This window comes from Hippoglossus stenolepis, chromosome 4, assembly GCF_022539355.2.
Source record: "Hippoglossus stenolepis isolate QCI-W04-F060 chromosome 4, HSTE1.2, whole genome shotgun sequence".
Lineage (NCBI taxonomy): Eukaryota > Metazoa > Chordata > Actinopteri > Pleuronectiformes > Pleuronectidae > Hippoglossus > Hippoglossus stenolepis.
Genome location: NC_061486.1, coordinates 26,341,925 through 26,400,743, shown reverse-complemented (window position 1 = coordinate 26,400,743; position 58,819 = coordinate 26,341,925). Strand labels below are relative to the sequence as shown.

Genomic DNA, 58,819 nt, shown 5'->3' with positions numbered 1-58,819 from the left:
TCTAAGAACAAGAATAGACTGGCTAGTTTCACATGAAAGTTCTCTTTTCTGGCCATTTTGAGAGTATAATCGAACCCACAAATGATATGCTCCAGATACTCAACTAGCTCAAAGGAAGGCCAGTTTTATAGCTTCTCTCACCAGCAAAACAGTTTTCAGCTGTGCTAACATAATTGCACAAGGGTTTTCAAGGGTTTTCTAATCATCCATTAGTCTTCTAAGGCGATTAGCAAACACAATGTACCATTAGAACACTGGAGTGATAGTTGCTGGAAATGGGCCTCTATACACCTATGTAGATATTTCATTAAAAACCAGACGTTTCCACCTAGAATAGTCATTTACCACATTAACAATGTATAGAGTGTATTTCTGATTAATTTAATGTTATCTTCATTGAAAAAAACAGTGCTTTTCTTTGAAAAATAAGGAAATTTCTAAGTGACCCCAAACTTGACCGGTAGTGTATATATATATTAAATCATTTATCTGTGACACATAAGTCATCACTGATAAAATGTTGCATCAATCTTTATACTCTTTAGGTCAAGACACCCGAGCTATTGTTCATTGTAGCCTACTTCACATACGTCAATGAATTTAATTCTGAACTACTGCTGCCATTACTCCCTGAAATAAGTATATACATATCTGTGTGTACACACTAAGATTGCATGTGTATTTAGTATCAAGGCACCTTTCCTTCCACTAAGTGGCTCCTCCTTGTGGAGAACCTGCAACATGCTTAATAAAGTTCCATGACTTTATTTGCACCTTAGTCAATGAACACACAGTCATAAGATTTCCACCATGTGGATTTGAGTTTTTATTTGTTTCAACCTTGTACAGTACTCTAACAAACAACACCCCCCCCAAAAAATAAACAACAAATGTGAAGATTACATATTTGTAAATGGTCTTATTACAAAAATGACTGAGGAAAAAAGTATAAGGAAAAAACAAAACAAAATGTGAAGTATCGATGTGGTCTGAGCAAAGTTTTTATTAATTTACTGATGACTGAAACACATTCCCACTTTAGAGGAGGCCCCCCTGTCAGTATAGCTGCTGATTTAGGTCACGTGAGAGATGGATCAAACTTAAAGCAATGAAGAGAACCATCTATGTGGAGCGGATAAGGTCCCAGTTTAACCCTCTGTGTCATACCAGTCCAATTAACCAGACCCCAGTTATCCTTTTTTAATGATTGCTGGTGCTGGGCCACAGATGACAGTGAGAAGACAAAGCAGTAGGGTAGGCCCGCCTCGCTCTTTTCAGCCATGCAGTAAACAATTCAATATAACAATTTCCAATAGCCATGGAGGTCTACCCTTACAAACACAGGGAGAGACCGACAAAAGTGGGCTTTTTGGCTGCAGTCTAGGTTTCGTAGTTGGGGTTCTTGCGGAGGATAACAAAGCCCTCCAGGATGGGGGTGACAGGGAGGTACTCCTCTGTGGCCAGCTCAGCCCTCTCTCCATGAGCCAGTAACACTGGTGTGGTGTGAGTCTGGAAACCTGTGATGGCCTTTGGCTTCCCTGCCTGGCCCACGACATCCACAGCCTGGACACAGATCAAACAAACTCATGAGATACAGAGACAGTTTTCTTTCAACTATTAAGTCTTGAAAAAGTATTATTCTCTTAAATTTTTATGATTTTTTCAAGAAGCAATTTGTCATACAAACTAATGGTTTAATTTCCATAAACATTTCAGTCTTTACATTTCTCAAAGTAATCATGAGCTTTACCTGTCCAACTCTGACTGACACAGGCAGTGGCCGGAGCTCCTCATCGAATGTGACCAGCATACGTGGCTGCATGGCTGCGACCAGGCCGTACAGAATGTAGTGAGATTTCCCCAGGATTACTGAAATGCACACAATCAAAAGCAGGGGGAATGTGAACACAAGGAAACCACTAATGATGAACTTGCATAACCATAATGGACAATGTTTAGTGGAAGCAGAGAGCAGGGGCATGTGCATCGGGAGAAAAATGAACTCACTGTTCTTGACATCAAGGAAGGAAACGAGCACGGTGAGTAGTCCTGCGACAGCGACCTGGCTCATCAGCTGCCTGTCGCTATGGTAGGGACAGAGTGTCAGTGTGCCTTTGCCCAAGTGAGTCAGACCCTGTGGAGGCACAAACAGCAGAGAGTCAATACTTACTCAAACACACTGTCTGGTATAGAGTGCCTTTTGTGCTGCCACCCACCTGGGCCAGTCGGACCATGAAGAGATTGTTGGGGTCTTTGGCGTGATACTGTGCCAGCTGCCGAAGCATGGCGGCCAAACGTGCGTTATTTGTGCCTGAGGAAACGGGAAAAATGTGGAGTCTGTTAAATGTGTTAAGGAAGTTGACACTAGAGGCTTTTTCACAGGACGCGGCATAGTGCGTCACTGAAAAATGTCAAATATGTAACATGGACCTTCAAGTAATCAGAGCTATTTGTGGTCAAAAACTTCAGTGCCGTTTTTAATGAAGGGAAATGACATACATTTACATTAGGATGGAAGCATTTTCAAAGGTTTTCAATACATTGAGTTTTAAAAATAGGTAACAATAATTATGATATGTAGACCATATATGTTATCAGCACAGGATTATAAGATCATTGTAATTATACTCAAAATATTCTACTTAAACATGCAAGTCTAATACTATCACTGTTACCATGACTTCAGATTGCAAAAAGTAAACTATTTATTTATATAAAAAAATATGCTACTGCACATGAAAGGCTCTAAGATTAAAATATTGAAACATACACTTAAACAGGTGTTTGAAATCATGGTAGCCATTATAACATAGTTAACCTTATGCCACGTAATGCCCAGAATCCTACTTACCACTGCCCACCATGCCCATGGCAAAGATGGAGTTGTGTGAGACTTCGGGGTCTGCATCATGGGAAAACTTGCTGAGGGTGTCCAAGATGTTGAGACGAGGGTTGGACACAGAAATGAGAGCCAGAGCGAGGGGCACTGCTCGCCTCAGAGTGGGCTCACCATAACGAAGCTGATGGGATAAATACAGAGAAAATGTTGTTTTACAGAGTGTAAATGCATTGCCAACATGCACAGATCAAGAAAAAAAACTATATGTGGCTTTAGTTTTTTAATTGCAGATTTAAGCTGTCACACCACAGTAGTAATAGTTAGTATATGACAGGAGCAAGTTATGCACGGTTCTTTTTTTCGATCCATCATTAAATTAGGGCGCAATAAGTGACAGAACACAGAAAACTGTAGTGAGAGGTATCAAAGGAGATACGATGCGGATCAAAAAGGGACAAATGGTTGGGTCTGAAAATATGAAAGAACTATTTAGTCAAAATAACCACGTACAGAGGCCACTCCTTCCTAAGTGTGAGGTACAACAACATTTTGAAATGGGTGAATAACATAAAAGTAAACAAAAACATATTTGCTACAGAAGAGTGACAGTAAGAGGAGCTACTGACCAGATGTCCAAATGTTCGCAGTGCCATTTCAGAGCCAATCTCCTCCCCCATGGCAATCAGGGCAATACCAAGAACAGCTACACCCTGACATGAAAAAGGATCAGTTTACTAATATTTTCAAGCAAACAGATTCACACACACACCTATAATACAGATTATAGGCACTAATAATGGAGAGAAATGTTGGTGAGTCATGATAATGCGTTACCTGGTGGGAGCCCATATCCGCAGCACTGTCCTTCTTGTCTTTGTCTTTCTTATCCTTCTTATCCTTGTCCTCCTCTTTTTCTTTCTCCTTGGCTTCGTAGTGCTCACTGCAGATATGGAGAAGCTGCTGCACCTTCAGCACATTGCCAGAACCTTAGGTGGGAAAATAAATATTTGTGTGAGTTATGGCAATCCTTGAAATGTAGTGATCAAATCTTAAGACATAGGTCTGATGGATATCTGCAGGTGTGTCAATAACTATATCGCTTGGTAATTGCTGGGGGTGTACTGTGAGACTGACCTGCATATGCGCAGATATCCACTAGTGTGTTGGCAAAGCTGCGGAAGGGTTCAGGCACAACCTGAAGAGCTGCCAGGGTTGTCTCAATTGCCTCTCCTTTACCTATGGAAAGTGAATGAGACAAAATCAATAGTTAGAGCAACATGATAAAGAGAAATTGCAGAAGAAGTGGAACTGACCTCTGAAACTTATCTTGAACAACACAAGAATCAGAAAGAGCAGTCACACATCACCTGTTCGTGTATGTAATTCTCCTTTGGTCCAATGCCACTATGACTCTGATTAGACCTGGTAATAACATCTGTCATTACATTCTCAGTTCAGATCTGAACATACACTAAATATTTTTCCTTACCCAGGTGGTTGAGTCCTAGGCCTAGAGGCAGCCAGCGGGCATATGTGTCCTTCAGCTCCTGTTCGTTCTTCTCCATGATGGTCTGGACGATGGTGGAAGTCACGTCGCCGTTACATGACCCTACTGCGATCATACCGCATGCAACTGCTGTCACTCCAACCACCTGGGGATGAAACATACATACTTGAACTTTGCTTAACTGATCATATACTGGGTACAATGAGAAGAGCCCTTAACACAGAACATGCATCCTTACCTCCATGCTGGATTTGGAGTCTCCCATTACGGGGAGAAGCAGAGAAAGGACATCTTCTCTGTTAGAGCCAGCGTAGGCCAGGCCCAGTCTGAAAACAAGATGACAAGGATCAAGACACAGCCACAAAGTGCCGTCATAACATAAAACTGTATTGATCCTTAGAGGAGGGAACCAACTATTAACAACACAACAAAAAATAAAATAAAAAGATAAGCAGGGAAGACCTAACAAAACAAATTATTTTTTTTAAACAACGGCTGTCTGTTAATATTCTGCTCACCCAAAGATGGCTCCTATCCTCATGACATTGCTGTTGTGGAGAACATAGTCAGACAGCAGGGCGAGGGCTGGGTCACATTCATTCCTCACACCCGAGTTTACAATGCCACAGGCCAGGAGGGCGCCAGACTACACAGAGACACATAACACAAGTATAAGACAATTTAAAAAACTGAGAACTTGATTTTTATAGCTTCTCCACCATAGTAATAAGCCTGACAATAGCTCATGTCGTGCTGAGAGCCAGAGTCCCAAGTAGATGAAGTCATACTGTGGTTGTAATCCAGTCAATACAAAGGATTTGGCTGACTGGACGTTAAAATGGAATGTAGAGATTTTTTGCAATTTAAGAGCTGAAGTAGATCATTTAAAAACTATTAGATAGCTATTAAAATGTGTGGTTTAGAAGAGTTGATACTGATGGGACATTGATAAGATTGTGTTAATGACACCATATCTTTATCTGAAAGTAATAAGAACTTTGTTGTAGAAAAAGTTTCAATAATTCCTCATCGTTCATCATCGTTCATCATTAACCATTTAACCGCTAACCAACAATAACAATTTCTATAACTGATCAGTTAAAAGTCCTTGGACATCTGAGCAGGTATTCTCCACAGTGTTTCACACAGTTAACAGACTGACCCCTCAGCATGTGGATAAGTTGCTATTTCTGCATAAAGATCAGTAGAAGAGTTGTCTGCTGTGGACTGAGTAGTTCTGGCCTGAGCGATTATTGTGACCGCCCACTAAACATGTATGCAGTTTGGTCTCACTTGCATTGGAGTGACTGCCGCCTTGTGTCTGCCTAAGATGCAAAGAACTTGGAACTATGGATGTTTTGATGGTCAAATGGGCAACTAAAGCGATTGGATTTGTGTGTATATGTGTGTGTGTGAGAGAGAGAGAAAGCGAGCACAGCAGTGCTGCAGGTGTGTGATGAGTGAATCCTTGTTTTTTTTACTATTAATGTCGCTGCTTGTACGTGTAAAATAACAATTTACCTACGTACATACATTAATATGTCAGACACACGCTGTTTTATTCTTGTTGGTTAATAATCTGTTAACAAGCATCGGATATCTGTAAGAAAAAATAAATCGAAATGTTCATCCTTTCTTCCCAGCCCAATGTTTACCTTGATGTAGTCCTCAGAGGAATAGAGGTATTTGTCTATCTGGGTCAGACCACCATCCACATCCCACAGCAGGATCATACCCAAGGAAGCTGCAGCGCTCAACATGCCTAAACAAATTCAGAACATCATCAGTCACTGGACAATCAAATAAAGTAGCACTGATATACAAAGACCACTAACAAAATCCTCATATATATACGCATGTCAGTTAATCAGCTATGTCAAGAAAGGGAAAGTTCAGTGAGGACTACGCAACAAGGGTTTTGAAGACCAAAGATACTACAGTATTTGTGTGCATATTTACCATGATCCTTGTTCTTGTACAGCCACTTGTTGCCATCGTCTGTGAGCAGCTTGTCCTGTCCAAAAGCTGCATTGACAAAGCCGTTCACAAAGGAGGAGGCCAGATTCATACGAGCAGAGTCCACCTGGGAGCCGCTCCCTCCAAATCCTATCAGATACAGAGTAGAGGTCACGCTACATGGCCAAATCAAATGTTTTTCACCATCACGAACCAACAAATAACTTTCAGCTCACTTGCCACAGTGGCCAGTAAATCACAAAACACAGCATCCATCAAACCATCTGGACTTACTGTTGTTTTCCAGGTGTGTTTTGTAGATGTCATCTGGGACTTTAGGTTCCATGATGTCCAACTGGGGAGGAGAAGATGAGGGTGTTAATAAGGGTAAAATGCATTGGGTCATACTGAGCAAATAAAAGCTATTCAAAGTTAAACCTAAACCTGCTACTTTGAATCATATCAATCTTTCAGTGTGACCCCTCGAAAATATCCCTCGCCCCAAGCTTCATTCATTCTACTTCTCATCATCCACATAACATTCATCTAGATTTTACTTCATCAAAATATCTCTGAAACTCTATTGTTTTCATAATTAGGAACGTTATAATGTATTATTTTTAAAAAGGCCCCTTAAGTCTTTCAAATCAAGCAAACGGTCCGCAATTAAAAGCTTAGTGGGCTTTTTATTAGTTACCTCTCTGGCCAGGGCCAAGAAGTTGCTGTTGAGCTGCACATTAGACATAATCTCTGTCAGGTCTTCGTAGTCCTCTACGTCCTCGTTAAGCTCCAGGAACATGCCGTGGCGACCCAGCATGAAGGCCATCTGCTTCTGGATGACACTGACCCCAAAAAAGCAATCAGATAAGAGATATAAAATGTTAATTAGTTCATCCACCTTGATGGGTTAATAACTTATATCATTACAATAATCATCTTATGCCCTCTAGGAATAATTCATTTTTCCTTACATGTCTTTGCAGGATGTGAAGATGTTTTCTACCAGCTCCACATCATTGAGCATCAGGGCGAGTCGCAAGGCCTCTGAATAACGGTTAAACTTTCGGAAGATGTTCAGGGAACATCTCAGCAGAGCCGAATTTTCAGGCTCAGGAACATAACTCACACAACTAGAAGACACAGGAAAGAAGTTAAGAAATTAAACGGTTGTATTTCAGTGACAAATATAAATAAACTAAATTTATTAATGACCAATGATTGTGTTTGGGAGCAGTGTATAACCTGGACATACCTGGTGAGGTAAAGGCAGACTTTGCCATAAGCATTTTCATCTATGTAGTCTTCCAGCATGTCCAGCCTCTCGATCTCCATCAACAAGTCGCACGCCTCGTGCTCTGCATTGTGGGCCATGTTGTAGGGCACAATCTCCTTCACTAGTTTCAACAGCGTCTCCTGCTGTGTTTTGTCATTCTCCTCCACCTCCTGCCACTCCTTAGCCACCTCACCTGACAGGTGCCTGGAAGATGATGGGCAGAAAAATACTGTCATCAAGAAATGAAGCAAACACTAAATTACACTATATTTCACCCCAACACCCCTCACGGTTTTCTTACGTAATAAGTTATGTTACTGCTCCAACAATAGCCACAAGACTTGCAGGTGTATGTAGTTTGTTGACTTACCTTACATATTCATGTCCCCAGGAGGCCAGCTCTTCCTGTGAGCCCAACAGACGGTACTTCAGGCACTCCCTCTCACCGCTCATTGTCATGGCCAGCACTGAGACCACATCAGCACAGAAATGCTGCAAATAAAGAAAACATTTACAGTGTGAACTTAAATTCATGTGTCACTGGGTTTTCAGTGCTTTGAATTGTGCCGATTATTGGGGCTACATCCATACTACTACATTTTCAAACTAAATGATCTCTGTCCACACAACGGTTTTGACTCTGTAGCAGTCTTAATCCCTGACCATACTAACCCACCTGAAAATGCATATCATGTGCCCGTGAACTAATGCCCACAAGATGCATTTGGTTGTTAGTTGCAGAATTGTTTGAATAATATCTCAGATGCATGCAAGCAGTTGTATCATTGTAAAATGCAAAATTTAACCGCACAAGAGCTGTTGGCAAAGACGATGTCTACACCGTTGTTTCCAAACATTAAAGTTCCTACCCGTCTAGCCTAAAACGCTGCCACAGAGTTTTCATTGTAACTAAAATGGGGTCAGCAGCGTTTCCAAACGTCTCTGTTTTAGTGGCTCGAAAACTCCGGAGTAATGTGGACGCCAGGCGTATCCGTAGCTGGGTCGATGGGTTTTCAAAACGTAGCAGTGTGGATGTAGCCTTATTCTGGTACCTTTGGCAAATAAAGTTATTACACTATCTATGCACTAGACATTTGATGTCAAACAAATGTTTTAAACTCATCCTAATGTAGTAATGGTTTACAATAAATGCCATACAAACATGCATTAATAATGTTATTTTCATCCTGGGTAAAACCCTTCAATTTTATTTTTTTCAAAAACTCTGTAGATTCAATTCCATACACTTGTGTGGATGCCATCACATTGTTTCAGAGCAGTTCTACTGAAAAGTTAAAAAAAATTTGAACATACTTGAGTTTTTCAGTTTTCTAGGAGCAGCACAATGTTACCTTGTTTTCTCCAGAAGCCATGCGCTCGTAGATCTCTTTGAGCTTGCCATATTGTGGGCGCAGGAATTTCAGGGGTTTGGGTACCGAGGTCATAGAGGTGGTTGAGGATCGGATTAGTCTGCGCAGCTCTTCCAACGCAGGACGATGCAGCGCTGTGTCCTCTTCCTGCCAATGTGTAGAAAATTTTGCATTTATTTCACTTGTGAAAGGAAGCTACCCCCTAACACATGGGGGAAAAAATAAATAAATCTAATACTCACACTCAGTCGCTCCACCATCATCTCTAGGTCCTCTTGTAGCTGCTTGTCTTCTTCTGACTGAGGTGATGAAAGAAGAGAATAACGTTTTTTTTTATTAAAAGCATAAAAATCTAAGCAGCAATTAACCTGTCACTGATGCTTTGAGTCAGAGAGGAGAGGGGTAACCACAGTTTTCAGTTGAGAATGACATGATGGCAGTGACAAAGTGTATTTACCTATGGTGCCTTGTTTAAAAATGCATCAGTGATTTACACTGCTAGCTATTGGACTACTGCTGCTGTAGTATATTATATTCTCTTGTTTGAAATAAGTCTGATGATAATGTTTGAAAATGAACGTGGTAACTTAATGACCTTGTAAACACATGATGTCAAGCATTGTTGTCATTTGGCACAACTTATGAAAGTGATGGATTTTAATGGTACAACTGTGCTTCTGATGCAGCTGTCCAACTCAACAGTGAAAGCCTGACCGGGGCATTTACAGACATCCCATCATATGACTTATAATATTAATTTTAATGTGAGAGAAAGACTCAATTATATGTCCCTATGTTCTACTTGACTATCACTGACTAAACAATCTGACCAGTGACAGCGTTGGCTGATTAATCAAGTCCGCTCCAAGCTAACTTTATTTATTTATTTTCTAGTCAGGAAAGTCAAGATAGGCAGCAGCCCAGGTAAAAACATGTGTAACACACAAGCAGGTAAGTTAAAAACAGCAACATCTTAAACCTTAACCTGTGAAATCAGTCTGTTGTTACATTTAATTGTTGTGTTGTGAAGTACTTTACTTTACCCTGGCTGCTGTGTCATTCAGTGTATAACCCAATGCTATCCCTCGCTAGCTGTATGTGCTATGACTTAGGCGAGCAGAGCTAACATTAAAGACACTGAGGACAGCGGCGATAACAACTAGCGGGCTAATGCTAGCTCACCGGCTGGGGCTATGCTAGGCTAAAGCGAGCTAACGCTGCGAGTTACGGATGCAGCATTTTTTTTAAAAGACAGAAAACACACCGAGAACTCGGAGTGGTGGCATTTCATAAGAGACACGAGCACAAAGTCACTGGGGCTGCACCAGTCTCCTCTGTGTTGAAGACACGGACTTCGGCCCGCTACACCATGTTGTCAAAGCGGCAGTGACTAAGGCAAAATATCGCCTTGACGCTGCTCAGCAGCACATTTGAATGAGAACAATGTCCCCGCTCACCAGCTCCTGCTCCTCTTTCTTCTCCTTCCCCTTCTCTTTGGGCTGCTGGCCCTTCTCCTTGTCCTTCGTCTTCTCATCCGTCTTTTCGGGATGCTTGCTCTCTTTCTGTTTTGCCTCCTCCATGATTGCGGCTCTACGATCTAACGACCAGCGAGCGGAACTGAGCAGCTAACAGACAGCTTCTTCTTCTTCGGTAGAATGCGTGCGAGGATGGGCTCTCTAGCGCCCCCACACTGGCTTGGATTGTCATGTTATTGTGTGTGTAGTTCAGGTTCAGGAAATGTAAAATCAGTTTAAAACACAGGAACAGCTCTATCACAGTGTGTCCTGTGATTTCCTGCACTTTGGCTCGTTGCTATTTGTCTAATTGTCAACACATTTAACGTGCATCTACTTTTTGTCCTCACACATTTGAGGCCATATTTTCCAACACACTGTAGTGTCACGACCAAATATTCAACACATGTTGTGTCACAAGTAGATTTTAAGCACGATCAGTCAACGCATTTTGAGTAAACACACTAATACACACCCTAACTTTGTAACTTAACTTAAAAGTAATACATGATAATGTTTTTTTTTGCGGTAGGAAGCTCTTATTTCCCACGCTCGTAAAGTAACAGACCAACTTGTCATATGACTTCAAAAGTCACATGTTTCTAACTGGTTCCCTGTTTCTGTCAAAATGGCCTGTGAGGGTCGTGTGTTGCTGCTGAGTGGAGTGACACTGTTCTTCGTGTTTTCTGTCTGTGCTGTCGTACAGGGACAAGTCAAAGGCTTCCGGAGGTTCAGTCATGTGCAGCGGGCCCAGCAGGGAGCTGCGTCTGAGGAGCAGTGGTTCACTCAGAAACTGGATCACTTCAACGGTGCAGACAGCAGGGAGTGGAAGCAGGTGAGCCCCCCACTGTGTTATGTGTAGGGCAGGGGTTCCCAAACTTTTCAGCCCGCGACCCCCAAAATAACGGTGCCAGAGACTGGCGACCCCCACCGACCCAGGATGTGGTATATAATGTTGCGCACAGTCACGCACACGCACTATTAGGCCTATGCAAACACGGGCATTAATACAACACAAAAGAACAACAGCCTTACAGCCATGATATTATTCTATAGCAATTTAAGAAATAGAATATAACCAGAATACAGGGAAACTCCCTGTATAAACAGCAGGGCTGAGTGAGCATATACTGTAAGTATAAAAAAGTGCGCAGGTGATGACTGTGCGCGTCTGTGCGCGTCTGTATGCATAACGAGCAGCAGACACCTTATTGCTGCCATGTGCAACAACTTTAGGGTTATGTATTTTAGCCTAAACATTACTTTCATTTCTTAAACTCACTAATGAGATAGGTGGGCAATATGCATGGAGCAGAGCAAGTCCATTCTCGGCTTTATTTTGGAGACGGCGACTCGGAGATCATTCTCCACGTTTAGCGGCGATCTGTATTTATTCTTTATGTATGTCAGGGCTGAGAAAGTCTTTTCGCACAAGTACGCCAGCCTCGTTAACCTGTCAGGGTCAGTGAGGTGGTCAGCGAGCTGGGATCCATGCTCCATCCGAAATATGCGCACCTCGTCCCTCAGTTCATACAGGCGGCTCAGCACATCTCCCCGCAAGAGCAAGTCTGATATTGAGTGGACGTGTTTTTATTTAGTGGACCATTTTTATCGCAATGTCAAGAATATGTTTAAGCTCTGGTTCAAGTGTTTTGCTTGCAAGAGATTATCTGTGAATAGTACAGTGTGTGAAATGTACGTGCGGCGCCACTTGTAAGACTTTCGCTTTCAGTCTTTTCTTTTTCCCCAGCATCCCTCCAGCCCTGTCCCGACACACACCAATACAGTTTTCCGAAGATAGTCCCTCTTCTTTTAGTTTTGTAAAAATGTCCACACCTGTGCACGTCCAGCATTACGTTTTCCGTCAAAACTGTATCTGATGAAAACAAGCAGCTGGGCAGAGTTTAATATATCTGTGGATTCATCTAACTGTAAAGCATATTTCCCTTTCTTAACTCTATCCACCAGCTGGCACTTTATGTCCTGGGCCATGTCGGTGATGCGCCGGGCAATAGTCCCGTAAGACAGCGGCACTGATTCCAGATCACAGGCTGATTTATCCCCATGCATGGCCAGATTTATAGCTACAGAAGCGGGTTTAATTAACGTTTCGCCGATTGTGTGTGGCTTTTTTGCCTGTGCAATTAAATATGCCACCTCATATGATGCCCTTTGAGCTGCGGCTGGGATTGTCTGTTTGTTTAGTTAGGACTTTCTTTTGGCCTTGCAACTCTCGCTCGTTCCGCTAATCCGTGTCATAATAACCTCATGGGTCAATAAAGAAAAAGGAAAAAACTGATGGAAATGTTTTTATTCTAATTCAACTCATATTTATGTATATATTTACACAATAATGGGTTAAATATTCCATTTTAAATTATTTTAAAATTGTATTTGCTTTTTGGACGGCATCTCGCGACCCTCCCTCTGTGTCTCGCGACCCCGTCAGGACCCCACTTTGGGAACCCCTGGTGTAGGGGGTTGTTTCTCAAGGGATCAGATAAAGCTGGTGCTGGACCTGGACCTGGTGTTAAATGAATAAGGGATGTAGCCATTGGAAGAGTTTCCTTCCTGTCATATAAGACCTGAACCTTCTTCACTCATTATGAAAACAGACGTATTCACCCAAAGTGTCTGAACGAGGCGTATCGCAGGTCGATCCTTCCTGCTGCTGCTGTGAGGGTACACTCTGCACTGCTTGACTGTCTACTGCTATTAGACCACATGTACCTTCTATATATCTCACTGAAGTAGTTTTAAACTCGTTTGACTGTGCATTAATCATTTTATTTAAATGCAATCTCACAGTTTCACAGTTATACAGTTTCTATTTTGTTTACATATTTCTATTTTACATAATTCCTTATGTTTATATTGTATTTTTTACTTATTCCTATTGGTATTTCTATTTATTTATTTTCTAATTTCCCCATAGTGGGGATAAAGGACTATCAAGTCTCATCTCATTTTGTCACATGATTATCACGAAACTACATCTCACAATCTGAGTAACTCTCTCTCTCCCTCTTTGCCCCAGAGGTACTTTGTCAATGAAAACTTCTACAAGCCAGGTGGCCCAGTGTTTCTCATGATAGGTGGAGAGGGCCCGGCCAATCAAGCATGGATGCAGCGAGGAACCTGGCTCACCTACGCTGAGAAAGCGGGAGCGCTCTGCTTGATGCTGGAGCATCGCTTCTATGGAAAGAGTCACCCGACAGTGTATGTGTCACCTCTACTCGTGTTCTTGATCTATGTTTAGAGCAGTTGATTCAGTCTCTAGAGCTTTTACTCCTTTGCTGCTTTTGGGAAAGCGACCACAATGTGTGTATTTGGGCTTTGTGTTGGTAAGACTTTAACAATGGCACATAGGGCTGGATGATAAGGCCAAAAATGATACCTAGATAAAAATGTTCATATCAGTTGATATCGATGTTAAAGTTTATAGAGTGATTGTTGCTCCTGAGTAAAGGTTGTGGTTTGAAACCCTTCTTTTTGAGCAGAAAATTAAAAAACACTTGAGAAACAGCTAAACATTTTACAAATCTGAGGTAAATCAATTATATGTTATACCTCCTCACTGTACTTACCCAATGCATAAGGATTGTATTGATATATATTTAACTTTAGTTATATTATTGAAAATTATATTGTGATAAGAATTGATATTGTTTTATTGCCCAGCCATAATACAATACATATCTTGATTCAGGCGTAATAATGCAATGTGTTACTATAAGCATGGTAATGTATTGGAATTTCTTAAATCAAATTTGGGGAAAATGTTATAGTATAAAATTTGTTGGAGTAGAAGAGTTAAATGGCCGAAGAGAGACAGTACAAGTCAACACAAAATGAACCACTGTCTGCCACAAACCTTTGAATTAATCAATACATTGTTATTGACTATCAAAACACTATCAAGAAACATAATATCATTATACCTAAGTTCTTACACCCATACTATATATGATCTGTTTGTACAACAGAAAAGTACAGTACAGATAAAATCACGATCTGTGTTCATCGCAGTTCCGTGTCTAAGTTGTAAGAACTATTTTCAGAGGTTATGTTAGATGCGTCCAAAATCGTTAACCTGCAGTTTGGTGCTAAACTTTCAAATAAACATGTAAATTGTTTGTGGAGCCTGACTGATTTATCACTCAGCTGATTTTTATCAGCTGAGTGATAAATTTGTCAGTTTGTCAGTATCAGCTCTTATGGTTGCCAATATATATGACATTTTCTATATTTGAACCTCCTTTATATTTGATTGTATTTATGTTCTCTTATTATTTATAGTTATTTATAATAACCCTTTATGGTTGAACTTTAAAATAGTTCAACCATAAAAAGCTCAACCTGCAAAAAATCCCCTTGGAGCAACAAAAGGCCAAAAATGCATCAGGCCATCAGATTAATATGCATCTGGAGTAGAGTAGCAGATGCTGGGGAAGCGTTTGTACCACTAGATGGCAGCGCTGCTTTCAGATATAGACAGTCCTGCTCGTGACTTTAATGAAATCCTCTATAGACAGGATGATTGATGAACTCAAACTGCTCCTCCTCTCCATCCAGTGACCTCAGTACAGACAACCTGCGTTTCCTCAGCAGCCGTCAGGCTCTAGCTGACCTGGCTCACTTCCTCACCAAGATAGCTGAGGCCCGAGGCCTGACCAACAGGAAGTTGGTGGCATTTGGCGGGTCATACCCAGGTTCCCTCGCTGCTTGGTTCAGGCTGAAGTACCCACACCTCGTCCATGCCTCTGTGGCCACGAGTGCACCCGTTCATGCTACTGTCAATTTCCCAGGTGTGACAAGACATTGCAAAACATGAAAACACGCACAGATGTACACACACAATCTCTATTGATTTGTGTTATTCTTTTGTTTGGGTAATCAGCATTTTGTGCCAAATTCTGGACCAAAAAGTTAATTTAAGAAAGATCTTAAAGCTGAAAGTAAACTAAAAATGGCACACACTCGTGGTATCTTCAAGGCGCTATCACACACACATTCTTTTAGACTTTATGAAGATAGCCAAGATAAAACACACAGAGAGTTTTGTACCCAGTGTTCTGTCGTCAGTTATCTTTTCCCCATTTGTTCCAAAGTAATTGTTTCCCAACACAACACTGCAGTCATTCAGTATTGCTACCAGGAGGAGAGTGGCTTCTGTTCCAGTCATAAATATTCTTGTATGTTCTAATGTCGAGTTTGTCCTCTGAGAGCCTGATTTCCCAGTTTCATAAACTGGGAAATCCACTCATCAGTTCACTTCCAGCCTCACAGAAACTATTTCCAAATACTGTTTCCAGCACTTGAATAGACCGTGGTTCAGATATTGTGTTGAAGATGAAGTGTTGCTTTTTCAGCCAATCAAAATAGTCATCATTATTGAACTAAGGTTTTGTGTATTACTGTGGTCTTTTACTAGCAGCCCAGGTTTAAGTGTCCCTTCCTCCCTCTGTCCTCATGTCTTCCCAGAGTACTTGGAGGTCGTGTGGCGTTCGCTGGCCTCAGAAAACACAGAGTGCCCCATACTGGTGAAAAAAGCTTCGGATACCCTTGTAGAACGGCTGAAGGATCCCAAGACCCACGACAACATCACTAAAGACTTCAAGTACCGTACATTTACACTCTGTAACCATTCCTTCTCTGTCCTGTTATTTACTGCCACACTGAACCTAACCAATGCTGGATAGGTTCATTGGATGTCACATTGAATGTGTTTAAAACAAAGTTTATGTAGGATTGCCTTTATCATGACATTTTCCATCGGATCGAGGAACAGTGGTGTTGAAATTAGTTTTTATTTTTTTCGACCTTAACCTCTGTGGTTGACTTACCGAGTGACTGGCTTGCTGGCCGAGTGTCATAACTTCCTTTATCCATTGCAAAAGCTCTCAAGTGTTTCTTCTAGTTCTTCTGATTCAAAGCAGGAAAAGTACAGATTTAGTCAATAACATTATAATCGTGTTCCATGAGAATGTCCTGGTAAACCATGTGTGCATTATAATAAAATGCATCAGGATTGATTTTTATTAATTAATCTTGTGTTTTTATTGTAGTAGTTTTGGGAAAATCATCATAATTATGTGCTGAAGGGCTTGGAACCTTTAATTAGGAAGCATTTACATTTTTATTGTAGAAATCAAGAATGATGGCAGTATCCTGTGTAGAAATCTACTGCCAGAAGCTCTACTTGTAGCAAAATCCACCTACCAGCACATCTGAGGCTCAATCTACCCTGTTTGTTTCAGCATTCATATTCATACAAACACCAGACTGTGTCTTGACTAACTGCAGGGACTTCCTGGAGTGTCCAGCAGTTGCCTGGTAACCTCACAGTGATGAGAAAATGCAAAACCACATATGAAGGTTTCTACACTTTGGTGTTTGTACAGAGTCAGGCTAACAAGCCTTTATGTTAAGCTAATTTTACAGCAGAGACATGAGAGCAGTACTGATCCTCAAATAAAGAGTGAATAAGTGTATCTCCCAAAATGTAAAACTATTCATTTGAAATCTGATCGGTCTTAGATGGCTACCAGGGCTGCATTTGAAACTAGACTTTCATCAAGATCTATGAATTATTCCCTTGGAAGTCGAGGAAAATGTCAAAAACGCTCAATGTCACAATGTCCTATATTTCCTAAATTCCCAGATCTGCACGGAAATTGTATTGGCTCTTTCTTGACCCGTACCTCATCCTTCCACCAAGTATCGCGATAATCTGTCCAGTATTTTTTGCTTAAGTTTGCTTATAAACAAACAAACATACAAACCAACCAACCAACAAACAAACAGGCAGGCAGGGGTGAAAAACACAACCTCCTTGGCGGAGGTATCAACATCATCAAATGTGAGCAGATAGAGATTTATTCTGAGAACAGGTGGATTATACTGATTCATGGATCTATTGTATGTGAGTGGTTCAAACAACAGCTGTACTTCATACGGATTTAAATCAATGACAGACTGTGTCTTATAACTGTTATGGCTATTGCTCCTTATTTGAGTGAACCAGCCATTTTAAAAAGACTGCTGGCCTTTGAGAGCGACTCCACCTGTGGTTATTTTTACATTTTCTCCTGCTGTTGTTACATTATTCTATTTTTAATCTTTAATTCACTGTTTGCTGTCCAGTGTTATTGGATATTTTAGGTTGTTATAGTGACTGGAAGGTCAGTCCACATGATGAGTAAGCAGGCTTGCATTTATTTTTATAATGTAGTGGTTAGTTTCATGGAACTACTACTGTCACAGAGACAGACACACTAAACCTGTGTCTCTACGTCTGCACCGGCCTAACCACACTGACTGGACATATTTGTATTTTTTATTTTTGCAGATTAAAAAGCCAGGACATGCAGTGCTAATGCAGGCAAAAACACATATAGATCACAAAGGTGGTTTAGAGGCTTGTCCATCTTCTAAGCCACAATACCTCAGAGAATGCATTCCATGTTTCACAATTTCATCATGAAGGAAATATTGCTCTCACACTTTCAAACACAAACACAATTGAGTTGTTTCTAAATGTCACGTCATCAGCATTTTGTTGCAAAGACTTTTCCACTCATGCATGTGTTAAGTTAAGTTCAACCGAACGCACCCACACCTCTGCAAAGTATAACAAACACTGTCTTTTGACTCTGCACCTCGTTACCATCAACTTGACAGATGACCCTAATCAGCGTCTGTGTATTGATGTTGAATGAGTCACTGTTCCACTAAGAGGTGAAATTAGCCAATCACACCCCAACCTCTTTAGTTCATGTCCAGAAGCTAACTGGAACTTTTTTGGTGTTAACAGATTCAGCAGATTTCTTTTGGATCACAGATTGCCTCACCACTCGTCCATAGTGGTCACTTCAATTCCAAATTGAATTCCAAATAACAGGCCTGAGAGATCAGGAAAAGACTAAATATTCCAAGTTGCACTCTACAATAGCCATAGACCATATTCACCATTTACCTCTGACATCACGCTCAGGATGCAAAGCTCAAATGTTGTTATGAACAGAATTGTAATTTACTGTTGTGATCCAGGTTTATACATCTTATAAACACAGATAATATGACAAACTGTTTTCAGTTCACTAATTCATAGCTGATCAGCAACTGAAAAGACAATGGATAGTTAAAATCTGGTGGGGCCATGTTTCAAGGTTAAAAAACATATTTGATAGCTGTTGTCTAATGGAAGCTAATGAGCTAACATTAGCATTCAACCACTTCCTTGCTAATTATTTGTTATGTGATATGATAGGAAAGACATTTTAATTCCAAAATATCATTGCCCCATTGGGCCACAATTATTTAAGCCTGGAAGTAAAATGCATTGGACTCAAGCCTTTAATGCTAAATGCTAAAGATACATAATCCAATGCTGAAGTGCTTGAAACTATTTTTGTGTACATGTGTTTATAAACCTAGATCACATCACTACAATATTATTCTGACGATGTCAGAGGAAAATTACATATGATCTATAACATGCTCTAGTGCAGAGGTCACTGACAGGCGGACCGCGGTCCAGGTCCGGACCCAGAAGCCGTCCCGTACGGACCCGGACCTACAGCCAAAACAGAAGGTTATGATTTAAAACCTGACGGGGCACTTCTATTTGTAATCAGCGCAGCTTTTGTAGTCTTTACGGTAGTGGTTTAGCGGATGAGAAACGCACAGACCAATTGCATGCGAGTTAAGCCATCCCATGTGATACTACTCAGCCAATCAAGTCTGTGCATTCCAGGCGGTAAACTTTGAGACTCTACAGTGCAGACAGATGAGAGAGTTAGAGGCAAGTTACACATGAGAAGACGGTAGAAAGAAAAAGACAGATAGAGATACAGGTAGAGAAAACAAAGGGAGAGATACAGAGGAGTGAGACGGAGAAAGGGAGAGAAACAGGAGAGCGGAGAAGGGAGAAAACAGAGGGCGAGAAAGGAGAGAAACAGAGGAGTGAGAGGAAAAGGGAAAACAGAGGAGTGAGACGGAGGGAAACAGGAGTGAGCGGAGAAAGGAGAACAGAGGAGAAGAAGGGAGATACAGAGGGGTGAGACGGAGAAAGGAGAGAAACAGAGGGTGAGGGAGAAAGGAGAGAAACAGAGGAGAAGAGAAACAGAGGAGACGGAGAAGGAGAAACAGTGGACGGAGAAAGGAGAGATACAGAGGTGAGACGGAGAAAGAGAAACAGAGGAGGAGACGGAGAAGGAGAGAAACAGGAGTGAGACGGAGAAAGGAGAGAAACAAGTGAGCCGAGAAAGGGAAACAGAGGAGTGAGACGGAGAAAGGAGAGAAACAGGAGTGAGACGGAGAAAGGAGAAACAGAGTGAGCCGGAGAAAGGGAGAGAAACAGAGGAGTGAGACGGAGAAAGTGGAGAAACAGGAGTGAGACGGAGAAAGTGGAGAAACAGGAGTGAGACGGAGAAAGTGGAGAAACAGGAGTGAGACGGAGAAAGGGAGAGAAACAGGAGTGAGACGGAGAAAGTGGAGAAACAGGAGTGAGACGGAGAAAGTGGAGAAACAGGAGTGAGACGGAGAAAGGGAGAGAAACAGGAGTGAGACGGAGAAAGTGGAGAAACAGGAGTGAGACGGAGAAAGTGGAGAAACAGGAGTGAGACGGAGAAAGTGGAGAAACAGGAGTGAGACGGAGAAAGGGAGAGAAACAGGAGTGAGACGGAGAAAGTGGAGAAACAGGAGTGAGACGGAGAAAGTGGAGAAACAGGAGTGAGACGAGAAAGTGGAGAAACAGAGTGAGGGGAAAGGAGAGAAACAGATGAGAAAGTGGGAGAGAAAGTGGAGAAACAGGAGTGAGACGGAGAAAGTGGAGAAACAGGAGTGAGACGGAGAAAGTTGAGAAACAGGAGGAGACGGAGAAAGTGGAGAAACAGAGGAGACGGAGAAAGGAGAGAAACAGGGAGATGGAGAAACAGGAGTGAGACGGAGAAAGTGGAGAAACAGGAGTGAGACGGAGAAAGGGAGAGAAACAGGAGTGAGAAAGGAGAGAAAGTGGAGAAACAGGAGTGAGACGGAGAAAGTGGAGAAACAGGAGTGAGACGGAGAAAGTGGAGAAACAGGAGTGGGACGGAGAAGGGAGAGAAACAGGAGTGAGACGGAGAAAGGAGAGAAACAGGAGTGAGACGGAGAAAGTGGAGAAACAGGAGTGAGACGGAGAAAGTGGAGAAACAGGAGTGAGACGGAGAAAGGGAGAGAAACAGGAGTGAGACGGAGAAACAGGAGGAGACGGAGAAAGTGGAGAAACAGGAGTGAGACGGAGAAAGTGGAGAAACAGAGTGAGACGGAGAAAGGGAGAGAAACAGGAGTGAGACGGAGAAAGTGGAGAAACAGGAGTGAGACGGAGAAAGTGGAGAAACAGGAGTGAGACGGAGAAAGTGGAGAAACAGGAGTGAGACGGAGAAAGTGGAGAAACAGGAGTGAGATGGAGAAGGAGAAACAGGATGAGAAAAGTGGAGAAACAGGAGTGAGATGGAGAAAGTGGAGAAACAGGAGTGAGACAGAGAAAGTGGAGAAACAGGAGTGAGACAGAGAAAGTGGAGAAACAGGAGTGAGACGGAGAAAGTGGAGAAACAGGAGTGAGACGGAGAAAGTGGAGAAACAGGAGTGAGACGGAGAAAGTGGAGAAACAGGAGTGAGACGGAGAAAGGGAGAGAAACAGGAGTGAAAAACAGGAGTGAGACGGAGAAAGTGGAGAAACAGGAGTGAGACGGAGAAAGTTGAGAAACAGGAGTGAGACAGAGAAAGTGGAGAAACAGGAGTGAGATGGAGAAAGTGGAGAAACAGGAGTGAGAGGGAGAAAGGGAGAGAAACAGACAAACAAAGTGGGGGAGTGGGAAATAAGGGGAAGAAAGTGATTCTAAAACTGTTCAATTGTTAAGATGTGTTGAGATTTATTATCTGTAAAATTGGTTGAGACTTTTGAGTCAAGATGTGAAACAGAAAAAGGGAAATTCAAGCTTTTGCTCCCTTTATTTTATTTCTCTGAAGTTAAGCCCTTTATTTGAACATGCACAATTTTCACATTTTATTTATTTTCTCTTATTTTGAAATGCAGCCCTACTTTTATTTAGTTAATGAGAGAACATTATACATATCTGCAATCATACATATATGTTCAATTCTATGTTACGTGACAATAAATATTGTCAAAAAGTTTTTGAATCGTACTGAATTCATTTGATTTGACAGTCAGGTATTTAGTACATGCAGATGTTGATAGAACTACTAGGCTACTTAAATATATATCACACTAAATAGTTAGACATTATGATCTTCCGGACCTTTGCTTCAAGAAATTTTCTCTAACTGGACCTCTTTCAATTTTAGTTGAATACCCCTGCTCTAGTGTAACTTGGCTCCTATTTTCATCTCTGCCTCTTCTCTTGTCTTCCTCCTTCCTTCCTCTCCTTCTCTCCCAGCTTGTGTTCCAGCCTGCAGATCCAGACAGAGATGGACTCTGCCTACTTCCTGGAAACACTGGCTGGCAACTTCATGGATGTGGTCCAGTACAATGAAGACAACAGGGGGTTTGCGGTGAGAGCGACACACTCGCCAAACATCATCAGCAAAACGTCATAAAACGTGGATTTTTGGAGGCAGGGAGTAATTGTTTTGGATTAAGGCTAACAGTGGCGGATATTTGTTGCCAATACTCTTTAATTTTCTGGTTTTATTTCATTACAACAGGATAGATTTATGGGACACTGGAAAAAAACACTTCTAAATGCAAGTCATACAAATGAAAATCCATTACATAGATTATTATTTGCTTGAAGGACAATTTTAACTTTTGGATATTTCATGTACCAGTGTGCTGGTTGACGTTAATGGATCATAGGATCATCATCATGGCTCTGCACAGGTCTTGGATGATTGGCTCACAGTACATGATACATGCATATGGTCTGATTGGGCTCATAAAATGTAAATTAACACCCAAGCTTGTGTGAGATTAGAAAGCATGGAACAAATCCAGGTGAATACCCACATATGTGACCGACATCTGATACAGGAACCATGTATTTTGATACGACATGATTGGTTGCGCATTGACTCCAAACAGAATAAAGGGAGTTTGTGGAGAGGCTTTGTAGATCGGGGGCTTGACCTAGTATCCTGTCTTGGTTGAGTGGAAGGCAGCTATGAGGTGTAGGAGGGTCAGTCCAAGCAGTATACTGAAACATAATAAACCCTGCATTGTTCAACAGTGAGAGGCCCAGAGATGCTGCCCTGTAAGAGGGTCTCCAGGGTTGGTCCCCGGTTTTGCCTGCTTGCTTAGAAGTGGAGCTCCTTAACCTACATGCATTATAGGTGGTGTGTGACCATGTGTGAGATGATATCACTGGAAGGTGGGAAGTACCTGTGTGTTGTGACTTAGATCCAGATTGATCAACGCTGCTGATATTTGATATGTCAGACTCCTCTTGTGTTTTAGTTTCTGAACAGTTTCTCTATTGAAGCCCAGGGTCATGACAAAATTAGTGATTCAAAATGAAAGTGTGAAATGTGAAGATGTTGCATGATAATCAATTTAGCATAATTGGTTTCATTACTGATAAGCTCCGCCAAGGAGTTGGTTTTCTCTGGGGTGGTTTGTTTGTCTGTTAGTTACCAGGATTACACTATAACTCCAGGACAGATTACCACAAATCTTGGTGGATGGATGTGGTATGAGTCAGGAAAGAACCCATTCAATTTTGGAGCAGAATGGATCAGGGACCAGATCCAGGAATATTGTTTCACTTTCTTTAACATTGTGAAATAGGGTGTTTTTCAACACTGTTGTTGATTTCTCAGAGAATAATTCAAGGATCTTGATGAAAAGAATCAGTAATGTTTAGGGGACTGATATTTAAGAGTGTGTGTAGTTCAAATACAAATCTGGATGTTGTCAATTTAAATGTAGGGGGACTGTAGGGCCTTGGTGGAGAAGTGTTCTCTAAGTGTCATTCTAGTTATTTCTGCAATACATCATCCTGCATTACACACTTCAGTCTTGAGTGCAGATACTGAATGACTGACTCACATTTTTGACAATGCTGATGTTAGATTGACAACTAATTATATTTGCTGTAACCTCGTGATCAGTAGAAGGAGGAGGTCCTGAATAAGACCGGATGATTAGGGGAAGTCTGTGGTTTTGCCAATTCAAACTCTCTGTTCTCAGGTGGCATAGCTACATGCTCTGGAAAACATACAGGGGAGGAAGCCGATTCATTAATTACTTTGTAATAGGGCTGGGCAATAAAACAATATCAGTAAGTATTGAAGTTTAATTTATATATATAACAATATAACACAGACCCTATGTATCGATATATTATTGTTCAACACAGTGAGGAGGTAGGCAGTCGGATAAATGTTGGATGGTTCATACAGTTGTTCAAATGTAGCTTCATTGTTTGTTTTTTTATCTGTGCACCACTTCATTTGCATATAAGCAAAGTTTCTCTTTTAGGAAACATATAAGTGACCTTGAATCTTTAAAATTGAGTATCACTATCCATATTGTTAAAAAAAATCCCATAATAGAAATATGTAGACATAAGTTATATTGCATAGCCCTATATTCTCAAGTTTGTGGAAAATGTTAGAGCTTTATCCCATCGTGGTGAGATGCAGTACACGCAAAACTTCTCTACTCTTTTCTTTTCTTTGTATCTACTGTACATCTTTTTCTTTAATGGTGCCTTCTTTTTTACCAGTTACCCCTGTCCCCCCCCTCTTCCCCTTCTTTTTCATTCTATCCCCTCTCTGTCCCCCTGCTGCCTTGAGGAGATGTGAGTCTGGTTACCAATAAGCTGATGGGAAAAAGTAACAAAAGACTCTTTGATCTCTCTGGTTTCCTGTCCTGCCCCAAGCGAAAGAGACGCTTATAAAAGAACTGAGAGGAGCGCTGGGCCACAGATTCCACAGCACTAGCACACTTACGCAGCCAACTGCTGCCCCTCTGATGGAAGGTACAGAGCAAACTTCCAGGTTTTATGTATACCACTGAGGAATTTGGGTAATGGTGAGGAGTGAGGTGTAACTCAATCAAAAGAGTCAGAGCATTGGCTTCACAGTTGAGGGGTTATCAATGGGGAGCTTTATGAAATACAGAAGCACATTATGTAATGCTACATCCTGAAAAACAAGCACTAACGGTTCTTTATAAAAAAGTGTTCCACAGCTGTGAAGCAAGGCCAGGTTGAAGAGTCAGAATTTAGCCACTTTGAGAGCAAAGGGAGGCCCCACCCAGTATTAGTATGGTGTTGCAAATAATTTTAATCTGGAAAGGTAGAACTACAGGGCTGGAGACTAGAATGATACTCAGTAAAGCACATACCACCTCCAAGGCCCACCAGACCCCTTATGAAACTACATTCAGATTTTTTTTTCATCAAGATCCCTGAATTATTCTCTGAGAAATCAATGAAAATGTTGGGAAATGTTAAAGAAAGTGAAATAAAACATATCCACCAAGGTGGAGGTAATTACTGGGGAGCAACGTGGGCCGGTGGAGGTGGATAAGATTTCCACGGCTTTGCAACAAATTCCTTGAGGTCTAACTGTCCCCCTCCAGTATCAAGTTTTTAAACATGTTTACATGTCCCCCTTGTGCCTTTTTAAAGTGAGGACAGACATATTAAGTGAAACAAGCAGGTATTTCCACCTTTACATTGCAGTAAACAAATGACAGTCTGACAAAACAGCTAGAGTTTGTGATGTCGGCTGCATAGAACGGGTCCTACGAAGGATGCGGCTGCTGATTTGAGACACAGCTACAGTCGTAAAAATGAGGAAGGAAGGTGAAGAGTTGCATTTAAGACATTTTAAGGCCACAAGGGGAATTTTTTCATGGCAAACATTTTGAATATATATTTTGAGGAACAAATATAATTTTAGGAGATGTAATAACTTACTGAATGGGACTGTAAGAACTCCATATGGTCAAACAGTTGCTCACCAATCTTGTGGTGTACCACAAGCAACCAATGATCCATTCAAATGTCCAGTCCTTGCAGTTGAAGTAGTGGTTGTACATTGTTAGTTTCCACTACTGCAGAGCTGCTACCTCCTATAATCGATTAACACTCGGACACACATTTTCACATCTTGTCAGCATAAATCAGGCCAATTCATATATTATTTGCTGCTCTATTTGTCATTGAGAAAACCATGGAGTCATCATGAACATAATGTTACATAAAGAGACTGAAAGATCATCAAAATGTTGATATAAATCTGATTCAATCTGATGTGCTGTATAGAGAATTTATTTGCTGTGATTTTTTTATTTTGTCTTTTTTTTTCACCATTCTTTGAATGTACAGGGGGCGACAGGCACGAACATCACCATCAAGGTGCTGTGTGGTGTGATGGCTGACAGCTCACTGGGGGATCCATACGCCCGCTATGCTGCTGTGGCCCGCCTCATGATGGACACCTTCTCGATTAAGTGCCTGGATGCCAGCTACACGACCAACCTGAGAGACATGACCAACACATCCTGGGAGGGGCCGGCTGCAGGGGGAGGTGGGTGAGAGCATGTTGTGGAAGTTAGTGTAAACAACATTGTTTTAGTTGGTTCTATTTGAAACCCTCATAACTCCATGGCGGCAGGATAAAAGCTAGTTTTATGTACATTATAATTTTTGGGTTCAAATTGTTTTCATGTAGCATGTTTTTTTGTTTTGTTCCTTTGACAGAGGTTAAATGTTATAATTAAAATGTTCCACTCTTAAGCCACCAAAAATACATGAGCAATCATCTGCTGTAGAGGCGCAAAACATCACAGTCCCAGGAGACCAAAATAAAACTGCCACTGCTGAGTAAGAGAACAAACCCATACATAAACATAGTTCACCACAACATGTAATTACATCACATTAGACCTGAACAAAACTCCTGAAATGACGTGAACACCTGAAAATAATGTTTTCTTTTCTTGGGTGAAGTTAAAATTAAGACTTTCGAGACGAAGCTTGTTTCCCATCAGTGTTTTGCGCAAAATTTTACACTGGAAAGTGACTAATCTAAGACTGGATACAATACTTTTTACTATCTCATTGAGGTCTTGGGTATTGAGTACCAACTTTGCATGTTTAAACTAAAACGGGTTCACAACTGTTGCAGCCTTGCGCCGGGTTGTGGTTCCTTTTTTCGGCTTTGGTTATATGAGTGGGCGGACTGGAATGGGATCACTGGGATCACTTAAAAAAAACATTGGGACATGTCTGCGTAGACTAAACTGGCTTTTGGTTAAAGTTCTTCCTCTAATAATTGGGGCTGAAACCTGAGGTGAAAACCTTTTTAGGAAGAAAATACATTTTTTTTTTATTTCTATTTGAAGAACCGAATGAATCTTCTGGCCAATAGGTAAACTATGTGTGTTTGTGTGTGTGTGTGTGTGTGGTTGTTGTTTTTATAGCCCTGTGGGGACCTAAGCCTCAAATCGCACTGGGACTTGAGGTCCTCACAGGTAGAAGCTGCTTTTTCTTTTCAGGGTTAACACTTAGGATTAAGAATTTGGTTGTGATGTCAACATTGGCTGAATGTCAATGAGTGAGACAGTCAAACGTGTGTGTGTGCGTACGTGTGCTGTCGAAAAATGACTCACTTAGGGGTTACACAGTCACTTAATGGTGTCTTATGAGGACAAAAATCAATCCCCATAATGTAAATCATTACATATTACTTTTAGTTTTAGTTTAGGTCAGGTTCAGGTTAGGCTGTTTGGGTAAGGCAAGTTGTAACTATGGTTATGGTCAACAATGTAATGTCCTCTGAACTTGTATGAACGTGTGTGTGTGTGTTGTCAGGGAGACAGTGGGTCTACCAGACCTGCACTGAATTTGGATTCTACCAGAGCACTGATTCACCCAATCAACCATTCACTGGCTTCCCTCTTGAGTGAGTACACTAAACATCTATCTGAGTAGAATGCTTTTGCCTATCAAACACCAGCCATTTTAAGTCTTTGCTTCCAATTACATGACATGTCGCATTGATCTTCTGTGTTTTCTGCTCCAGGTATCATGTGAAACAGTGTGCGGACTACTACAATGTAAGTGCTGAGCAGCTGGCGGAGGCTGTGGCCCAGACCAACGAGTATTATGGCGGCTATGACATTCGCTCTAGCAGAATCGTTTTCCCCAACGGGTCCATTGACCCATGGCATGCCCTGGGAATCACAAAGGACATCACAGCCAACCTCCCTGCTGTTTTCATCAAAGGTGAGAAAAAATAATCTTATTAGTTTAGAACTGTGTGTGACAAAGTGTGTTTAATGCTATAACTTTAAGAGTACAGTGTATAACATGAGTGTGTGTCATACTATCCTTCCTTCATACATTCACTACTCCCTTTACTCTATAGTTAAGCAGTAAACTGATATTTTGGACCATTTTAAAACATCAACATTATGTGTCATCACTTGCAGTTTTTCACATGTTCATATGCATAAAATGGGACTTATTGTGTTATGGTACATTACAAATCAATGGGAGACAGTGAATAAAGGGTTATATAGTAAATGGGGAGTGATAAAATAAATAATAAGAAGATAAATTTCATATTGTGTGATTGTATCTCAATTTAATTCTTTATATCGTTCTTAATGCTGTCTATTAGGTGTGAACGAAACATATTGAAAACATTGCTGTGTCTGGTTAGTTAAATATATTTTGAGTGTGAAAGTACATTTTTGACCTTCGTTACAATAAACTGAAGTTCCACTACAGATTTTTGTCAAATTAAATGACATTTTTTGATATGTCCTGCTGGTTCATTTTATGATGCTACAAACATGCAAATGTTTAAAAATACATGTAATCTAATCAGTATGGTCTTGTTTAATGCATATTCCATTGGCTCATTGTACCTGAGGTACATGTCTCCATTGACCAAGACATCATTCATCTTTCTGAATTTCTCTCTATCCAGGTCTGAAATATGTTGCAGGTTAATTGAAGACTTTATGTATATTGTGGTTGTTTCACATTGAATATTGCCAAGCAACACTTTCAAAGTAGAACAATGGCTCACTTGTTCAACTCAAATTTTATTAGGTGGATAATTGATCTCATAACTTTTTAGTAGTATTAGTTTTACTACTTTTTCCTGTCATATATCTTAATACATGATTTTCTCTGTGATCCAGGAACAGCCCACTGTGCCAACATGTACCCTGCCAGGAGCGAGGATCTCCCTCAGCTGGATCTGGCCCGTGACCACGTCTCCTTACTCCTCCAGCAGTGGCTGAAGCAGTGACCAAACAAGCAAACTAATGATTCTTTTGTCCAGGTTATTGACGTTGCAATGACACTGCTTATAATGCTGCAGTATTAATGACTGCATGACTGCTTAAGAAGGCACTTTACACAAGTATCAGCAGGTACAAAGTTCAGGTATTTTTAAATGAATGCGCAGATGAATAAAAAGGATTTTTATGGCTCTGGGTTTTCAGTTTCATTCTGAGTTGATATGGTAAAGACGGAGGTGATGCATAGATTAGAACCACTGGTTTCCAGGGCAGGGCAGGGACCACATGGAGATTAAACAAACTTAATCCTGGCCTTGCAGTCCAGATAAGCATTTTTTCTGTTATTTAGTTTATTTACATAATTGTAGCGAACCCCAGCCAGTCGATGGTGAAGCTGACTGATGTTCCAAAAGTAGATTTGTTTATGTTCTGCCGTCATACATTTCTTTCAAACCATCTTCTGTGAACACCGTAAGAGCTGCGAGTGAATGAATAACATTACATTAGCTCTTACATGCATGAACATTAACCAAACATCATGCTCACCTACATGTGAACAGTCAAACACTTGAAAGGCTAGCAAACAAGCATTACACAATGTTTAGTGTATCTGTAGTACATTCACTTTGTGAGATTGCATTAGCATGGCTGTAACTATAGCGATACATTTAAACCCTTGTTCACAATAATTATAACTTTATTTATATAGCACCTTTCAAAACAATGTTATAATAAAAGTAAGATGCTGATGATGCAAGAAGATAAACTCCGAAACAAAAGGTAGCAAGATAAAATACTTTAAATAGTTTTAACCATACCAATAGTTAAGAATACACCATACAATAAAATATATATATTTTAAATAAAGCTGAGTTTGCCTGCCTGAGGTCTCCAGGCAGGGAAGTCCACAGTGGAAGGACCCGAATAGCAAAAGCACGAGACCACCTTTAGTGACAAGTCAGGATTTAGGAACAGTTAGTATAGTATCCTGCTGGAGGATCTCAGGCAGTGAACAGACTCGTAGGGGGTTCACAGATCTCAAATATAGGCAGTCGATTTTACTGCTTTAAAACAAGAAGTAAAATCAACTAAAACTCACAGGTATCAAGTGAAAGGCAGCAAGGATTGGTGTAATGTGGTCACTTCTCTTAGTACATGTTAAAATCTTGGCAGCAGTGTTTTGCATAAATGTACTCTTTGTGTTTCACTTGCTGATACTAATGTGGAGGTATGAGTTTCCTTTAGAGTACAAAACATGTCCACCTTTAGCTTCATGCCACTGACCCATCCAACCTGCATACAGGACACTGTGTGGCCAACTCAGTAAACACATTTTATATTGACAACCATCATATTGCATCTTCCTCAGCAGCTTTTGGAGATATCTGGAGATTTTAAAGCAAAGATTATAAAGAACATTATATTTTCCTGAATAAATGTACAGACGACCCTTACACCTCGATAACACACTGAAAGTAAAGCTCAAACACCAACAATACAAAACTAAACATTTCAACACATAATTTGTCCAGCAGTGGCTTTAGTTCACAGGTTTTGAATGGGATATGTGTCGCACGAACATGCATAAATCTGGTCTTTTCAGCACAAGTTAAGTCTTGTTCGATGATAAAAGTGTGACCAAAAATGTTTTCTTGGCTGCTCAGCCTGTGCATGTCGTTATCTCCTGCAAAATCCAGAGATGACATCTTTGGCACAATGGGAAGTCCTGGAAATTGTGTAATTTGGACTGCGTATCAGACCCCAATGTTCCCATCTTTTATCTTGCTGTAGGTGAAATAGGTTTAAAAGCAGGACCTGCAATAGAAAAATATGCGGCCTGGCCTGGCATGATTAGAGAATGCAGCTGTGAGTTCATTCACTACCTTCTTAAGACCTTAAGACACACACGCACACAATGACCCTGTTTATTTTCACAACAGAGCCTTCTCTGCATCCCAGCTGGACATGCAAGATCCCCTTCCTGCCACAGACTACACATCCACAAAAATGTGCCCTGACCAGGGGCGGATCCAGAGGGGAGGTGGGGGGGAGGCACTGCACACAACATTGAGCGTGCAAACAATAACCACAGTGACAGTATGTTGTAGAACTGTTTGAGGAGGACTCACTAATGACAAGGAATAATTCTGAAGTAGCTCCTGAACTACAAGAGTACAGCACATTACAAACCGACATCTTTAGATCGGACACTGCACAAGTAAATTCAATGATGATTATTAGCTTGAGAGCTAAGAGAAAACAAGGAATGACCTAAACGTGCACCTTACTGCAAGCGGAATTATGCATAGATGTTGGACATATGATTGGCCCATCTTTGTAAATTGTGGCTCCCTTAAAGCCCCTGATTTAGAAAAGTCCTAGATCCACCACTGGCGCTGACACTGAGCTCTCACCTCTCACCTGTGTGTTCAGTCAGACTGTGTGTGAAATCTATTAGAGTGGCGGTTCAGCCCATAGAATACACATGTGGAGTATTTGTTTTTATGACAGCCCACAATCCTGTCTTTGTTGACATTTAGGGTGGATTTAGTCATAATTTGCCCACAGACTCATCTAATCGCTTGAAATTCAAACCCTCCAGCAGCTAATCCCCTTTTCTGCAGCGACAGGGACGTAACTCCGCCTCTTCCTCAGGTGTGTGTTTGTGTGTTGCCACTACAGCAGGTAGAAAAGCAACAGGTGGTCATCTAAGAATGGCTTTTTCTCCGGGGTGAGCAATATAAACACGTTTAAGTGAATAAGACCCAACAGGACAATATCATCGACCTGCAGAGCCGGAGAGCCCCCGTCCCCCTCTGATTTAAACGGAGCCAGAGCAACTGAGAGAAGGAAACCGAGAATTTGTATTAACATCATGATACAAAAAATAAATACACCGGTGGCATAATAGTGAACAGCTTTAAGCAGCACTCTATTTCTCCACTCCTTTTCCATGGCTGTGTGCCCAAATGAAGGTCAAACTGAAGCGATTTAAGTATATTGTACCTGAATATGGCACTAAACGTTTTTATTACTTTGATGAATACAACACAAAGCTATAAATATGCAAAATTTACATCATAATAATAAAGCATTATGTAAAATTGTTAGATTCAAAAAGTTGGGAGATGTATTGCAATCCATGAAGCTTTTATTTTGAGAGTACACCGGAAGCGCTCCTCCTCTGACAGTGACGGAGATGCTCCGGCTGTGAAGGCGGAGTTGAGCGTAATAAAATCCTCTGAGAATCGGCGGGGGAAGCAGTGTTCGAGTCACATTCACCGGAATAAAGAGTCGCTTTTTATTTCGATCCACACCGCGGACAGACCTGAGTGTGTGTGCGGGACGGAAGTGGACAGTGGACGGATCAGGTCTCATTTCACCTGCGGGATAAGTGGAACGAACGTAACGTGCAGCTCGGTAGGACCGTCGCCTTTTTAACATCAACTGTCTCACCCCCCCCCCCCAACTAATGATGTTCCAGGTTCTAACGTGTAATGTAGCTTAGCAACAGCTAGCTGCACATCAGTGTGCACTGTAGCGCAACAAGTCAAATTCCTGTGATTATACAGACAATGTGCTGCTTTTCTGTCAGGTGGCTTCTGTTTGACTCTTTAAATCCACTATAGATATTCAACGTAAACCTGCAACAGAGGAGAAGTAGACGTTCTGCGATTGAACGTGACAAACTGCGCCTCACCTGAGTGCTGCAGCACGGTGTGACTGCTCACATAGACATGCATTAGTCAGACAAACATGACTCAGCAGGAGCCCCTTACACAACCTAATATATAAATACATGTGTATTTGTATTTTTACACACACACACACACACACACACACACAGTCGTGTCTCCACGTCTTGACACAGTCGACTCTTTGTGTTTCCATGATTTCAGACGACATTACTTTAAGTAGCATTGATTCCCTGGAGACTTACTTACACCTTAACCTTTGTTACTTTTCGCCTAATCCTTAACCTAACTTTGACCTGACCATAAAATATGTCTTCACGTTAAAATGTAATGATTTACAATTTTGGGAACAATAATACGACTGTCAAGAAGTTTAGATTCCCCCAACATGAGTAATACCTGAACACCACACACACACACCTGCATTCATCCTGCGTGTGTGTGTGTGTGTGTGTGTGTGTGTGTGTGTGTGTGTGTGTGTGTGTGTGTGTGTGTGTGTGTGTGTGTGTGTGTGTGTGTGTGTGGGTGTGGGTGTGGGTGGGGGGGCAGGCTGAATCATTTCCCCTTAAATGGTCCGGAAGATTTATTATAGTCGGAAATTTATATGTAAGAAGAGGAAAGTTTCAGTGGCCTGGTTACGGTCAGAATGTAGTACTTAGACAGAATGAGTAAGAGTTAGTCAGACCCTGCGGTTCTGGTGAAAAGGTTGTGTTGCTTAAGGACGAGCAAAGGTGCCTGTAATTATTATGCTGAACCATGGTGAGTCACATGAAAGAGACAGTCTGCAGCTGGTGTGGAAGTGGTTTTTAACCAATGCCGCCCACTTGATGTGATTTCTGTCTCCTGCTGCTTTGTTCATGTAGGCAAGGTAACCACAGGAGAAAGTCCAGACCCAATTCTTCATGTCTGAAAATGTCTTTTGACCACTGTTTAATCGCAGGTTCTGTATCAGTGAAGATGAAGCACCTCCCCTTGTTTTGCCTGTGTGCGCTGGTGATGCTGCATGGCCTTGAGGGTGCACTGCCCCAGGCTCCCTCGTATGGTGAACGGGGCTCAGATCTTGGCATACAGGTGTTTCAGCAAGTGGTGCGCTCAAAGCCCCAGGAAAATGTAGTGTTTTCACCCCATGGAGTGGCCTCCATCCTAGGCATGCTGCTAACTGGAGCCCACGGAGGGACCCGGAAGCAGATCATTAGTGGTCTGCGCTACAAGAAAAATGGTAAGGACTATTCCTGACTGTAGAGATTAAGATAAGATGGATGCAATAAAAGAAGGTTTATTATCTCTTTACATTAATATATGATTGAGAAATAATGTATTAAATCTGCACAGGTCCTTATAAGATGTTAAGGAAACTGCACAAGACCCTGACAGCAAAGTCCAACCAGGATGCTGTGCTGATCGCCAATGGCATTTTCAGCCAGGAGGGTTTCCCCATGGAGGAGTCCTTTGTAGCCACCAACAAGGGCAACTTCCAAAGTGAGAGCAGGAGCTTGAACTTCAGCAACCGCGAGGGGGCAGCCAATGAAATCAATGACTGGGTCAACAATAAGACCAAAGGTAGGAGTCATGGATTGATAGCAGCTGCATGCACAAGACAAAATATTCCCCATAAAGCCCCTAAAATTGCATATATGAGTGCCACACTGTATGTGAGCTTGTATTCTGAAAACGGTAGATTTGTCAGAAAAAACTTCAGTTTCCCATCAGTTATGCATGTTATCCATTGATACATGCGTTGACTAAAACCTAGGGAGACATTATCACAAATTTATGTGCCAAATCATTTCAGATTAGTTGGAGTGGCCACAGATTTAACAGTTCCTGCGGCCCAGCTTTGTAAGTCTTATTGATCGATTAGGAGATAGGGTGCTGCACATGCAAAGACAAACTCTCATTCAAACTACCACTGGACTCTCTTTTTCACAAATAACAGTATTAGCCCCTCACTTTGTAATAATGTGTTCAGTTCTCTGTTGTGTAGACTGGAGTGTCATGATTTGATGACTGCATTATTACTTTCTCATCTTTACTGAATAGAAAATTAAAGAGATGATTTTCGTGTGTATGTTTTTTTTTTTTTTAATCAAGCCTGTGTTGATAGAATGTTGCCTCCGTGTTGCATCTTCATTCAGGTCACATCTCCAGCCTGATCAAACCAGACATGCTGGACGCGGCACTGACCCGTCTGGTCGTTGTCAACTCAATCTACTTTAAAGGCTTATGGAAGTCCCGCTTCCAGCCGGTGAACACTAAGATGAAGCCCTTCAAGGCGGGCGATGGGAACGTACTTTCAGTCCCAATGATGTCGCAGCTGTCTGTCTTCAACATAGGTAAGTGGTGATGTGTGAGAGGTTTCCTCTGAGGGCGCTTTGTGTGAGGTTGTTTTCACCTATTTGTGTTTGCTTGATTCTCAGTAAACTAAAACTATGAAACTTAGTGGAAGGATGTGTCATGGAAAATTTGGGTGTGGATCCAGTAAAGAAATGTTTACTTCAACATTGTTCAGTTTTTTTTTTTTTTCATTTTCACTGATTTCCCTTATTTGTGGATCTTGGTGGTGTGATAAGGTATAAAGTGTGTGAAATTGAGGTGCAAATTTGGTGTAAAAGTCGTCCATTCGGACCAAATGAAATGATTGGCTGGCTAACATGTCTGTTACCAACCAATCTACGTGCCTGCATGCACCCTGTCTGTGCTGTCACTGTCTTCAGCTGGGGAGACGCACACCACTGAAGCAGAGACTATAGCCAGAATTTAGTGTCAGGCAGTGAACATGCATGTGTTTTTTGGGCGTAGCTTTTAAAGAGAGGGCCTTTGGGAGGGGGTGGGATGTATCTGTTGCAATTCTTGAGTTTATTTTTCCTAACTTTTCCAGTATTAACAACCCTAGATTTAACATTTTAGGATGATTTCAAATATATTGACCATAGAAGGTTGTCAAGTGATGAGAGGCAGTCGAAGCACAGCAAGTAAAATGTTGTTACAGTTAACTGTTCTGCATCCTTGTATGCCTGCTTGCAGTTGGTCAAAAACTCCACAGGATACCTGAAACTCAACACAAAGTTTCTGTGAGTAATTCCTGTTTGTCTGAGCTGTTTTGAACAAAGTTTGAGATACTGAAGATGTTCATGATTAAAAACGGTTGATTTTGGTTGGTTTGTTTTGATGTTGGAGTCTAAGATATTTCCAGTTTGAGTCATAGTCAGTTGTGTTAGGTTGTTAGGACATACAGGTCTCGACATGCCACATCCGTAGCATAGGAGTTATCCCTGTGTAAAATGAAACGATATTCCAGTCAGATGTCTATATTTAGATGTGTGTCAGATTTGTGTTAGCATGGTGAGTGCTGTGAGTGGATTCCCATGCAGGGCTGGAGTTAGACTGAGGCCATGCTCAGCTGTGAGGCACAGATTTCTCTGATGTATCCTGAAGTGTGTTTGTTGACTGTTGTGTGGAAAGTCTGTGAATTGTTGCTTTGATTTTTGTCCCCAAAATGTTGTAGTTACTTAATTAAGAGAATAAAACGTTACGTTTGGCCTCAACTTTGGTATAACAGGCCTGTGTGTGTGTGTGTGTGTGTGTGTGTGTGTGTGTGTGTGTGTGTGTGTGTGTGTGTGTGTGTGTGTGTGTGTGTGTGTGTGTGTGTGTGTGTGTGTGTGTGTGTGTGTGTGTGTGTGTGTGTGTGTGTGTGTGTGTGTCTTTATAAATGTATGTTTTATGAATATAATGGGATTTACATGTTCTCTACTTTAATGTGCTGTGATTAATTTTAATGACCATACAACGTCTGGCCATGAGCATCTGCAAACACAGTGGAATTGATTCTTGTGGTGTGAGAAAGTTACTGTGACTTCATGTCTTTTTTTTATATACAGCTGTTTAACTGCACATATCTCATTCTTATTTTGGAGCTAACTGCCGAATTATAAGGATTTTATATTGTTATTTAAAAAATCAAAGGACCTTGTCTGGTTTGCTACTCCCACAAACCAACTGATAGAACGCAGTGTTGTTCCAGACAGTGTTTTGCATTTGATTTAATGAGCATTTGCATCCTCTGAGGAAGAATCTGTTTGCCCTCAGGAAATGGTGCATTTTCCGTTTAGACTAAATAAAAGCACTGAGCAGTGATAACAGCCGGGGTCCGAGGGACAACAGAAAACATAATCATCAACAGAAACACAAACACAAACAGGTTTTATTTTATTTTTCCTGCATCACAATCAAGCAGAGAAATGGGTTCTGTAGTCCCAAACTGAGAAGAGAGGACACTTTTTATTGCATGTTTTTTTAATTACTTGTAAGTCAAAGCAGGAGGTTTCTAAAGAATTTTATTTTTTATCAGATTTATCAAAAATATACCTTGGATCCTGTCAGTCAAAGGTTCAACAAATACAGAAACAAATGTATGTTTATTGATCTTTGATCATCATCACAATGCCACTTTGAGATGGTTTACACCACCAACTCAAGCACATCACTAGTGGTTGGACTGACTGCCTTCATTTTTGTGCCTTATTTTCATTCTATTTACCTTTTTTATTTATTCTGTACTTGAGCTGCTGTAATGCCCATAGACTGTGTGTGTGTATATATAAGGGTTAGGAAATTCCCTCATGAGAATCAATCGAGGATTATTATATGTGTATGTATATATGTAAATAAATAGTAATTTTATAAGTAATTATCATTAACCTATCTACCTACCTACCTTCTCTCTTCTGCTAAGGCTTGGCCACCACTCCACAGGGGAAAAAGTATAAGGTCATCGAGCTCCCTTACCATGGCAACACCATCAGCATGATGATTGTCCTGCCCACTGATGAGGACACAGCTCTGTCCCGTATCATCCCACACATCAGCACAGCCACAGTGCAGGGCTGGACCAAACTGATGCACATGAGGAAGGTCCACCTGGCCATCCCCAAGTAAGACACGCACACACAGAAGTTGCTCTTAAAACGTACTTGCCTGAATGCTACAGACATTAAAAACGTTGTGTGTGCATGTTTTTTTTTATGTCTGCAGGTTTACTGCTGATGCGGAGGTAGATTTGGAAGCTCCACTTGCAGCACTGGGAATAACAGACATGTTCAGTCAGGACAGAGCTGACTTCAGTCACATAAGTGAGTGGAAGTTATAGTCATATCCAAACGTACTGTAATGCTTCTACAGCAACATTTTGAAGAAGAGCAAGGCCTAAAACTATTTAAGATGGTTGTTGGCTGTTTACTGCTAAGAGCCAGTAAGAGTAAGTAATTTCAAAACTGATGTGTCTCCCTGAGGAATGAAAGGAACACTAAATGAAGTGCTGTAGTGCCATCTTGTGGCGTATTCATTATAACAGTGTGTTGTTTTACCTCAACAAAGGCACCACAGTGGCAGAAGATGTCAGTAAAGCACAGGTCTGTCTGTACAGGCCCACGTAGCCCTGAGAAGAGCTCTAATCAGGCTAATTGTGTACAAATACTTGATTGATTGTTGGTATATTAATTCTCTAAAAATGATCCCACGTTTTGAATATGGACAGCACTGGATGATTAATATCAGATTGTTGATAAAAGGCAGTGGTCTTACTGCATATCCATAAACACATTCTATTGTCTAGAACTATAATTAACAGCAAGTGTTTTCACAGGCACTGAGGGTTTGCACGTATCCAAGGCCCTTCAGAAAGCCAAAATTGTGGTGAATGAAGACGGAACCAAAGCAGCCGCTGCCACTGGTGAGTGTTTGCTAAGGGTGTCACGTGTCATTAGATGGAAATGTTCTAGAAAACAGTTTTACTGCCAGTATTTAGTACATTCATAACCATAACTTAACTTGTTTGGTCTGGGCCGTCAGACTTTTCCGTTTAGCAAAACCCAAAATAACACATGTGAAAAGTGCCTCTGACTCAATATCTGCACTCCAAGACACCAATGGAGTCAGATGTCACAAATCCACTGAAATAAATAGCATTATGAAGGCTTTTACTGGAGACTATATTCGTCAGACGGTCATACCTCAGAGGAGACCAGGACAAGATTACTCGATAAAAATTAGGGAACATCTTAGTCGGACTCTTGGCGGTCTCCCTGCAACTCTTAATCTAGCTAAAATCTCTCTAATTTTGAAAAATGGCATACCCCCAGATTTATGTGGCTCCCATGTCCTTTCAGCAGCTAATAATGAGATAATTTTTCACTTTTAAAGCCTGCAGAGGACACACCCACCTACAGTGTGGCAGAAAAATGTATGCATGAGCAGAAAGACTTAAATTATGTAATATCCCTTTTCTATTCAGTACATTACTCACACGATGAATATGACACGACCAAACTTTCACCAAAATGGGAGGGTGACCTAGGTAATGAATACAATGAAGAGGATGGCCGGAGGCAGTACATCTGGTACAACCAACCTTCACTTGCAATAGGCTTGCAGAGATTCAATATAAAATATTACATAGGCTCCACATAGCCCCTATTACCCTCCACAAAATACTGTATCTCCCACCATCTCTCCCATTTGCCATAAGCGTAGAACGGATCTTGGGAATCATTTCCACTACTTCTGGGGGTGCAATCAGATTACTAGATACGTGAATCAAATAGCTAGAGAACTGAGCGGGGTCTGATTTTAATATGTAACACTGTGAGCCTTTTGTTCTGAAAATAATAAAAATACGTTGGGGGGGGGGGGAGTGCCCTGACTGCTGTCCAGACCATGTGAGTAGGACATGTATGTGATACAAAATTCTTTAGCTCGCTCACTAAATTTCAATGTGAAACAGGAATCAAATGTAAACAATGTAATAAAGACATTTATCATGGTCCGGTCTTTCATGTGTGAAAACGCCTTTGAGCTGTTTTAGTTTCTGACAGTTGTGTTTTCTTTTTCTGTTTAGCTGCCATTTTGCTGGCTCGGTCCTCTCCACCCTGGGTGATGGTGGACAGACCTTTCCTCTTCCTCATCAGACACAATCCAACAGGTACAATCTACTGTTTCCATTTGTGTTGACCCACAGACACATTTGTGCAGCTATAGGAGAAATATACACCATCTTGAAATGTTAGGCTCATTGAAACGATGTAACCCAAAGGAAACCAGAACAATACCTGCTGCTCACTGGAGGATTTTCAAATCTTTTCTACTGTCCACCTGCAACGAGAAACAAAAGTCTTTATGCTGAAGGCACCCAAGTTTCAGTTCTAAACAAAAGTACACAACAAATGGTTGGTGATGCTTGCTGGTCAGCTCAAATGGGTTCTGCTTGATCAATTGATGTCCCTTTTATACTGCACAAGTCTCCATGATTTCTAATCTTCGTGGGAGGAAATTGGAGGGACTCCGATTAGGATTTTGTCTGTAAACCCCTCGCGCACACAGGATAATTTGGCCAGATATTCTGTCCAGATCAGCATCAAATCAGCAACTCCTCTGCAAACATTGGAAGGCAGGTTTATTGAGCTGAGACCTTTGGTCGCCCCAAACACTTTTAGTTGAATGTCATTTGTCTTGTTCGTGTATAGTTGTGTTTGAATATAGTTTACGCTTCACTGTGGAGTTAAAGGGTTTTTGTGCTTCACTATGTTGAATTCTCCATGTCTCTACCCGCAGGTACCATTCTCTTTATGGGCCAGATCAACCAGCCTTCAGCCTAGCCATCACTGGACAGTCCCTGGTAGTGTCATAGGCCAGCACAAGAAAAATACTTCTCCACACACACACACACACACACACACACACACACACACACACACACACACACACACACACACACACACACACACACACACACACTTTTTGCTGTAGACTCTATGTACAGTGTGGACATATAATGTTATTTGTTATAAATTTTGCTTTATTTTCCATAATGCATAACATGCTTTATACAATGTTTTGCAGACTAAGTTTTCTAAAAGTTTTAATTTTTTATGCTTTTAATTTTGACTTTATTACATTTTTAAAAGACTTTGAATGTCCCTTGTGTATTTTCTCAACTCTGAAATAATTTACTTTTTTTTATTCATTCCATCACTTTCAGTTTAAAAGCTTTCCATCTGAAGTCGCTCGAGGTCATTATAAGTTACACTCTTGGTTACCTTGAACACTTCACGTTCAGCTATTTAAATATGATTCTTTCCTTCACTGAGGAAGTCTTCTTTTATTATACCTGCTTTATATTTGAGAAAATAAATACACATATTTAAAACACCAATGGTTTTTCTTCACTTATGTGCAGTAATATTATTCCTGAGAGGGAATGTTTGTGTACATGTGACTTGTGTACTGTTTTCAATTATATCATTTCTTTGACCATTACAATCCAAATATATGGTGGTGCTTCTTTATTCAGAAACTATTTAAACACATCTGTATATTTTGTAAACCACTTGTATTGTTGAGGCTCATGTGTGGCTATATGAGAGGTAGGTGTGTTCGGGATGCTTCCGTCACATTCGCACAGACTAATACAAACTGGTGTCAAATTATTAAAGAAAGAACATGGATTATAGATCTAAAATCTGAATTTAAACTTTTGTGAGTTCCAAATTCAGAGTTTGATTTACTAGGTTAGGGTTGTCCAAGTGACTCCAAGTGAAATTTTTACTTTTGGATTGGATTGCAGCTTTTAAATTTAGAAATCAAATTTATGTTTGTCCTAGAATTTTAAGGTTTCTAATTTAGGTTTTAATTTACATTTAGAAATTGACAAAAATAAACCTTGTTTTTCCAAAATGTACCATACGTTCTTTATTTAGAGTCTCAATTCAAAATCCTCCTACTGGAAAATTCCATTTCTTAAATTTGAATTTTAGTAATGGAAAGAAAATTTACAGTTAAAGATTTTGAATTGGACATTTGTTTTGTAGATTTTTTTTTTTAGAATGTCCCAGTGACAGGATATATGAGCAAAATTTAATTTCAGTCTTACTTTGAAATGTTTACTCTAAAGAATGTTCTAGAATTGCATCTTTTAAATTTATAAATCTATTTTTTCCACTATATTTTTTTATTTTAAGAATATAATACACAGGCGTTGATTCAAATTTCTGATATTGGCAAAAGCCAACCTTGTTTTATTTTTATTGTACCATTAAAATCCAGCGCCTTAATCTAAAAATGTTCTGAAAATTCCAAATCAATTTGGAATTGGACAAAAGTTGTTTTCTTTTGTAGATTTGGAACTCCTGATTCTATGATTGTAATTTCATATTCTTCAAGATGAAGTTTCAGGGTATAATACTTACTACAACTGCTTACTTCAATTTCAATCGATATTCGATATTTCAAATAAAAGAGTTTGGAATTGAGATTGGAACTTAAAACGTCTAGAGCTTGAAAGTTATGTTGTTAAATTTCACTTTACACTGCAAACAAAAGTTAGGTCTAGAGATTTAGATCTGGAATTTCAGAAGTACATGCAGAGGCATACCAAACAAATTGAGTGTGTTGTTAAGGTATGACACTGTATAGTTAATTGTATCCCTCTGGTTTGATATTTAAAGAGAGAACGGATTTTTCTAGGGACTAAAGACACAGAGGTTGTCTGTGAATGCAGTCAGTCGTGGGGACCCATGTTGATCACTGGTGCGCTTTAACCCTCGGTATAAGGAGGTGATCAAAATGTATATATTCATCCTGAACATAAAGAAAGATGCATCGGCCGCATGTAGCTGATGTAATGGAAGAACTTGTGATATCTTTTTTCTCTGTATGCTGTTTGTGAAACCTTCTGACCCCGGGGGCGTCTGACCTACTTGCTGGGCGCGTATTACGGTACCTGGTGAAGCTCAGTCCTCTCGTGTCCCCGTGTGATCCAGTTGTTGCGCGTTAGCTGCGGGGGTTACGGTAATCCTGACAGTGTGTGTCAGCTGATCCTCCTTCGCTGGCTCTGACTGAGGAGAGAAACCAGCCGGAGGAAAACACTGACTGCTGCTGCCACGGTTTAAGTCATGGCTGCGGAGATTCACTCGAGGCCCCAGACCGCCAGACCGGTTCTCCTCAACAAGATCGAGGGCCACTCGGACGCCGTCAACGCAGCCGTTTTGATCCCGAAGGAGGATGGAGTGATCACGGTCAGCGAGGACAGGTGAGCTCGCCGAGGAGGCTAGCGGTAGCCTATAGCTGGAGCTAGCAGGGATCCGTGTATTTGCTGGTCATTACGCTTGTAATCCCTGGTGCACTGGGTTTACAAAAAAGGGACAAAACTAAAGATAAGAATCCTTTTCATCTTCCTCTTTTTGTTCTTGTTGTAATAAATGAAACCGGGCTTAGCACAGGGGGGTGAGGGAGGTAGACACCCATCAAGAGGGAGTTCTCTCCATAGAATATCCGGGAACAAACTACCAACCCTCCGCAATACAGAACCGGACATAAACATGTAGTTATCATTCTGTAATGTTTGCATTTAGGGCTCATTGTTTGCGTCATGTATCCGTGTTTAAACGTGTTGGGTCAGGTTTTATTAACCCAACGCTTACTAGCTGCTTAGCTCCTGCTAATGTTGTAAACATAACCCAAACTAACCAGGTGCTGCCTTCAAGCGCTCCTTGTAATCTGCTTTATTTTGTCGTTGTTGTTTAAGCAGGACACAACAATTAAGTTATTTTATGTATATGGTCTCTCTGAACATTACACCTAGATAACTTGGTCACAGTAGTAAATAGATTTCTGGGGGTTGATTAAAATCAGCCCCATGTTTTCAGCAGGACCCTGAAGGCAGCTTGAACCTGACAGACATCACTGAGGCAGCAGTATCAGTCACATCAGTCCAGTCACAGGGTGTCATGGTGGCTGTCATGCTCAGTTTCAAGTGTGAAGAAGCAACATCCTCATTCACAGATAAAGGAAATTAGATGCTGTGAAGAAATGTGCTGCAGTTTCCAACATCGCACATCTAGACCACTTGATATTGAAATGGGAAGTTGTTTGTCGGTCGGAGATGCAGCACTCTCACATTCAGGTTCCTTGATTTTAAAACAGTCTTACAGGAGTAGAAGTAAAACCTTTAAAAAGTTTGGTTCCTCAAAAAGGTTGAAACTGTTTTAAATGCACTTAAATCATTGACAGTACATATGATCTTTGCAAAGTTGTCCTGTTTCTGTTTACGGTTAGGGCTGCAAAAACTTGTACAACATGGTAATATCTATTTAAGCTCAGTAGATGTTAATGATGGTCAAACACCAGTCAAAAGCTCGTTATGGTGTATACAACAAAGTAGTAGACGCTGGTAAAGATCAGATGTACATTTTCAGAAATGCTGAATTTTAAATTCTTTAATGTGTTTCAACAGTAATGTTCACCAGCTGAACTGATTGAAACTAATAAATGTGTAATCCTCCCCCACTCAGTACTTCCCTATGAACAGAACCAAGCTTTGTGTGTGAAGAGAATTAGGGCTGGTTTCCCAGATGAGGATTAATTCCTAGTCCTGGGTGAAGGCTTTTTTCAATGGATATTTCCATTAAAAAGTGTAATTTCGCATTTTTCTGTAAAACTCCTCATGTGAGAATCTGACTTGGTGAGACAAACTGTAGCAGATAGTTTTCAATGGGATGTTTTGGCTTGTTCCCTCAGAACGATTCGGGTATGGCTGAAGAGAGACAGCGGTCAATACTGGCCAAGTATCTACCACACAGTCTCCTGTAAGTAAGACTACACTGTCTCTGCCAGAAAAGGATGTTTGTCTGTGTGTTGAACAAAAAGATTTCCAGTCATACAATACAATGCATCTCTGCATCACGGCATGTATAGAGTTAAGTCGTTGCTCATGGAGAATCTTTGTGTCTTCCTCCCTCAGCTCCATGCTCTTGCATGTCATACCACCATGACAGCAGACGCATCTTCATAGGCCAGGACAATGGAGCTGTTGTGGTGAGTAACACTAACTCCAGCAAATGGCCTCATATTCTCGCTGCAAGCTTTTAGTAGTTCAAACAGACGATATAGAAAGAAAGCTGCATATCCGGTTTAAAATGGGCCACAGTGTCAATGTTTGGGCTCCTCCAAATGCCTGTGAGGGGCAGAATGGTTCTTAGAGTTGACACTGTGTTTGTGTGTGTGTTTGCTTTGCCCTCCAGGAGTTTCTCATCTCTGAAGATTTCAACAAGATGAGCCATGTCAAAACATATCCAGGTGAGAATTTGAGATAAGGACAAATTCCTTGCAACTGTCAAGTAAATGTTCCAACAGAAAACCCCAACAAAGGCTTCCAGTAATGATTATCAACAGGCAGTGTGAGTGAAGACAAAATGTTTAAGTTTACAGATCTGTCTGTCGATGTTTGTGTGTGTGCATAAGCGAGAGAGAACAAGAACGAGCAATGTCGGAAGGGGCTGAATGAATCATTGCTGTGTGTAGATCTACTATGAAGAAAGATTTTACACTCTTGAAAAAAAATATTGAAATAATTCTGTTCTGATCAGTACTGATATTGTAGCACTGGCCACAAACAAATCAACGAGTTGTGAACAGATTCACTAAGAGCTGTCCACTTGGAATCAGATCACTCAGGATGGATGTTTGAACAGGTCTGAACAGGGCCTCACTTCCACCAATGTTCTGGCCTTTGATACTCAACCTCACTGTTGAGGTCTGTTGTCGACAATTGTTGACAATTAAGAAGCAACAGCTCAAGCAAGTACCCATATACAGTCAGTACATTGATTTCTCCTCTCATAATGTCATGATTGGATGGTGGTAGGGATGTAACGGTTCACAAAAATCACGGTTCAGAACGCACCTCGGTTTTGAGGTCACGGTTTGGTACGTTTTCGGTACAGAAACCAGGAACAGAAAACATTAAATTGACATTAATTTGTATTTCTTTTTATCCAATCCTGGTTAACTGAACAGACTATGGCTGTGTCTTTCTTACCTTACTTTTGTTATTTTACAAAAGTAAAATAACAAAATTTGCAGAGGATTTGATGCTCTGCTGATACTAACAATGTATCCACTGTGGAGAACACTCTCACACTAGGGACAGAGGTTTATAAAGGGCTGGTGTGACTTGCTGGCTGAAATGCGGACGAGATGGAACTTCATAACGGGGCTCGATTACTTTCAGTGTGTGTTTGAACCCTGTGCTCTCAACAACAGAACGGTTGCATGTCCGCTGCTATACAAACACCAATGTCGCTCGTTATTGCTTTGACACGGTCTGAATTATTTGCAAGCGGCAGCCTTAATGCTGTGGGGAGCTGGGTTTGCAGGGAACTTGTTTTTTCCTTGTTCCACTAATGTCAGTGTTATTCCCAATGTTAGTGGGCATCATTCTGGTGACGCCGTTTCAATTGAGTCAGGATGTTCAATGTGCTACCAGCTACATATCCGATAGCAGTGGCACAATGTTGGCTTTTGTACAATCCACTTGTCTTTGTACGTCCTCATTATAGTTGACTGTGAAACTGAAGAGTTCCCACAAAGCGGAGTTAAATGATGAGGGAGGGTCCTCACACTCCTGTTTGTCTGCGGTCGCTATGACCACGAGCCGACAGCACATCAGGACCTTCGTTGTCTCTTGGAATTTGAGACGCACACAAATAAGTTCCGCACGTGGCTTCCCTGCATTAGTTCGGTACACGTGCGTACCGAACCGAAAGGCCCATACCGGAAATCTTCGGTTCGGATACATGTAGCGTTACACCCCTATTGGTTAGGACCAGAACTGCAGCCATGGAACCTCCTCAGTGGGAAATTAAGCATTGGGGGGAAAATGGTCAGCCTGTTGCTTTACACTACAAAACACCACATGTCTCCGCTGGAATGTTCCATCTGGTTTCCCACCACTAACAGTAATAGAGAATCAAGCAGCAGAGACCAAACTGCTAAAAAACATGACTCACAATCAGATCACATTCACATGTGTCTATGTAATTTCCTCAGAGTTGCTGACAAGGAAATTTCCCAAGAATCAAAAACTGTGAGCTTATAAATTTATGAGTAAATGACTTTGGAATTTAGTTTGGAAGAACTTTTCTCTCTGTAGTTCACTTCAATTACTTAACTAAATCTGTGTTGCATTAGTATACAGCAGCAAACAGTGTTTGAAAAGTGTCCTTTGCACACACTGCACAAAATATGGATTTTGGTAATAATAATTGAACTCAAGTCTGTTCTTCAGTAGATACTAGAAGAAAAAACTTAAAAGAAGCAGCAGAGGAGAAGAGAGAGAGGATCAAAGTTTCGGCTTCACAGGCTGGATTCATGGCTGTGGTTTGGTCACGAGGCAGGAAAATGCAAAGAATTTGAAGTAGTTTAGGGTACAACATAAAAAATACGCAGAATAGCTTTTTGTAGAATAATATTTTACTTGACTATAGTTTTACTTTTGCCCCAATTCTAATGTTTCATCTTATAAATATTTTGGGCACTTAAAGATGATTCCCTATCAGTGATGCTTTGTGTTATTGTGAGAACTTGATTAAGCCAGTATAGCACTAATCAGTGAGGTGTAATACAGTTCTTAACGTTTGTCCAGTTTGCTTTGTTATGAGCAGTGACTTTATCCCTCAGTTCTTTTGAAATTCTCTCATGTAAGTATCTTTGAAGTAGGAAAAATCTAATGTTTTCAAGAAAATATTTCCTAAAATGAATTAAATATTCACAACCAGCATACATTGTTTTTTATGACTGAATTTGTTACATAAAATGGCACAATTAGAGGTGTACAGTTTAGTTTGAGCTGTCTGGGTTATAATGGTGCTGCAAATGCTTTGAAATTTCAGTCAGACGTCTTATTGGATAAGTGATGGTATTATTGTATCCAAAAGGTCAACTTCATAGTGATGTCATTAGTCATTACTCAGGAGTGTAAGGCACCATATTTGCTACGATATGACTGGTTCACAGAGGCATCCAAGTGTAGGGTGGTTGTTCTGGTTTAAATGTTGTCATGTGTTGTCAGTTTAAAACCTTAGAATGGACCATTAGGACTGAGGGGAGTACAAATAGTTTGAAGGGATTTGTCTGTCTTAGTGTGGATTACTGTGTGGCTAAGCAGTGCCTCTGATGGGATCCGCACATGGAGAAGTCTCAAATAAGTCTGAGATGGTGCTCATCCGTGACGCCTTGAATATAAAGACCAAATAGATGTGATCGTGTTTGATGTTTAAACCAGCGTGACTTGTGTCTGTTAAACACGCTCTCTCTTTCTCTGTGTTTATGTGTATGTTTGTGTGTGTTTTGCAGCCCACCAGAACCGTGTGTCGGATATGGTGTTCTCCCTGGAGAGTGAGTGGGTGGTGAGCACTGGTCATGACAAGAGTGTGAGCTGGATGTGCACCCAGAGTGGGAGCATGCTGGGGAGACACTACTTCACCGCCTGGGCCTCCTGCCTACAGTATCCTTCATTCAATCATTGCGTGGACTAGTATCGCTCAGTTAAGTGTTTTTTTGACGCGTGGAGCCAGTTGAAGCCCTGACTGTACGCTCAGATATGATAACGAGACGCAGCACACCTTTGTTGGCGATTACTCAGGACAGATCACGCTTTTGAAACTGGAGAAGCAGACGTATACTATAATCACCACGCTGAAGGGTCATGAAGGTAAAGACACTCGGCAAACACACGTGCTTTCAAATTAGGTATCACATTTATCATTAGCACAGAGCAGTTGTTTTCACATAGCGAAGGTGAGTAGTCAGCACTGTTTGTCTCACACACCTCTACACACCAGCAGCCTTGTATGTTGTATATGCAGGTGTGGCTGCAATAAATAATAGATCACCCAGATTCCAGGTCATTCAATAAAACCACAAATATGTCGAAGTATTTAGCATTTTAAAATGGTTTGAACAAATTTTCCTGATTCTTACTGTTCAATTGACCGAGTGTTAATACAGGTCCGGGTTTTAAGGCCACATTAGCTAGATGGTTAAATCACCACCATTTCCAATAAATGCACTTTTTCTACTTTCCTGCTGCATATTACTGGTTACTGGTTTCATAGTATTCCATGGTAAAATTCCCAACAGTTAGTGGTAACATTTCAATCTTTAATTACTGTAATTACCATGGAGAATTGCTAGATACTGTAACTGCAGGAGAGCTGCTAGTGGTCTGGCCATAGCCTGCAACTGCTAGCATCCACTGTTGCCTCATCTGACATTTGATTTGTTTACATATTGATGTATTGTTTTGAATGCACATTACTTTGTTCATAATGGTTGTTCTTATATGAGCATTCGATTTACTTATTTTAATTTAAACCTATATTTGTAAAACAAAAAGCGTCTTTGGTAAACTAAAGCCTTCCTTCTTCAATGTTACTGTTACACATTTGATTCACTGTCAGTGCTATATCATTATTTTTTATTGATAAACATTTGATTTTTAATATAAAACTTGGTGAAATTATACATGTTTCTATATCATAGCGTCATCAAAGCATGTGGGATTTGTATTCAAGCGGCTCAGTGTACTTGTGGCTGTGTCAAGAAACTGAATCCCACAACAAAAATGAGTTGCCAGGGTTACTGCTCTGTGTGAAACAAACACTTCCCTGTGTTCTTCTTTGGGCATTCATCACACAAGACTTTGTTGGGAGGGAGGACTCATCTCATCAAAATGCCTGTTATAGGTTTGACAGTTTAGACGATAAACTCTCTCTCTGCAAAATGTCCTACTTCTCTCTTTGATGTGTAAATGTGCCCTGGTGCTGATGGTAATGAATTCTAATTAGACTGATAATACATATAAATGAGGGTGGGGCTGGGTGCAAGCTGGTCTCCCATCCAAATATTAAATTGAATTTATGATTGATCAAATTTGGCAAACCTAATGGACAAGTCAGACTTCACATCAGAGTTGTTATAATATGGGACTAAATATAAATATACAGGAGATAAACAACTATCTTGGCTCAGGATCAAACAGATGTTTCTAAATATTTTTTTATCAACATGTGTAATTTAAAGTATTTCTTATCTTTCATGTCAACTGATGGAAACGATAAATGTGTAAATTAATAACTTGACATAACTTAACCAGTTGATAATGTGGCTATAAGTGGAGCTTGCACTGTTTGCTTTCCCCTGCGGTTCATGCAGCTACAGTGTAATGATTCCTCCGCCACCTGCTGCAGGCTGTTGTTCATCATATGACAGATCTGACTTCTAGAACTGATGTCTGTCTCGCAGATGCTGAATATTTTACTGAAGAAAGTTTTCATGTTTGTGGTTTACAAGGCAGAGCAGTCAGAGGAGAGTGAGTGTTTAGCTTGAGGTATAGAAGAATAGACAGATAGTCTGTGTTGTGTGGTTGATCAGCTGATCACAACCGCTGAATCAAGGCTCAGGGCCAGGAACACAACGACAACATCCTTTTTGTTCTCCTTTACTCCCAGGGAGGTAATATTTAATTTATAATAATAACTTTATTTGTATAGCACTTATCTACAGAGTGAGGTAATATTTAATTATAATAATAACTTTATTTGTATAGCACTTATCTACAGAGTTACAAAGTACTTCACAAAATACATGGCAACATTGAGCTCGTCATGTGATCTGCTTTTCAAACATTTGCCCGTGAAGTATCCACAGCTTTCAGATAAATGTAGTGAGAGCAAAGACGATGTACCATGAGATGTAGGCGATGTGTAAAGTTACACAAACAGACATATGTAAGTAAAAGAACAAATACATCAAATTGCACTTGAGTAAATACTTTCTGTATATAACAGGCACAAATCGCCACATCAAGTTGGTTATCAGTGTCAGCAACAACATTTACCTCTTTTACACCAAAAATAACAGGTACACTACTTTTAAACACGGGTGAACCATAGACTGTATCTCTAGATAGCCTGTGTATATGACACTTAAATAACACAAACACATCTTGACTTTTATGAGCTTCTTTATCTAAACATGGGACATGGTTCAAATGTATAAAGTTTCTGAGTGTACTTTACTGATATGACGAGTCAGAGTTCAGTTGGGAGAAAGCCGCCCCTGACAGTGTTGTGATGTCTCACTCTGTTGGTTTTGTTGAAACTGTCCGTTAAACTAGGGATAGTACAGAGGTGGAACAGAGAGGCGATACTTCTGTCACAAACTATCTTTGACATGTGGTGACATCAGCATGCAGCGAGCACACGAACCGACAGCAACCATTTTTAACTAATGACAGCAGATATAATGAATCACCAGCAATGTTTATTACTTCTCTGCAAACCCACACAGAGTTTTAAATACTCTGGTTGAAACAGGTGCTCTAAGGTTAACAGGAGAGTAGAACTGTCAGCCAAACCCAGTTGGTCAACACCCACACTGACCTCAGTGTCTGAACTCCCAAAAGATATTTCAGTCACACATGCTAATTTTCACTGGCTTCTGCAGCAGGATGATGCTCTGTAGAGTATGTGGTATGAACTGTATGAACCAGGACTCTTTGTAAAGTTGGCCTAAGTAACTGGGTAAGAAGGGTCTTGGTCTGGGAGGTGACCAAAGAACCCAATGGTTTATCTAACAGAGCTAGATCTAGTGAACAGCAGTCACTGCTCATCACCTGACTAATTCCATCCCTATAGTGATGTACAGTACAATGGTGTTGTCAGCATCATGGTATGGAAGTGCTTCTCGGCAGCAGAGACAGGGAGACTGGTCAGAATGAAGGATGAATGCTTGAGGAAACCTGCCACACAGTCCACATAACCTGAGACTGGAGACATGTCCCCTCTTAGCCCAAGAATGACCCAAAGCACAAGCAACAACAAGACTGGAGTGTCCTTCAGTAATTCAACCAAAGTCCAGACTTAAACTCTATAATATGTCTTTGAAGAGATCTGATGATGGTTTACAGGCGCTTCCCATCAAATCTGACAAAACCCAAGAGGATCTGTCTGGAAGAATGTGATAAACTGGACAAATCCAGGTGTGTAAGTTTGTAGAGACCAAACCAAGAAGTCTCAAAGCTGTCATTGTTGCCAGGGGGCTTCCACAAAGTACAGATTTTTAAAGGTTTGGGTAGTTTAATAAAAAAGAGATTTAGGGTTTCCTTTTTATTATATAATTATTATTATATTATTACAATTGTGGGTAATGGATTGTATACTAATTGGCAAACCTTTTAATGTTATTCATTTAAGATTAATTGTAAAGCGGGTCACAATACGTTCTGAAGCCACTGTAACTATGATGATTTGCACTGAATGCTTCTTGCTCTTTCCAGACCAAGTGTTTAGATGTCTGCTTTACTAATAATATACTGTAATGTAATAGTGTTTTGGCCGTCAGGAGTTCCATTAACATATGGTAAAGCACTTGAACAGGTCATATTGCACCTTCTGAGGAGGATGGTCCTCCAGCTCCAACTATGGTTTGTGTATATTTGAGACTGCCTGTAGTTCCTCCAGCAGGCACAGGGTGGAGCCAATAGGTCAGAACATGACGCTGCCCTTCAACAAGCTCCTGCAGCTCAACATCACACATGTATCAAGTGTCTTCTTGTCTTTTGACCCCTCCAGGAAGTATAGGAGCTCTTTGGTGGGACCCTGTCCAGAGGCTGCTGTTCTCAGGGGCCGCCGACCACAGCATCATCATGTGGGACATTGGGGGCCGCAAAGGACGGACGCTATTGTTGCAGGGCCACCAGTAAGTTGTTCAGTGTTTCGTACATGCAGGGAGGTTGATTAAGCTTTTCCCTCCTCTTGTTTCTGTCAGGGATTAGGTGGCTTAAGGATTTGATTAGGAAAATTGGCTCCCACATCCACATGTTTAGTTTCTTCATTTCTCCTCAGAGCAGTGTCTTCTCTATCTCCCTCTGACACTCATCCCCACCCACACTCTCTTGTCAGAAGCAGGCCTCGCTGGTGTCAGTAACAGCTGTCCCCAGGTGCTGACTCTGTTTTTATCTCCTCTTCCCTGTCTAAAAGCATATTTCAGCTACTCCTATTTCAGCTCCCCCTGTTACTGGAGTTATCAATGAAGCCCATGTGCACCGACGCGTGTCAGAGTAGGCGTCTGTATCCTGTTTGCACCTTAGCAGGATTTACAGAAGCTTGTATCTCAAAGACACCCATAAAAATGAGGGCTGTCACGCTCCTGTAGTTCGGACAGAAACTAAATCTGCTTTTGACTTGCTCTTTATCTCTTTTCTTTTAGTGTCCCCTCTCACTCATTCTTGTTTTTATTCTATTTAACTCATTAAAATGCATTGAATATAAGGACAGATTTTTGCTCCTGAGTTAAGATTGTGGTTTTAAAATCTTCTTTATGAGCAGAGGATGAAAAACACTTGAAAAACAACAAAACATTTAATAAATCTGAGGTAGATCAATGATGTGCTTTACCTCCTCACTGTGCTTACACAATGTATAAGCAATATATTGATATACATTGACACCTTATTGCAATTGATGAACATTAAATTGCTTTAATTAATTTATCAGCTAGTTACTAAGTAAGTGGAGAAGGGCAGGTAGTGTGCAGTGTGTTCCAGAGTTTTTTTATTCTGGAAATAACTCTGTGATTGAACCATATACAAGAAATGTGCCTGTAAAACTAAAACATTGAGTTAGAAGAGCACAGGAACTGCCGAGGTCTGTGATGATTATCTGTGACTATTTCCTCAGTGAAGATATTGATAAATGTGGGCTTGAACCAGGTGTTTGTTTTGATTGTGAACATTTCAACTTATCTCGCTTTGCATTCTTTCTCTCCTTTCGTCGGCGCCCCCAGCGAACGAGTCCAGGCCCTGCGCTACCTGCAGTTGACGAGGCAGCTGATGTCGTGCTCGGCCGACGGCGGCATGGCAGTGTGGAACATGGACACACAGAGAGAAGAGGTTCGCATTCTGTTATAACCTGTGATAACAAATGACAGGTTTTATCAATACAATCAGATACTGAATTTACTGTGTGATAAAAGCTTAAATACCCTTTTATCAAATTATATTATGTATGGTTTACAATAATTTTTCTCTTAGGTTTTTAGCTTTTTTAAATTTTGATTTAAATAAATGTTTTTTACCTGCAGATTCTTCTGGGCATTGACAAATAATAGTAATAAAGTAAAGTAATAAATACAATACCATAATTTTAGTGGTTATTTAGTGATGATATAAGTGTCCCTATTGCTAATTGACAAGTTCCCTGACGCACTCCCTGACCACTCAGTAGAATGGTCAGGGTATTAGAAGTTTTCTTTCTCCATTTTTTGGGGGCCTCAGTCCTGGTGAATATGATTTTTGAAGCTCTCAGAGAGTTAATTTAATCCTTTACATATTTAATTGTAACCTTAAAGTGTCTGTGTCTCTGCAGGCGCCTCAGTGGTTAGACAGCGACTCGTGTCAGAAGTGTGAGCAGCCTTTCTTCTGGAACATCAAGCAGATGTGGGACACTAAGACTCTGGGGCTCAGACAGGTAGGAGAGTGTGATCAGTGTCCTGAGCAGCGGCCACTTCCTCAGTCAGGAGTCATTCTGACATTTGGGTGTGTTTCCTGTCTACAGCACCACTGCAGGAAGTGCGGCAAAGCTGTGTGTGGAAAATGCAGCACCAAACGCTCCACGTTTCCAATCATGGGCTTTGAATTCCCTGTGCGGGTGTGTGACGCCTGCTTTGACACCATCAAAGAGGAAGAGTGAGTACAGGGCTTCTCTAAAAACCTGTAAAATGTAATTTAGTCACACTGCACTCCTGTTTCCAGAGCACTGAGGGCAACTCGGATTTAATGCTGTCATTGTGTGTGTGTGTGTGTGTGTGTGTGTGTGTGTGTGTGTGTGTGTGTGTGTGTGTGTGTGTGTGTGTGTGTGTGTGTGTGTGTGTGTGTGTGTGTGTGTGTGTGTGTGTGTGTGTGTGTGTGTGTGTGTGTGTGTGGTGCAGTCGAACAGCATTGGCCTCGTTCCACGAAGGGAAGCACAACATCGCTCGCATGGACATGGACCCATCCAGAGGCCTGATGGTCACTTGTGGAAGCGACCGCATTGTTAAGGTCAACAACAGCTCTTTGATACCAGATAACCGTTGCATGTGTCAAACACTGAAGCCTTTAGGTGACACTCACACCAAAACCAATAAAATCAATATCATTGCTTTCATGCTGCTGCTGCTGCAGGCAGTCTATAACTCAGAAGAAGAATATATATTTGTTAATAATCATTAATGATCCCTTTGTTCCAGATTTTTAATACTCATGATTTTGCCGCATTTTTTATAGTTTATGTTTTTTTTTTACAGAACAACCTCTTTGAAGACTTAAATCAGTTTTTGGGAACACTTTTTCTATTATCTGACATTTTACTGACCATCAATGTACTAAATAAACATTTTTACAGATTAACTGAAAATAATTGTTGTTTGGCACATACTGTACATGTTTTCATTTGTACATCACATTTATTGTATATTTAACTCCATTGTATTACTTAGTGTAAATAATCTGTCAAAAATCCGTAAGATTCAGCTCTTGCAACAATGAATGCACAGCTTTGTACCAGGCCTCCTCCGTCACCATTATTGGCTGTTTTGTCTCCACAGATCTGGGACATGACGCAGGTGGTTGGCTGTAGCTTAGCAACAGGCTTCTCTCCACGCTGATTGACCCAGCCCACTACATGCTTCCCCCCGCGCTGCGGCCACTCTTCCAGTTTCATTTAAACCCTTCTGTAAACCACATCTCCCCATCGCACCTGGGATCTTCAGCTACATCCTGGCCTGCTATGGGTGAATGTTCCAGTGTGTGTGCGTGTGTGTGTGTGAGAGAGAGTGTGTTTGTGTGTGTGTGTTGTAGCCCTCCACATTCCTTTTGCTTCTCATCAAGAAATGTTTAATTTCACTGTCAGTGTGTGACTGACTTTTTACTTTTTGTGCTGATCTGAAACAGAACCCTAAGCACAATGGTGTGTATGTATGTGTGTGTGCGTGCCTGTATTGTAATCGTTCCTCTAATGGGAGAGACAGAATTGATATTGGTGTTTACATTCAATATATCTTTTGACAAAGGTCATTTTTTATTACCCTTGCACTGTAAAATCGCAGGCCAGCCCTTCCTGTAAAAACACACTACCTTCTCTTCCTTAATGTAATGGCCCACTAACTGCATTTTACTCCGTTTAACATGTACAAAAAACCCTAATCATTTGTATATAGCTCTACATTGTGTACAGTAGATAGTTGCTTGAAATGACTCACTGATCAGTGATCAGCTTTTTCTGTCTCTTCCTTCCTCTATTGTTTCTTTCACTAGCTGGCCTTAAATCTCTCTCAGGAGGTTTTACATCAGTAGGTTGTCACTGGGCGGGGGGCCCTTCATGTTAGTCGTCACTGTTGTGTGATTGTGAGATGCATCAGGCGTGATAAGAGACTGGCATCTTTCTCGATAGACGACGGAAATCTCCTGATTAAAAAAAAAAAGATGCTGCGGCAGGAAGTTGATACAATCGTCAGATGCTTGCATGGCAGCACCGATCCAGCCTCCACCTTATTATCTCATGTGAGCCAGGGAGAGAACATTTGAATATGTTGCTATACATGAGCTCTAGAGGACATTTATTTGCACAATTGGGTCGAGGCTTTCTCCGCAGTTTTCCTTTCACACATGAACAATGCAGCAGGAGATTCTCCACCTAGACGAGTTCACGACACAGATATGTTGGAGGTGGTGCAGCAGACAGAGGCAGGATATAAAGTATCTGCTGTGGAGATCACGTTTGTTTGCATCCTGTGGAGGATCTCTTGCTGTGTTTCCACATTAGCTCAGTTTTTACTAGGGGGCTGACAGGAGAAACTTCTTCTTCGTTCTAACATACAGCCCCTCTGGATGGTGTCCATAGATTACCCAGAGTTCAGTGCATTGAAGACTTCCTGTCGCAGCCATCCAGGGGTCTATCAGTGGGATTACAATTCGAGATTTGATTGGTGTGTGACTTGTGACAATTTCACCTTTTGTGTTTTTAAGTCTTCAACTTTATTTAGAGGTAATAAAAAAAAAAATAGCACAGCATTACTCTCTTGGAAAACCTAGGTAGATACCAAACAAAGCACTTATGGTGTCAATCCTCGAATGCCTCGTGAGAATTATTTTTCATCTGTAATTTGAAAAATATAAATACTAATAAAGTTTCTTTGGTGTAAAATTGAATTTCCTTCCACCATAAAGGCGCATGGGTACTGGGCAGTTTCTCAACTCAACTGAATGGACTCCCTGTCTTAAAAAGCCTTAAAGAGACACTGACGCATACAAAGTCTAGAGGTTTGTCACTCAGTGCTCAGTGCTTCTGAATATGTCCTTTGCTTTTCATCTCTGCCTGTTCTGAGCTCCCCCACCACCACCACCACCACACACACACACACACATCTGTTATCAAGGATTTCTCATAACACTCTCACCACAGCACTGAATTGCACAACTCGGTTGTCTTTTGTCTTTGAATCAAACAGAACCTTTTTGTTCGATGTAGCGTCCTTGTAAATAGCGGCTAATATCTTCTAATGATAGACTGATGCTTGCCTTATTGTTAGTGAGGAAGAATGAGCATTAATATGTTGGAATTTCTGATTTCAAAACTGTAGTCACATTCCAGTTCTTTGTTCATGTAGTGTATATTTATATTTGTAGTAAAGTATTTATCTATTATCACTCTAAGTGGTTGTTTTACTTTTCTTTGTGCCAGTCCAATAGTCTTTATTTCCTTGTAGTTACAAACCAGAAATGTGGGACGCTCCTTAATGAAGCAAATGAAAACTCAATGAACTGCAGTGTCAGATCTGCTGTATTTAACCTCTTCATATGGCCTGAGATCGACTGGTTGATCATCATCATCTTGACAGCAAATTTCCCAAGATAAACTCCAAGGATGTGACGTATGTGCTCGATCCCGAGTGCCTTGCCTCAGCACCTCTTTTCTGCTACTGAGCAAACCGTTCTGTAACACAAGCTAACTTCAGTTTAGAAGTGGAGTGTGGTCCATTGTGTCAGGAAACAGCCAGAAAAATACATACTCTACATAAGAACAATAAACAATGTACAAAAAAACAATTAGTGTCACAGACCTGTCTTATTGGTAAAATTATAGCATCCTGAGGATGCTCGCTCGCACCTGAACAAGCATCAGGATGGTGACTGCAGTTCACTTAATGGCCACCAAATATTATTGATGGTATAGGAATTGATTTTTTCAGCTTCTTGTAAACACAACATTCACCTCAAACTACCATTAAGTTCTTGTAATGTGCTAGCATTCATTTGGAGCTGTGTTTGTGGTGATGTAGTTTAATAGCTCTTCACTGGCTAGTCGCTAATTTTGTCTGTTTGCTATTTCCACACCTGGAATACAGTGGATTCATCATAATTCTTTTCTAATAAAAAATTGTCAAAAAAGTTACGAGTTCAAAATTAAAAAGTTGCTTTAAATCAAAAAAAGTGTAACAGCTCTCTGTGGGATCATCACCAGTAGTGACATAATTAATATTACACATATGATGCTTTAAAGTCTTTTCATGTTCTTAAGACTCATCTGCAATTTTATATGGCAACTTCAATTAGCTGAATTGGCTGTTAGTCGGTCGATGGTACTGGCAAACTGATCTCATCCCAGCTCCAAGTGTGGGTAAAAACTCATTCATGCAAAACATCATCAGGGATCTACAGGGTTATTAAACATATTCTGATGTGTTTATGTGATTGTGTTTCTTTTAGTGGCACAATGACACTACTCAAATTAGTAATGATTTTTTTATTGAAGCATACATTTATTATTGAAGCATACATTTACAAGACAACCTCACACCAGTGAGTAAAATGCCTTTTTAAAGGTGCTGGGCAGATAAATACATCGGTTTAATTGCACATGTGAAGTGATGCTGCTGTGTGGTGTGAGGCACACTGCTCATGGAGAGAACACTTCATCTCCAGCCTGAGCTCAACCTGCACAGTACAGACGCTGCACTATAGCAAATACATGAGTTACTTACATAGCTGTTCAGTGTACATGATGCATGTTAATTATGCAGACAGTAACATCAGACTGAGCACATGACAGGTATCTTGAGTTTATAATGGAGTGACTTAGGTCACATCAGATTCCCATCTGATAGACAACGTTCATAAAGCCACAGCAACAGACTGGAAGTGTGTGTGTGTGTGTGTGTGTGTGTGTGTGTGTTTGTGTAACCTCATAAAACACACTGAAAGCAGCCTCAATATCAACCACTCATAAAGGTTTAAAGGTTTTCATCCCTATAAGGTCGAGCTTACAGTAAGAAAAACAAATTTTTCATATAAATAGTTAAAAAGCGTGTTAAACCGTTGGTTACAGGTGAGTTTAGTCTGTCTGGTTTCCATTTGTCCCTTTCTATAACAGACCAAATCTGTTTCAAACTCTCCAAATGCTTTTTGGACAACAGAAGCAGATCCTCTCTGGAGCCCGGCCTGGCTCAGTGTTAACTGATGGCGTTAGT

The 58,819-nt window shown here is 40.8% G+C and overlaps 5 protein-coding genes across 7 annotated transcripts in view; 3 read left to right on the top strand and 2 right to left on the bottom strand.

Annotated features, from left to right (window-relative positions):
• Window positions 1–797: 797 nt before the first annotated feature.
• On the bottom strand, window positions 798–10,606 carry psmd2 (proteasome 26S subunit ubiquitin receptor, non-ATPase 2). The gene is made up of 21 exons (XM_035154628.2): window positions 10,403–10,606; window positions 9,188–9,244; window positions 8,928–9,092; window positions 7,946–8,067; window positions 7,555–7,779; window positions 7,274–7,432; window positions 7,000–7,144; window positions 6,597–6,657; window positions 6,306–6,452; window positions 6,002–6,108; window positions 4,865–4,992; window positions 4,585–4,672; window positions 4,329–4,491; window positions 3,974–4,075; window positions 3,674–3,825; window positions 3,466–3,549; window positions 2,852–3,020; window positions 2,217–2,311; window positions 2,008–2,134; window positions 1,751–1,869; window positions 798–1,563 (listed from the first exon to the last, which is right to left on the bottom strand). Exons 1-21 carry the CDS (start codon window positions 10,523–10,525, stop codon window positions 1,381–1,383), a joined length of 2,721 nt encoding a protein of 906 aa, XP_035010519.1. The 5' UTR covers window positions 10,526–10,606; the 3' UTR covers window positions 798–1,380.
• Window positions 10,607–11,048: 442 nt separating this feature from the next.
• On the top strand, window positions 11,049–28,921 carry prss16 (serine protease 16). Its single transcript, XM_035154513.2, has 9 exons — window positions 11,049–11,294; window positions 13,497–13,678; window positions 15,035–15,267; window positions 15,944–16,079; window positions 21,904–22,018; window positions 25,801–26,002; window positions 27,289–27,379; window positions 27,500–27,702; window positions 28,629–28,921. Exons 1-9 carry the CDS (start codon window positions 11,088–11,090, stop codon window positions 28,736–28,738), a joined length of 1,479 nt encoding a protein of 492 aa, XP_035010404.1. The 5' UTR covers window positions 11,049–11,087; the 3' UTR covers window positions 28,739–28,921.
• A 2,994-nt stretch (window positions 28,922–31,915) lies between these two features.
• serpine2 (serpin peptidase inhibitor, clade E (nexin, plasminogen activator inhibitor type 1), member 2) lies at window positions 31,916–40,631 on the top strand. 3 transcript variants are annotated; one of them, XR_007032616.1, is made up of 10 exons: window positions 31,916–32,150; window positions 33,366–33,644; window positions 33,758–33,985; window positions 34,561–34,758; window positions 37,158–37,356; window positions 37,457–37,554; window positions 38,067–38,153; window positions 39,318–39,401; window positions 40,031–40,129; window positions 40,170–40,631. XR_007032616.1 is itself a non-coding variant. In XM_035155211.2 (9 exons), exons 2-9 carry the CDS (start codon window positions 33,383–33,385, stop codon window positions 40,072–40,074), a joined length of 1,200 nt encoding a protein of 399 aa, XP_035011102.1. In that variant the 5' UTR covers window positions 31,917–32,150; window positions 33,366–33,382; the 3' UTR covers window positions 40,075–40,631. The 3 variants fall into 3 exon arrangements, 1 of the variants encoding a protein (XP_035011102.1); XR_007032615.1 differs by having other exon boundaries at window positions 31,917–32,150; window positions 40,031–40,164; window positions 40,205–40,631; XM_035155211.2 differs by having other exon boundaries at window positions 31,917–32,150; window positions 40,031–40,631.
• Window positions 40,632–42,284: 1,653 nt separating this feature from the next.
• Window positions 42,285–57,005, top strand: wdfy1 (WD repeat and FYVE domain containing 1). Its single transcript, XM_035154605.2, has 12 exons — window positions 42,285–42,506; window positions 43,994–44,061; window positions 44,217–44,290; window positions 44,497–44,551; window positions 47,609–47,759; window positions 47,854–47,966; window positions 51,889–52,015; window positions 53,102–53,207; window positions 53,683–53,784; window positions 53,872–54,002; window positions 54,245–54,353; window positions 54,899–57,005. The coding sequence occupies exons 1-12, from the start codon at window positions 42,370–42,372 to the stop codon at window positions 54,956–54,958; spliced, it is 1,233 nt and encodes a 410-aa protein (XP_035010496.1). The 5' UTR covers window positions 42,285–42,369; the 3' UTR covers window positions 54,959–57,005.
• Window positions 57,006–58,080: 1,075 nt separating this feature from the next.
• The window catches only part of dhrs12la (dehydrogenase/reductase 12-like a), an 8,638-nt gene continuing 7,899 nt past the window's right edge, over window positions 58,081–58,819 (bottom strand). The window contains exon 10 of the mRNA XM_035155482.2: window positions 58,081–58,819. This exon is cut by the window's right edge and continues 152 nt beyond it. The gene's annotated coding sequence lies outside the window, so the exon portion shown is untranslated.

Coding starts and splice junctions, on each gene's coding strand:
- psmd2 (XM_035154628.2), bottom strand. CDS start 10,525: ATGGAGGAGGCAAAACAGAAAGAGAGCAAGCATCCCGAAAAGACGGAT. Junction 7,780..7,945: donor TGGGGACATGAATATGTAAG/GTAAGTCAACAA, acceptor ATCATCTTCCAG/GCACCTGTCAGGTGAGGTGG. Junction 7,433..7,554: donor GTCTGCCTTTACCTCACCAG/GTATGTCCAGGT, acceptor TGTGTCTTCTAG/TTGTGTGAGTTATGTTCCTG.
- prss16 (XM_035154513.2), top strand. CDS start 11,088: ATGGCCTGTGAGGGTCGTGTGTTGCTGCTGAGTGGAGTGACACTGTTC. Junction 13,679..15,034: donor GGAAAGAGTCACCCGACAGT/GTATGTGTCACC, acceptor CTCTCCATCCAG/TGACCTCAGTACAGACAACC. Junction 16,080..21,903: donor AACATCACTAAAGACTTCAA/GTACCGTACATT, acceptor CTTCTCTCCCAG/CTTGTGTTCCAGCCTGCAGA.
- serpine2 (XM_035155211.2), top strand. CDS start 33,383: ATGAAGCACCTCCCCTTGTTTTGCCTGTGTGCGCTGGTGATGCTGCAT. Junction 37,357..37,456: donor GTCCACCTGGCCATCCCCAA/GTAAGACACGCA, acceptor TTATGTCTGCAG/GTTTACTGCTGATGCGGAGG. Junction 39,402..40,030: donor CATCAGACACAATCCAACAG/GTACAATCTACT, acceptor CTCTACCCGCAG/GTACCATTCTCTTTATGGGC.
- wdfy1 (XM_035154605.2), top strand. CDS start 42,370: ATGGCTGCGGAGATTCACTCGAGGCCCCAGACCGCCAGACCGGTTCTC. Junction 47,967..51,888: donor CACGCTGAAGGGTCATGAAG/GTAAAGACACTC, acceptor TGACCCCTCCAG/GAAGTATAGGAGCTCTTTGG. Junction 53,785..53,871: donor AGACTCTGGGGCTCAGACAG/GTAGGAGAGTGT, acceptor TCCTGTCTACAG/CACCACTGCAGGAAGTGCGG.